General features: G+C 38.2%; 5 protein-coding genes and 1 pseudogene across 7 annotated transcripts in view; 4 read left to right on the top strand and 2 right to left on the bottom strand.

Moving 5' to 3' along the window:
- Nucleotides 1-744: 744 nt before the first annotated feature.
- LOC121805700 lies at nt 745-3,645 on the bottom strand (annotated as a pseudogene).
- Nucleotides 3,646-9,157: 5,512 nt separating this feature from the next.
- Nucleotides 9,158-20,507, top strand: LOC121805694 (MADS-box protein SVP-like). The gene is made up of 9 exons (XM_042205644.1): nt 9,158-9,332; nt 9,676-9,865; nt 18,981-19,056; nt 19,226-19,287; nt 19,370-19,469; nt 19,625-19,666; nt 19,746-19,793; nt 20,025-20,134; nt 20,282-20,507. Exons 2-9 carry the CDS (start codon nt 9,684-9,686, stop codon nt 20,307-20,309), a joined length of 648 nt encoding a protein of 215 aa, XP_042061578.1. The 5' UTR covers nt 9,158-9,332; nt 9,676-9,683; the 3' UTR covers nt 20,310-20,507.
- Nucleotides 20,508-27,586: 7,079 nt separating this feature from the next.
- Nucleotides 27,587-35,504, top strand: LOC121804223 (probable ubiquitin-like-specific protease 2A). Its single transcript, XM_042203746.1, has 11 exons — nt 27,587-27,894; nt 28,171-28,385; nt 28,756-28,938; nt 29,032-29,092; nt 30,570-30,681; nt 32,969-33,109; nt 33,704-33,883; nt 33,962-34,017; nt 34,099-34,192; nt 34,805-34,895; nt 35,487-35,504. Exons 1-11 carry the CDS (start codon nt 27,648-27,650, stop codon nt 35,502-35,504), a joined length of 1,398 nt encoding a protein of 465 aa, XP_042059680.1. The 5' UTR covers nt 27,587-27,647.
- A 3,782-nt stretch (nt 35,505-39,286) lies between these two features.
- Nucleotides 39,287-41,917, bottom strand: LOC121805696. 2 transcript variants are annotated; one of them, XM_042205648.1, is made up of 4 exons: nt 41,589-41,914; nt 41,421-41,516; nt 39,821-39,861; nt 39,287-39,446 (listed from the first exon to the last, which is right to left on the bottom strand). In XM_042205648.1, the coding sequence occupies exons 1-4, from the start codon at nt 41,766-41,768 to the stop codon at nt 39,302-39,304; spliced, it is 462 nt and encodes a 153-aa protein (XP_042061582.1). In that variant the 5' UTR covers nt 41,769-41,914; the 3' UTR covers nt 39,287-39,301. The 2 variants fall into 2 exon arrangements, with proteins under 2 accessions (XP_042061582.1, XP_042061583.1); XM_042205649.1 differs by having other exon boundaries at nt 39,325-39,438; nt 41,589-41,917.
- An 801-nt stretch (nt 41,918-42,718) lies between these two features.
- Nucleotides 42,719-46,422, top strand: LOC121805699 (beta-ureidopropionase-like). The gene is made up of 7 exons (XM_042205650.1): nt 42,719-42,932; nt 43,083-43,190; nt 43,769-43,957; nt 44,026-44,253; nt 44,328-44,552; nt 44,962-45,126; nt 46,138-46,422. The coding sequence occupies exons 1-7, from the start codon at nt 42,825-42,827 to the stop codon at nt 46,336-46,338; spliced, it is 1,224 nt and encodes a 407-aa protein (XP_042061584.1). The 5' UTR covers nt 42,719-42,824; the 3' UTR covers nt 46,339-46,422.
- A 14,165-nt stretch (nt 46,423-60,587) lies between these two features.
- LOC121805682 (glutamyl-tRNA reductase 1, chloroplastic-like) overlaps nt 60,588-60,948 on the top strand; it is a 3,244-nt gene continuing 2,883 nt past the window's right edge. For both annotated transcript variants that reach the window (XM_042205632.1, XM_042205631.1), the window contains exon 1: nt 60,588-60,948. This exon is cut by the window's right edge and continues 6 nt beyond it. In XM_042205632.1, the coding sequence (XP_042061566.1) occupies nt 60,675-60,948 (274 nt within the window). In that variant the 5' untranslated portion in view covers nt 60,588-60,674.

The following is a 60,948-nucleotide window of genomic DNA, read 5'->3' as shown; positions in this document are numbered from 1 at the left end:
GGGTGCGAGTCATATGATAAATCACTATATAACATACCAAAAATAAAAACTAACACTAAAAGCAATATATTTTGAAATATACAAATTTTAGAGTCATACATTTCAAAATACAAAAATAAACTACATTATATCTAATTTATTTTTCGACGAGTCTTCATTTATTCAAAACGATTCACATGGATGGATCTGCACACACTAACACACATACAAACTACATAATTAAGCAACTTAACACAATTTTTCTATGGTGCACTAGTGATAGCAGATGGAGGTGGAATGATGATGGGAATATTGGATTAGAAGGGAAGGTGCCGGGGAATGTGACCGGTGAGGTTAGTTGGAGAAAGAAGCGGTGGTAGCAACGAGGGAGCTGGGATTGTCACGTAGGGAGGGAGGCATCTCGGAGCCCGGGATATTTAGGAGACGACGATTCCCCACTGACATCGCATGGATTGATAGAGAGTGACAATGAACACAAAGATATTGTAATTTTTTTGTCATAGTAGTAATATATTTTACTCAGGTCAAAATAAGCTTCTTCTAAAAGTTCAACCGAGTATTTGCACTTTGTAGTTCGTCAGAGTATCATCTACCCACCTTTGATTTAATTAGGGTTAATAGCCTATGAATATACGAACTATAGTCAATTTAGGGAATCCCACCAACATATATAATCTATATCCCAAATTGAAATAGGGGACAAAATTCACATTCTCAAAAAAAAAGGTAAAATGAATATAAGAATTTTAATGGAAAGAGCTGTTCTAATTATTTATATCATAGTATTCATTACAAGATCTGCCCCCCAACGCATGCACACACCCACACAATTTTGAATATAAGAACAACCTATAAGAGAAACTCAGGCCCAGAATTCTCGGTTTTTTATAGAGCACGAGCTCTCAGATACCATGGTGCTACCCTTGTAGTCGAGTGTCCACTTCTCAAATGTGCAGTCGGTGAAGTCATAGTAACCACCATGGATCGATAGCTTCCCCCTTATCACCCGTTCTTCGATCCATGGATAAGTCAGTAAGTTCATCAACGACCGGTTAATTGATTCCTGGACAAAATACAATAATACAGAGAGACTAATTTACTACTAATGTCGTAGCTTTCCTGTTCCTCATTTATGGTTATCAACATACGAAAAGCAAATGCAACTGCTGATCGAGATAAATGGAGGGAAGCAAACCTTCTCACAGTGCCTGCACTGCTGATCAAAGCTGAGGTCTGAAGCAGCAGCATTCACTTGCAACCTGGCAGGCTTTCCGACAACCACCCAGTTTCTGATGAAGCTACTGGACAGCGTACGTGAGGTTGTGAGAAATAAAAAACAGATGCACGTAGTACATGCATATCAGTGAAAGTAAATCAATTAACAGAACAACCTTGAAACTACTTCATCTTGCAAGATCATCAGTGCTTTAATTCCTCCACAACAGCTGTGACCAACGACTAGTACATTTTCGACCTGAAGAAATATATTAACATATGCATATAGTTCGATGTTTTGCAGTCCTATTGACAAATGAATGAGAATATACAGCTTTACTGGAGCCCTGTCGCCTTACTAACAAGGAAACAGGGAAAAACTAGAAAAAAGAACACGTGATCAAGGCTATATCTGGACCATCGACAATATAAAATCACATATGAGTGTGTGGCTTATTAACTTTCTGTCGTTATATCAAAATATTACTACTAGTTTATATTTCGTGTCCTCAAACCTTTGTGTTTAAATGGATTGTAGAAAAAGATTTACCATTGCAGACTATTATAAACACCACAGTCATTCAATTACTACAAGATTAAAGCAGGCATGATTTAAGCAGATATTAACTTACTTCAAGAGAATTGACAGCAAATTCAAGGGCAGCATTTGTTTCTGTAGGTCCATTCTGCGTAATGAAATGAAATCTTCCAAATCGTCACTCATGCTTCTTAGTTTCAAGTGCTACGAACTCAAAAGGGTATACTCAACATACCTCATGCGGTGGTACCAAGTTTGCCACATTCCGGACCACAAAGGCTTCTCCTGGTTGGAAACCAAGGATACTCGAGGGACACACTCGTGAATCCGCACAAGCAATCACCATGAACTGCCCTTCAATACATCATATTCTGGCCATAATAACGTTTGAAACATTCAAAAAGCTACAAAGTATCAAAAGGAAGTACCTTTGGCGCCTGGGCCTCAGCCAGCCCTTTGTAGTGTTCTAAGTTACTCCTGAAATGATGGAACAGGCATAAGAACAAATGAAACTCCTATTTTACATTACATTTAACAGATAAAACAGTCACACAATTCTTACAAGTATTTATCTTTTTGAAACTAAGAAATCTGTGTTTCAACTCCTTGAAAGGATCTGACACTTCCTTGCTCACCCTTGTGACTTTCGGCCTGCTCTCGACAGTATCCTGAACTAGGCCCAGGGACTCCATTAAGGCCTTCAATCTCACAGTGGAGTTCTTCTGTTATCCAATAAGGGAAGTCATACAACACGGAAAATATGACATTAGTATAACATCCAATACACCAAGACGCACATAAATTAAATCAGAATCTAACATGCTTATCTCTTTGGATCAACCTCTGAGTGTTGCATGGAAGGTTTTAATCTTTAATATTATAAAGTAAGTAGGTCCTATAAACCATCATAAAATAATATGATCGAAGCCTCAAAGTGCAAGAATCTGAGATTCAGAACTATTACTAATTGCTTCACTATTTTTATCTCATCGTGACGCAGGCAATCCCAAGGACAAGGACCAACAACATTATCCCTAATTTCAGGTTAACAATCAAAGCAAGTGCAATGCAAATTCGAAGGGACTTCACTTTAACTAACCAATTTTCTGACCTCTACAACAACCATTAGCAAACTTGATTTCTAGCAAGACACAGCCACACCTAGATGTCTGGATACATAAGAATTTAAAGCTGTTGATATAAAGCAGAGTTTCAGAGCAAACCGAGATAGACTGACTAGTTATGCTGCTACTATGATTGTTGATTCTAGACATTTTATCGACGAATAAGACAATCTCACAACATAATAACGATTGCAGTTACCTGAAATGAACTTATGCAGAGCAAAAGCACAAGGATGGTGCATCCAATAATCTCAAGATAATATTTAGTACAAAATAAAGATTCAAACTTTGGGGCACTTACTTAGATGAACCCAAGAATCTCAATTGGGTCTGCTCAATTTCCGGAGATCTCAACTGGGAACCAAATATCTTCCACACAAAACAAAACAATTAAGCAGTGCATCAATTTCAAGAAATTGGATTGTGCAATCGAACACATCTCTACAAATAAGCAATAATTTATACTCCTACATGAGATGCTTTAGATGAATTGTAGGAGATATCCATAGAAGAGGAGCAAGCAAGAGACGAGGATTGGAAAAGCGCCATGGCCATTGCCGATCTCTGCACCACCCTCTCTCACTGCTCAATTCCAAAGGGCTTTCTTCGTTAATTCTTGTAAGATAAAGAAATGTATAAACATAACCGAAAGGGAAACAAATCATCAAAGTAGATAAATATAGGTTGATCAGAATGGACACATGTTCTCGCGGAGAGAACAATGTGTGCAAGAACACACACGAGGTTAATTTCAGTAACTGAAAGTGAAAACACAGAAGCAGCAGGGAAAATCGGGTTTCTAGGGCACTTTGCCTTTAAAATTATAAAAATGTACATATTTTGTTATCTATTCCATATATGGGAAAAACGCCAACCGCATTGACGTTTCAATAAGTAAAGACGCCAACAACATTGGCGTTTTATAATTTCGTCGTATTTTAGCTGTATTTTCTCCAAATACAGCTACGTTAGAAAACGCCAACTCAATTGGCGTGTTATATGAAAAACGCCAACTGTGTTAGCGTGTTCAATTTTAAAGACGCCAATGTAGTTGGCGTGTTCAACTAAAAGACGCCAATGAGATCGGCGTTTTTATCATAAAACACGCCACCCTGGTCGGCGTGTTTCTGTTGAACCATATACCAATCAGATCTCCCCCAACATCCCGAACCCTAAACACTTTCCCTCCCCAAAACGCGAAAACCCTTCCCAAGGCGGAAAAACCTTAAGGAAACCCTTACTCGGGTCGACCCGGTGGTGGATTTGAGCGTGGAGATTTCGATTTTGGCTCATTCTTCCAAACATTAGTCCTAATCGGTTAGTATATCAAATTTTAGACTCATGGATTTGATGGATTGTTGTGATAATATATATTTTAGTGTAATTAATATAATATTTTGACCAATTATTATGGGCAAACTAATATTTTGATGGATTGTTATGATAATATATATTTAGTAGAAATATTTTGACCAATTGTTATGCTATTATATGTTGTAGTATATCTAATTTTGTTACCAATATTTAATGGATTGTTATGATAATATATATTGTAGTGTATTTAATAGAAATATTTTATCAATTTTTTGGCTGACTCTACATAATGATGAATGTAAAAATAATACATATTTATTTGTGTTTTACATTATTGCAGATAAGATAGTATGACGTGGTGTGTGAATTTATATTGGGGTGGAAAGATAATTCCCGGAGCAGTTATTTCGTATGATCCTCCTTTTGCTAAAGGATTCATTATGTTGGATGAAACAATTTCGTACGATGAGCTTGTGCAAAAAATTTGTGAACGGATGGGGATAAGCATACATGAAAACAAAATTCAAATAATATGGAAACGTAATATATGCTTTGGATCCGGAGTCACGTTTGTAGGTGTTCTACTAGAAGAAGTATGCATGCAACTAATGTTTAGTGAGAGTATGGTTATTGGAGGTCTAATTGAATTATATGTTGAGTATTCGGCAATTACTCAACATCATAGTCATCATGTCATAAGTTATGATATTGGTACGTCTACGAGAGCCCAAGAACCAAATTTTGCTGCAACACAAGATTTTGATGTTGGTACGTCTACGAGAGCCCAAGAACCATATTTTGCTGCAACACAAGATTTTGAAGCTGGAGGCGTGCAATTAGGGGAAAGTGACAATTGTGATGTGGTTGAGGACATAATAGGTCCTGATAAAGCCGACTTTCTTGATCCACAATCACCTTATTATTCTGAAGATTCCGACCCGGTTAGTACAGACTCAGATGGTGATCCGTCGGATGATGAACAATTTGTTGCTTCAAGACCATCCATTCCACTTGGAGAAACAACAGTTGGAGAAACATCAGTTGGTGAAAGAGCAGTTGAAAGAAGAGTAGTTCCACAGTTCCCACAACGTGGAATCAACTATTTTCGCACCTTACCAAGTCCATTTTGATCCCAAAAACTTTGAGCGTGATAATCCCAGTGTGCATTATTGGAGTGAAAAAGATCCTAGCAATGTCGGTTTGCATACTAAATTTAGAACGAAGTTGGAATTGAAGGCAGCTGTGACTCATTGGCATTTGGAAAAAATCCGACAATATACAGTTGCTGAAAGTAAAGGAAAGAGATGGCATGCAGTTTGTAAGTGGCCACAAGGAAATCCGAAGGATACCTCATTACCGAAATGTATGTGGGAGTGCCGAGCAACACTGAGAAAGCATGATGAACAGTGGCAAATTAGAGTGTTTAGCACTGCTCATACTTGCATGGGGATCGTAACTATAATGGGCACGCTAATCTTTCGTCGGGTATGATAGCGTTGAGTGTTCGACATCAGATAGAAAACGATCCTTGTTATAAGGTAAAAGCAATTGTGGCGGATATTGAAAATAGATTTCATGTCAAAGTTAGTTACAAGAAAGCATGGTATGCTCGGAGGACAGCGATTGAGCTTGTATACGGTGGATGGGAGTGGTCGTTCAAAGTTTTACTAGCTTATTTGAATGAAATGCAAAGACAAAATCCTAGCACAATTGTGGAGTGGGAACATTCCAAATTATTCCTTCATATCGTCGGTAGCGTACGTCTTCGGAATGAACTCTTGCCCATATGTTATTAGAGACGTGTTGTCTCTGAAAATACAACACAGAAGGATCCGTAGGACCACATGCAAGCCGACGACCAGAAGTTGAAGATGATGCCATAATTTACCTACACAGCATTCATAATCCAAATTAAACAATTACCAAACATAATTCAATTCAATTAGATAACAATTTAATCCAATTTCACAAAATGGAACATGGAGCATCACAGATAGCAATTCCCCGCTACAGCGAGTCACAGTCGCCTATTCTTCCCAGACGGCGGGATAGGCAGTGTCCTCCGCGATGCCCCAAATTCGGGGGATGATGCCAACATCAAATGGCGGCGGGGATGATGCTCGGGCTACTACAACATGTTACGCAGTGGTATAGTTGATGCCCAATGGTCCTCGATGCCGGGGCGAGTGCCGGAATGCCCAAATGCCAGGGATGATGGCCCGGAATGCCGGGAAATGATCTGGAATGCCGGGGATGATGCCCCAAATGCCCGGTATGATGATGCCGGGGATGATGCAGGGGTCGCTGGCGGCTGCGCGGGGAGTAGGCAGGGGGTCCCCCAATCACAGGTGGACAACGTCTACCGGCCCTATATGGATTTACTGTCGACGGATAACTCCCCGAGTACTCCTCTCGAGACTCAGTTCAGTGGCATCGACACGTTCTCGATGTAGGAGTTGGGGCTATCTCCGATCCGGGATTCTCCCATAGATGCACCAACGGCGATAGGGAGGAGGGGGGACAGGGAGAGTGAGGGGCAGGGGACGGGGCAATACCTCGCCCGTCCTGATGTACGGTGGTGAGGCGGAGGAGGGGTCAAACGAGAACAAGAGGACCGTCTGGAGCATGGAGGAGTGCATTGCGCTGTCGAAGGCGTGGATCAGTGTAGTGGAGGATCCCTACGTCGGGGCGAACCAGCACATCGACAGGATGTGGTGGCGCATTAGCCAAAGCTACCTCCAGTTCAAACCGTCAGGGGGGAGCCTCACAACGGAGAACAATGCGTGAACAGTGGGAGTAGCTGAGGAGGCAGCTCAGCCGATTTGCCGGCATTTACACAAACAACCTCCGCTCGGCAACCAGCGGCATGTCTTCCGAGGATGTGAAGCTTCTGGCGCACCAGCAGTTCCCCGACAGTGAAAAGGGGTTCGGGGAATTCAAATATTGGGAGGTCTATCCTGTGGTGCAATCTTCGCCCAAGTTCACTGCGGGCGTTGAATCTGGATGGCCGAAGCGGACGAAGATCAGCGACTCCGGGGAGTACAGTAGCAGTGTTGTTTCCCACGAACTCCCCCCCCCCCCCGCCGAGGCAGAATTCCTGACACCCATATCGTCGAACTGCCGCCGTCGCCCGGTTGGGCAAAAGGCAGCGGCGCGGACTGCGAGGGGAAGCGCCAGCGGATCCGCCAAGGCCCAATCGGCAGCGCCCACCCAAAACAATCCCGAGAACCCCTCCTTCGCCCGCATCGCAGCACATGAAACCTTGTTACGTGCGATGGTTGAATGGCGCCAATCGACCGACCCCCATTACAGCGGTCGCTTAAACCCCTCATCAACAGTATGCAACGCGATTTGGGGTTCGGAGACATGTCAGGTAGTGACGACGAAGGGGCTGGCGGCGGCGACGACGAGGGTACTGCCGGCGGGGAATCCGAGGAGTGAGCCAGCGGCACTACTAGAAAAATTGCTTCTCACTACACTTTTTTTATCACACTTTATAAAAAGTGCCAGCATAGATGTACTATCTACACACTAGCTTTTCACTGCACTTTATAATATATTGTTACTGCACTTCAACATAAAAAGTGTCATCATAGATGTACTATCTACACACTACCTCTTACTACAGGTACCCGGTGCTGCACTTGCATAAGTGCCATTATAGATGAAGTGTCAGCACAGTAATTTTCTAGTGACAATTTTAAGTGTCATTACAAGCCAATTTTCTAGTAGTGCGGTTTTTTTATCTATGTAATTTTTTTAATTACTATGTATGCTTTTTTATAATTATGTATTTTTTTTAATAAAGTGGTTGTAAGATCTATGTATTTGCGTTGAATTTTTAATTCCGTAAATTATTTAAATTCGTAAATTGTTTAATTTGTGAATTAGTGAATTTTTATTAATGTGGGAAGTCCGTCGGGATATCTTTGGGGATGTCCGTCACTGTGCAGTGGGATGTCTGTATGACGTGGCATCCGCAGTGGGAAGTTCGTATGATATGACATGAGGTGTTTTTAGGATGTTCGTAAGGATGTCTGACGGGACATCCGCACCACTGCATGCCCTAAGCACTGCACTGCACTGACACAAAGATACCAACATTAGCTTCGAGAAAAAATAGTCGTGAGAGAAGTACTTTTAAAAAGTCACAATCTGTAATTAAATAATTAATCAACGTCACAAACACCCATGATGTATGTTTTCATGTCATTTATTGGGCACTCATATATGGAGTAAGTTCTAATTGGCGTTATTGTATCATTACAAAGTTTTCAGGTTAATAACCAAAAATTGTTGCAAATTTTATGTAACAGAAGATTATTAAATTACACATAATAGTTTCTAACTTTTTAAAATTCTTATAATATTAGGATTATTAGACATAATAACTACCGGACTTATCATCAAACTAAAAATGTTTTTCAAAATTCGATTTTCATGAATGTAAAATTTATGTGGCTTGATAAATTATTATAAATTTTAAATTTTAGGCAACCCAGTGTTGATTGATGCTCATTGTAGATATATGTAATCAAGGAGTTTGTCTGGAATTGTCATCGATCTTAGCACATCTCTCAAATAATTACAGTCGTCAAAAAAAGTTGAATAGGCAACGAGAAGCTATCACTATAGTGGGTTTAGAGTCTTGTTTATTATCATTATCACACGCTCTCATGTATGATGATGTTCGATCCATTCTTAATTAGATATCAATTTGATAAATTGATGTTCAATCTATTATGAGACAGGAGGAAATATCTATATTTCAAACTTCTTTTATATCCATTGCTCATACATTCATTTTTTTTGCTTGTGCATATGTAAATAAAAAGAAATAGAGTGCGATTAAAGGATCCTCGAAAATTAGACGTTTCAAATAAAAGTTGAAGTTAAATGTAGGCTTGACTTATCAAGTGATGCTCGGACAGATTTGATTCCTGCTCCAGCCCACTCTCCAGCCTTCCGACCGTCATACCCCACTATCTATCTTTTATAACCTCTTACAAAATTCATAATCAGATATTCAGATTTGCATTGCTTTTCCCCCTCTCTCTCTCTCTCTCTCTCTCTCTCTCTCTCTCTCTCTCTCTCTCTCTAGGGTTGGTGGCTTTTGCAGTTTGGGGCTTCCTCTTCTACTGGTGATGTCATTTCTTCCCCGAATTAGCAAACTACAACTAATTTCTAAGTTTCCATTTTTTTTCTATGCAAATTTAGAAATATTCCGTTGCTTCTCTTTCTCTTCCTATTTTAAAATATATTAATATAATATATCTGAATTTTATTACTTTTTGCTGTTCTTGGGAAGAAGGGTTTCTGGCTTTCAGATTTGGTATTGTACTTGAAGATTTTATGCATACTATATGCATTATTTTATCAAAAAAACAAACCCCACGCCGGAGCTCTCTCTCTCTCTATCTCTCTAGATTGGAAAGTGGAATTATAAAATTGATGAAGTGCAATGCAATGGGTTTGTACTTGTAGGTAGGGAGATGGTGAGGCAAAAGATTCAGATAAAAAAGATCGATAACTTGACATCGAGGCAGGTGACTTTTTCAAAGAGGAGAAGAGGGCTTTTCAAGAAGGCTCAAGAACTTGCCACTCTATGCGATGCTGAGATTGCTCTCATCGTTTTCTCGGCCACCGGCAGGCTCTACGACTACTCCACCTCCAGGTTCTCTCTCTTTCTCTCTCTCGAATATATATATCATCATCATATGTTCTTATTTTGAATAGTGCTGATGCTGCTTTTCATCATTTATGTTCCTCTCTCCCTCTCCAATAGTAGTCCAACTTTTGAGAGGATTAATTAGATCTCACATCTTAAATGATTTTATGGTATATATGACTCTTCACCATTAAAAATTTACTGCATCTTCGTACGATTTCTTGTCGTCTACATATGAGTATATGTTTCTCTTCACAATTAGTCTGAGCTTATCGATTAAAGTGCTTTTTATGTGATTAATTTTTACTTGAAAAATATACTCCTTTTTAAGTAAATACTATTAGTAACTTTTTTTGAAAACGGAATGTACTTATTTATATTACTCCTTAATGTATAGTAGGCTCGTCTAAAGAAAATGAATTTACGTAGTTAAGTCTCACATTAATGATTACTATGGTGTCAGTCAATGATGGAAAATTATTTGTGTGTGGAAATTGGTAAGTGCTTTCATTAGTCAGGTGAAAAGATAATATCAACTATCAAGCATGCCTAGCTATTCTAGATTCAACACTCCATTAGTAACTTATCCTAATATGGGGATGGAAAACAAGATATTTTGCCTTCTGAAAATCTGTTTATATTTGATATTCCATGAAATTACAGCTGCTGTATATCAAGATATGTAACAATCTTCAGTATCTTAGTATCTTATTATCATAAGAATGTCTCCCCTCCCCCAATCAAAATGAAAGCAGTGCATGTTCTTAGTAGTAACTTTTTTTGGCATACCTTTACTGTATGCATATGCCTACTTGTTTTAATTTCCAAGGATGGAAATTTATTTATTTTCATATGTTAATTTCATGTTTTTACCTCTGAAGCTACATGAAAACCAACCTATGATCCAAATAAAAATGACAAAAGGTCACTAAAATTGTTAAGTGTTCTAGTTCCCTAGGGAAAATGTATAGTGGTGGTGGCTAGGGGCGTTGGATGCAAATGGAGCTAATGATTTCATAAAACCTTTTATTTCTCTTGATATACAGTGAAATGAGTTCCAGGGTGTTTCTTCTAACACATAGGGAGTAGTAATATATTATGGTTTTATATTTAATTTAACCATAATCATTTATAAGAAAATATTTATATGAAAATAAACTTAGTTTTAAATTTTTAATTATGAGCACAGAGAAGTGATCACAAATATATAAGGGCGTGATATAGATAGAATTATAACATGAGATTAACTGAGAACTCGTACATACGAGTCACGCATGCATAAGCAGTAAATTCCATGCATAAGAAATTCGTGAATAATTCGCCACCAATGGAATTGATCAACCCCATTGCTGACTTGCGAATTTACGCATACAATTTAACGTATTTAGGCTATCCACAACGATGTTCCTATACCATTCCTAAACCGTTCCTTAAACTACTATTTGAGGGCCCCACTGTACTATTTTACTCCATTCCTTAACTAAGGAACGGAACCTCCAACCCTCCGTTCCTTAACCGTTCCTTAACCGTTCCTTAAATTACTATTCATTCAATTTTATTTTTTATTTTTATTTCCAACTCAATTCAATTAAAAAAACACACTTTAATAAAAAACACACACACTTTATTAAAAAACACACAACATTAAAACAAAGTTACAACTTAAACTTAAAAAAATTAAAAAGCACACAATTAAAATCCTAAAAAAATAAAAGTACACAATTTTAATAATTTCATCCGCCAAAGTTTGTCCAAATGTGCTCAATTAGATCCTGTTGGAGTTGGGTGTGGGCGCTAGAGTCGCGTGTCCTTGCACGAACAGATAACCGTTCTTGTATAGACGGATGCGCTCCACTTCGAGGCGGACTACTTGCGGTTGAGCTTTCGGGGGATTCGGGGTCGAACCAATTTCCCGCCTCGGGTCCTTCGTCTTGGACAATCATGTTGTGCAAGATTATGCACGTATACATGATGTCGACCATGTTCTCCATGAACCACGTACGAGCGGGGGCTTTGATGATGTTGAAGCGCGATTGGAGAACCCCGAACGCCCTCTCCACATCCTTGCGAGCAGCCTCCTGCTTCTGCGCAAAAAGAGCATGCTTTGGGTTCGTAGACCCACTGCACGTCTTCACGAAGGTAGGCCACTTCGGGTAGATGCCATCGGCGAGATAGTACCCCATTTTATAAAGCCGGTTGTTGGCGACGAAGTTGATCGCCGGCGCTTTACCATCCAAAACTTCGGTCAAGAGGTCGGACTGTTGGAGCACGTTTACGTCATTGTTCGACCCGGGGACCCCGAAGTACGCGTGCCAGATCCAAAGGCGGTAGTCGGCAACGGCCTCGAGTATAACGGTTGGGTGGGTGCCTTTGTGGCCGCTCGTGTAGGACCCCTTCCACGCCACCAGACAATTCTTCCATTGTCGGTGCATGCAATCGACGCTGCCGAGCATCCCGGGGAATCCGTGCACTATTTCGTGAAGGTTGAGCAGGAACTGACAATCGGTCGTGTTTGGCCTCTGGAGAAATTCATCGGTGAAGGCTACCCGGACGCCTTGGCAGAATTTGAGCAAGCACATTCGCCCAGTGCTGTCTCCGATGTGGAGGTATTCGTCGAACATGTCGGCCGTTTGTCCAGTCGCAAGCTGGCGGATTGCTGCAGTACATTTCTGCAGCGTCGTGTGGCTGGGACAGCCGACCGCGTCGAACCCTTCCTGGAAGAACTCTTCCCGGGCTGCCAAAGTATTCGCGATGTGGAGAAATAACGGTTTCCCCATGCGGAAACGGCGACGGAAGTACGTATCTCCCCAAACCGGGTTATCGCAGAAGTAGTCGCGTACTAACCTTGCGGCGGCTTCCTCCCGGTTACGATGGATGTACGTACGGGAGCGTCGTTGGGGAGGCGCTGCTTCTTCCGCCTCCCGTCGTCGATCTTCTTCAAGTGATTGTGCCAATAATTGACGCATTTGTTCAAAATGATCCATTAGTTTGATTAAATTTGGGAGAAGAAAAACAGAGTTGATTTGAGATGAAACTTGGGGTGGAAATAGAGAGGATTTGAGAGGAATAGATGTGTGTTTGTGAGTGAAATGAGTATGAAATAGGAGTATTTATAGAGTAAATAAATTTAAAAAATAAAAAAAATTAAAAAACGGATACAAAAAAACGGTCATAATACCGTTGCAAACAAATTTTTTTTTTATTAAATTCGAATTAAAAAAAAAATTAATTATTGCGTCAAAAAACGAAACCCACTCGCGGGGCAGCGAGTGGGCTTCACGCGACGCATGGGAGGCCGCCACGTCGCCTCGGCGCGTGGCGGAACGGGTCGTGTCGCGTGCCGCGGCAACGACCCACGGCACGGCATAGGCACGGATCGGCGACGGTTCGGAGGCTGCAACGCTGGTCCTTGGCGGGACCGTTCCGGCGGCACGGCATCGGCACCGCAACGCTGGATCCAGCGTTGCGGATGCCCTTATGCATGTTTAATTACTCTCACTCCGTCCGCTCTTACTTGTCTCTAGTTTATTTTTCAGCATGCCTGCCAATATCTGTTACACTTGCTTTTTATTACTTTAGGGCAATAAAAAAATGATACTCCATCCGTTCCACCATAGTTGCGGCGTTTTTCTACTTTTGGGAAGTTCTTTTATAATAGAGTCATTTCCTTGTATGGAAATATTAACTCACTTTTCTTTTCCTACTTCATTCTATTATTTTATTCTCTCTACTTTATTCACTTTTTAACTTTATTCTCACTACTTTTTCCTCTCTTACTTTTCTCCCCCTCCACTTAACACTAAACATTCTTTTCTTAAACTTTATGCCGAAAAGAAATGCCTCAACTATGGCGGAACGAATGAAGTAATAAATAGTCAAATTGGAGAGGGAGTAAAATAAGAAAGATAATAATGTAGCGCATAATCAATATTGTATAATCAATGTTATGTCAACAAGGATTAAGAAATAACAATCATTGAGATCTCATTTTTCAATAAATAGCCAAGAAAGACTTCATCTCTACTGTCTGATCCATTTAGTGCTAAACAACACCTTTAGTTTCCTAAGGTAGGGAAACTTGCGGATAATGTAGCGCATACCCAATATTGTATGATCAATGTTATGTCAACAATTATTAAGACATACTCCCTCCGTCCGCCATTAGGAGTCTCATTCCTCGGCGGCACGGATTTTAATAAATGTTAAGAAAAGTTGGTGGAAAAAAATTTGTGGAATATGGATACCACTTATATATATTAGTTTTAAATGAAATGTGAGTGGAATAAGTTAGTGGAATGTGAGACTCTATTACCATTTATGGTAAAGTGAACCGGGACTCCTATTCGCGGACGGACTAAAATGAAAAATCGGGACTCCTATTCGCGGACGGAGGGAGTACTAACAATCATTGAGACATCATTTTTTCAGTAAATAGCCAAAAAAAGACTTATCTTTAGTGTTCGATCCTTTCAGTGCTAAACAGCACCGTTAGATTCCTAAGGTAGGGAAACTTGCGGACTAGCACGACAATATTTCACGATTAGGTAGTCAAGATATATCTAGGTTGTGAAATCTCTTTGCGTCCTATGCAACTCGCTTTTCTGTTTCGGCCCGCCCCAAACTACTTGCACTATATTTATTTTAAGTAAGAATTAGAGTATTTTATTAAACGATTAGAGTTAATGAAGTGTTTCCTTATTACACTTAAAATTTTAATATTATTTGCTCAATCTTTAAGTACGACCTAAAATAAAAAGTGTGAGTAAAATGGGACAGAGGTGTACTTTTTTCTTCTGCAAAGAACCGACTGTGTTACCTACTGTGAACGTCGTTCACAACCAATCTACTATGTTGAAGACTTAGATTTGTCTGTTTCTTATATATTTAAATATTTGAGAAACACTTATAATTGCATAAACACAATATGATAAAATTATTCTTTTTATCTTTTTTTTTAAAACACCCGTTGTGGGCGGGGGGTTTAGGTAAACCCCCAACCTGTGAATAAAACCAAAATATAATGTTCCAAAAACATGATCTTAGCCCAAAAATGACTATGATCCAAAAAAGGAGCATGAAAAAGCAAATCGGAGTTCCCACAAGCCGGGAACCTCCATCATATCATCAAAAAGCTATGAACTAAATAAACAAAAATGAGGAGCGAATAAAACATAAAGTGACCCAACATGTGACCAGGGTCAATCCACATCTCTGCGGCGGAAGCGGAAGTTAGGATATCCCAGCCGGTCCATTCTAACCAGCGTTTTCAGATACCGAGACGCAGAGATTGGATCATAGTAAGTAAGGGCAGGGGTCTGAACCCCCTACCTGCAAGGAAATCGGCTGCCCGGTTTCCTTCTCTGTAGATGTGTGAGAACCGAACATGCCGCTGAGAAGTCATGCTCCGGATCAAAGCCATGTGATGTCTAAGATCCGCAGCGCCAAGCTGTCCAGTTGACATCAAGGTAACCAGAGCCGCTGAGTCAAGCTCAATCCAAATGTGTGTAGAAAGCTCCATAGCCATCTCGAGACCCCGAATCAAAGCCAACAGCTCCGCCTCAAAGCTCGATGATGCGGCTATCGGAGCGCAGAAGGCACGCAGAAGTTCTCCATCAGAGCCTCGAACCAATCCTCCCTCCCCCGCCCCCAGTGTGGATGTAGAGAAGGCACCGTCAGTGTTTAGCTTTACCCAATGGGCATCAGGGGGATGCCATAGGACCATGAGTGACCGCAGAACACGCTGTCTGGGGAGATAGGCATGAAATCAACCGACGGCGAACATCTCCTCCAATGGGTCGTGGTGATCTTGCCGGCCAAAACAAGCACATGCAGGTGGTGAGTGACCTGCCAAATAACATGAGATTGATGAAAAGGCCGACCGCCATGCTTGCAGCCGTTCCTCTCCGTCCAAAAAAACCAAGCAATCAAACAGGGTACAAGAAAACTAATATGTAAGGCGGGCGCCATCTGGAAAGAGGACCTCCGCCAGTGACCTAGTCTAAGTGCAATATCAGTGCTCGTGTGAATCGGTGTGTGCGAGGAAGGAAACCAGGCATCGAAATACTCCCATGCAGAAATCGCCGACTGACTCGAAAAAAAGACATGACTAAGAGACTCGACCGAAGGAGGCCGACAACACTGACACCTAGACGCTAACTCAATCCCCCTCCTCTGCAACTTTTCATCCACCGGCAACCTACCAAACAACAGCCTCCAAATGAACACCGAGATGGTAGGGGTCAACCCTTGATTCCAGATAAGCCCAAAAATCTCCCTCTTTGGCAGTCTAGTCCGGATGCTCTCCCAGGCAGAGGTCACAGTGAACTCACCATGGCTAGTCAGACTCCATCGCCTCACATCCTTCGCCCCCAACTCGATCGGCGTGGCTCTGATCTGGTCTATCACATCTGGAGGTAACGCCAAACCTGAAAGATAAATTATGCAGCATATCCTCATCCCATGCATGCTTATGCCAATATGATGCAACTTCCTGAGATTGAGGATGATCATTTCCCAGGACGCACAAACTCCGGATGGGGCTAGCCCCAAGCCAGACATCATCCCAGAAGTTGATCTTCCCCTCACCCAAGGACCAACGAATATAATCATGCATGTATGACCAAATACGACGCAAACGACGCCAAGTAGGACTGTCATGTGACCAACAAGAGGATGTATGCAAATGACAGGGGAGGATACTGTACTTCCGGATCATGAACTGAGCCCAGAGAGAATCATGTGCCAGTAGTCTCCACCACGGCTTGAAACCAAATGCCACTGCCACTTCCCTGAAGCGGCGAATACCCAAACCACCCTCATCAAAAGGCAAGCAGATCTATCTCCAAGAAATCCAGTGCAGCTTCCTCTTCTCTCCAACTGTACCCCAAAAGTATCTAGCAAGTATCTGCTCTAACTCGTCCAGAAAGCCAAGCAGAGGGTTCATGACCTGTAAAATATGAAGCGGAATGGCGGCAAGGGTGCTCTTAATCAAAGCTAGACGACCCCCAAAGTCAAGGTGACGATGGGACCAACCGTGGACCCTGTCCATGAGCTTCTGCCTAAGGGGCAAGAGGTGATCTGCCCTCCTCGCTCCTCTGAAGATCGGGACCCCAAGGTATGTGAAAGGCATCACCCCTCTATGAAATCATCCCACCTCCTCAACAATGCTAGCGAACTCCATGTGCTCAGTCGCCAAATAGAAGTGTGTCTTCCCATTATTCATCTTCTGACCAGACACAGCAATGTAGTGATCTAGGCATCCAACCAACCTTTCCACTGCCTCTCTATGCGCCCTTGAGAATATGATGATATCATCCGCGTAGGAAAGATGAGTAATAACGGGAGCCTTTTCCGGCATCTGTAGACCATCTCTTTATCCCCCTTGATCAGTCTATCAAGACATCTCGAAAGGTAATCTGCCGCCAACACAAAGAGGGAAGGCGATAGGGGGTCCCCTTGTCTCAGCCCCCTGGAGGATTGAAAGAAACCTGCAGGGCCACCATTTACCAGGACAGAGAACCAGCATGAAGAGATGCATTTACTAATCATGCCTACCCAAGCTGGTGAGAATCCTATCTTTTCCAAAACCTTGAGCAAAAAAGGCCACTGGACTCTATCATACGCCTTTGCCATATCCAGCTTGAGGGCCAGATTGGGCGATCTCCCTCTACTCGAAAGCTCTTTCCCCAGATCATGTATCAACTCTTGGGCTAGAAGAGCATTGTCACTAAGCAGGCGGCCCTTGATGAACCCACTCTGATTCGGTGCAATGACAAGGGGAAGTAAAGGTGCAAGTCTTGAAGCAAGGATCTTTGTGATGATCTTGTTCGTAACATTGCATAGGCTGATCGGTCTATAATCTCCCCACGTGACCGGGTTAGGCTTCTTCGAGATGAGAATGATCATGGTCGCTGTGAAACTTTGTCTTGGATAAAAGTAGATTGTAAAATTTATTATAAACGCAATTTCAATCATGTAAACTGCTCAAAACATGTTTTTGAATATACAAATCCTAACAATTAGAAAATTTGGTATCTTCGGTTGCCAAAACTAGGAAGTCTCCATGTTGTTGATGGCGCCAACAACATTTCCCATAGTTTGGATTATAACTGATGGTTCAAGAAATTGATATTTAATGTACGACTCATCCGTTCTTTTATACTTGAGTCATTTTTTTCTATTTCGAAAAGTTCCTTTATAATTGAGTTATTTTTTCATGGTAATAATTAACTCATGTTTTCTTTCCTACTTCATTCTCTTTCTTACTTCGTTCTCTCTACTTTATTCACTTTTCTCCTTTTTTTTCTTTCTCTTACTTAATTTATCTACTTTATTACCTAATCACTTAACATACTACACATCATTTTTTAAACTGTGTGCCAAAAAAAGTGTCTCAACTATAAAGAAACAAAAGGAAGGAGTACTATTTATCCTTTAATTATTTAATTCCTTTTTAGATTGGTGTTAGAAGATCATTTTCTATATGATGAGAAATATGAGCTGCATGCCAATGAATACGATTCACTCAAGTTATATAATACTCTCTCTCCGTTCAATAGTAATAGAGTCATTTTTCCATTTTATGCATTCCATAGTAGTAAATTCATTTTCTTTCTAGTAAAAAGTACACATTTTCTCACTCTTACTTTTTTTTCTCTCTTACTTTATTCTCTCTATTTTTTCATCTCTTCTACTCCTTGCGTCCCACCATAAGCAAGTCACTTTCCTTTTTGGGATGTCCCACCATAAGCGAGTCACTTCCTGTTGACATAGTTAGCAATTACTCCTTATGTTACATAGTAGTGGAGTCATTTTGCCATGTTAGTACGTTCTATAGCAGTGGAGTCATTTTCCTTTTTAGTAAAAGTCAACTTATTTCTTCTGACTTACTTTACTCTCTCTTACTTAATTCTCTCTTCATCTCTCTACATTTTTCATTTCATACTTTATTTTTCCTTTACTTAACTCATTTAAAAAAATTCTTAAATCGCATGCCTAAAAGAAATGTCTCCATTAATATGGAACAAAGAGAATAGAATTTAAGATAATTAGCATCGACTCTACTTATATATGTATATATAACATGCAAGGTATTTCATGATTGGCTTTGTTGATTTTGAAGCATGATGCAAATCATCCAAAGGCTTAAGATGCATACAGAGGGTAGCAACCGATTCCGGCAAATTCTCCACAATCAGGTGATTAACTAATCTTAATTTTGGTTTATATACAGTTAATTATAGGATATTCAAATATTGCACTCCTTTCTATTAAACTATATATGCCGTTAGTTATTTCCCACATACATAATTATTTGATCATTCGAGATATTTCAATTTAAGTCTTTGTTTTCTCTTACATATTTAGGAGGGAGGCGACTACAATGGTGCTGCCAGCAAGGAACTCACGTCCTTGACTCTCGAGCTCAAGTATTAACTCGTGTCCACATACGGTGATCACGTACTTCCATTATTATCGTGTTGAAAACTGATCGAAAAGCCTTTTGTGTAGGCAACTTAATGGAGAAGAGCTCCAAGGGCTCGGCACGAATGAACTGGCCAGGCTGGAGAGAGTGGTAGAGTCAGCGTTGGGCCGTGTTGTGAAAAAAAAGGTACAGTTTTGGTGCTATTTAGTTTGTCTATGTGCTTTTTGAGGCAAATAGTTCTTTAAATCACGAAGTTTAGTCAGTCTCGCATATTTTGACCAAATTCGGTGATTCAAATGACTATCGTTGCTGATGATGTGGGGCGATGTCGTATATTGCAGAATGACATGCTTATGAGCGAGATCAGCAAGATGAAGAAGAGGGCATGTTCCGAATTGAACCTATACCTTTTTTTCATATATCCCAAAATATATGAATTCTAGTAATTATTTGAGAATGCAGGAGATACAATTGGAAGAAGAAAATGCAATGCTGAAACAGCTAGCTGAGGTATAAAAATAGATAGTTTGTTTTAGATTTCTCCGACAGACAAGATCCTCTGTTGCGCAATCATGTTTGTATATATCTCTTATTCCAATCGTTAAATTGTCTCCATGTATGGATTTCGAGGCAACTGAACGAATGGAATTAGAGACTAATTAATACAAGCACGATTTTGGAATAGAGGATCTCGTGTGCGAGATTTTACATGGTAGTTGTTGAATAATGAAGTGTGTGCAGAACACACGAAACACAGTGGAGCTAGGAAGTTCAGTTGAGTCCATCACCAACTCTGGCGGCCGCAGTCTGGACAACGACAGGAGCGTCGACGACACTGCTCTCAAGCTGGGGTACGTCTTGCATCTATGCTAGCTAGGGTTTGATTTGATTATGATTTACCAAGATCAGGTGTGTTTTGGTACACATAGATGCTGGTGGTATGAGTATGTGTGTGTTGTTAAATGCTAATTAAGCTGATGATGTGCTTATTCATGCAGCTTACCTTTTGCCGGCGGCGACTGTTAGTATAGTTATATAACCAGAAAATGTGTACTCATTAATTTGAGCTGCGTTTAGTTACTTAATTATTTGAACTTGGCTGACTTCCAACTTCTTACTATTACTTTTGGAATGTTGATTTGATTCTAGTTACATTTGTGAAAGTAATTATTGAACGAGTTTTCACGTGGATGGAATTATGTTTATACGTAATCTACAACATAATATTTGTGGTTTTTTTTACCAAAATAGAGCATGTGATTAGGAGTAATATAATTTTGGACTTTATTATATTAACTATAAATTTTGTATCTTAAGTGTATATAAATATATAATACTAGTAATCACTATGGATATATAATTTCCAGTTTTTGTTATTTATCAAATACTACTAGTATAATTTATGAAAATGATACTACCTTCGTCTTTTAAAAATAGAAACTATTATCATTTTGGTATGTTCCTTAAAAATAAAAACTTTCTAATCTTTCTATTTTAGAAAGTGGACCTTACAATCCACTAATCCTACTTCAATTACTTTTTCTCTTCCTCTCTCTTATTTTACCAATTCTTTTCTTTTATTTTATCAATTGTGCATTAAAACTCGTGCTTCTCCAGGCTCTATTGAATTCTCACATGATAAGTTTTATTTTACCACTAACAAAAATATCTCTTGAATTCTCACATGATAAGTTTTATTGTGCTTCTCTCGGCTCTATTGTAATCATCCGTTTGTGTAATAAAGCTTAATTGCGTAACATGGATTAAAAGCAAACCAAAATCTAGATTTTATTTCTAAATTAAAGCTTAATTGCGTAACATGGATTAAAAGCAAACCAAAATCTAGAATTTATTTCTAAATTACTTCCTCCGTCCCTGAAAGTTTGTCATTTATTTCTATTTTCGTCTGTCCCTAAAAATTTGTTACTTTTCACTTTTACCATTTTTGGTAGTGGACCTGCATTCCACTTACTCATTCTCACTCACATTTATAATAACACTAAGGGTCCTGCTAGGTTGAGATTTTTTAACTTAATTGAGAATTGAGATGCATTTTCAGCCACTCGTCCACAACATTTTCGAAATGTCAACTGCAAGTAGATTATGTCAACTCGGGGGTATTATTGTCAATATCCTGCACATCAAATGTCAATAGCCTACACATCAAATGTCAACAACTTATAGTTGACATTATATGTGTATAATTGACATAAATTGTATATGTAGTTGCCATTATATGTGTGTGGTTGACATAAATTTAATATGTAGTTGACATGGATTGTACACATAGTTGACATTATATGTGTGTAGCTGACATGAATTGTATATGTAGTTGACATGAATTGTATAGGTAGTTGACAAAAAAAATTAAATTTTTTTAAAATTAAAATTAAAATTAAAAAGTAATTATTGAATAAAATGTACCATGAAATTACCATTATGCCCTTTCATAATTAATTAATCTAAAAATAGTTTCCATGTGACAAATTTTAGACCACTCATTTAATAAAAATGAGTGGCTGATAATGCATCTCAATTCTCAATTAGGCTGAAAAAAATCTCAATTGATCACAACCCATAATACTAATATATAAAAGTTGGACTCACATGTCACTAACTTTTTCAACTTACATTCTATTACATTTTTAAGACCCGTGTCAGAGCAAATGGTGATAAATTATAAGAGACCAACGAAGTAGTAGATACCCGAGAGAATAATTATAGGTATTCTAAAACAAATGCTAACTCGACAATGAGTTATAAAAAAAATTGTGCCATTCAAAATTTGGACATTGATTTAATTTCACACATATCTAACTATAAATAATTATATAATCGATTATCTTTATTTGGAAAAATATAGTATCCCCTATCGATTATATATAATTTATGCATAAGATAAAAAAAATCTTGAATTTTTATCTTTTCATGATTTTTTTAAAAAAATCAATTATCAATTCAAAAAGACATCATTCTTAAAATTTAAATCACTTAAATGATTAAATCTTTTACGAAGTACATGGCATAGGAGAGAGAAAAACTAACTATACATACGTTAGGGAAGAAATCTCAATAAAAGATAAGAATCAATAAATGATTAATAAGAATCAAATCATGAAAATAGTTACTATCAGAATGAGTGAAAATAGTTACTATAAGAATGAGTCCTGTTAGATTGAGATTTTTTTGCTTAATTGAGAATTGAGATGTATTTTCAGCCACTCATCCACAACATTTTCAAAATGTCAACTGCAAGTAGAGTATGTCAACTCAGGGGTATTATCATCAATAGTCTGCTCATCAAATGTCAACGGCTTATAGTTGACATTATATGTGTATAGTTGACATGAATTGTATATTTAGTTGACATGGATTATACACATAGTTGAATTTTTTTTTAAATAAAGGAGGATCAACGATGGTTCCCCATCTACCCCCGAAGTGACTCGAACCCCCGGCCTAACGGTCGGAGGTGAAGCTTCTTACCACCGAGCTGCGCTTCGTTGTCGGGTTGAAATTATATGTGTGTAGTTGACATGAATTGTATATGTAATTGAAAAAAAAATTTAAAAAAAAATAAAAATTTTTTAAAAAAAATTAAAATTAAAAAAAGTATTTATTGAATAAAATGTACCATGAAATTACCATTCTGCCCTTTCATAGTTAATTAATCTAAAAATATTTTCTATTTGACAAATTCTGGACCACTCATTTAATAAAAATGAGTGGCTGATAATAAATCTCAATTCTCAATTGGCTAAAAAATTTCAATTGATCACAACCCCTATCAGAATTATAATAAATCTTTTATGAATAGCTAGAATTGGACTCTATAAAAAGTTGTAGTCATTCTAACCTAAGAGCATTAGCAGTGCTGCGGATGTCCCGGCAGACATCCCCGCGGACATTCCAAAAACACCTCCTGCCACGTCATACGGACATCCCACTGTGTATGCCACCTTGGTGAAGGGAGAGAGATTATGCGCAGATGGATCTAGTTATATGGAAGATAACCGACCAGGTGGATCAGTTAGCAAATGTCATTGCCACTTGATCAAGACATTCTCTTGTGTTCACGAAAAACATTTATAACTCTCAAACATGCACTACTTTAACAGTAAATCGGCAAGTACGGGGTCGATCCCATAGGGAAGCTGGTGCGTTGAGTGTGTGTTTAGTGAACAGGGTTCGGCTGCTGCCACGCTTTAAATTGGGAGTTTTAAACTACTAGATTACGCTAGGCAGAAAATAAACAAACTACTTGATCAAGGGACTCGTCGTGCTGGAAAACAAGTAACAGATCAAGTAAACGACAGATTGAAACAAAGATTTAACTACCTAAACATGCTACAAAACTACAAATCTCTTTGTCATCCAACATAATGAAGATTCAGAAACTGGATCGGAGACTTTAAAGCGAAACTAAACTAGAACAGTGGACATGGAATTCCGAAAACAAACAACTTTGATTTTTATACTCAGAACTCAAACAATACTGCGAAAATGTGAAATACAAAACAAGGCTGATTCTTTAACTACACAATAAGATGAAATTTAACTAAGCTAACAAGTTCAGAAAACAAGAAAGTAAGAAAGCGAACTAAGCCGAGAGGTCCTCGGTTGGAAACTTGAGATGGCGCCAAACAGATATTGATTTCTCTGTCGCGCTCCCTTCAGTCGCTATCCTTCTAACTAACCATTTCTACTATTTAACTAGGTTATTTTGGAACTGGGGAAGAATTTGGAACCAGGCGCATGCGGAAAAAAACTAAACTAAAGGCGAGGAAAAAGAAGAAGAAGATGATGATGATTATTATGGCGCTACATCCTCTATTTATAAGTTCCTCACACAGCCTCCATCTATAATAACAACTTTGGCAGCGAATATTCGTCCTTGCTAGGATCGCGCGCCTCATCAATTGATACGTGTCCTTCTTCTAGAATGTTGTGGTTCTTTAATAACAGAATGAGGATTCGCCTTCCAGCGCATCAGCCTCACGTGTCTTCCTTCTAGAATGCAGTGGTTCCCCGGCTAACTGCTTGATCACCTCCTTGATCAACCCACCCAGTTTTTGGCCTTTTTCGTCTTCTGTGCCAGCTTGATCAGTTTGGCCTAGTTGCCCTTGGTCAAGCGGCATTCCTGCACAATTAACACTCGCTTTGCGCGATAAACTGATCAAGTAGCATACATTTTACCCCTAAACCGATGTATGAAATAGGCCTTATCACACCTCATACGGACATCCCACTGCACAATGGTGGACATCCCCAAAGACATCCCGACGGACTTTCCACAATAATAAAAATTCACAAATTCACAAATTAAACAATTTCCGGAATTAAACAATTTAAGGAATTAAAATTTCGACACAAATAGGGAAAAAATTCCATTAAATAAAAAAAGAAAAGTATATTTCACCAAATTAAAAAAAATACATTTCAATATTAAAAACTACATCAACGACGACCCCTCCACTGCCATACTTCTTCATTAATATCGTTCTGGAGTCGAACATGGGCTTGTTTTTGGCGCATGTCGGCAAATGCACGGACTCGATCGACTTCGTCGTGGGGTATCCCCATGCGTACATTGCTAGTGGCCACGCCGTGGTTTGGACCCACAACATCAGCATCATCATTGGTCCAATCAGTCATTGCTGGACCTTCATCTTCGACAATTATGTTGTGCATGATAATACATGCGTACATGATGTCGGCGATGCTGTCAACATACCACAGCCGTGCTGGACCCTTCACTGCCGCCCATCGAGCCTGGAGCACACCAAATGCCCGCTCCACATTCTTGCGCGCTGCCTCCTGACGACCTGCAAAATAGACCTTCTTTTCTTCTGTGGGGCATCTGATCATCTTCACAAAGACGGGCCACATAGGGTATATCTCATCCGCCAAATAATAGCCCATATCGTGCTTGTTGCCGTTGGCGACGAAATTGACGGCCGGACCAATGCCCATGCACTGGTCGTTGAAAAGGGGCAACGACTGGATGACGTTGATGTCGTTGTTTGACCCGGCTACTCCAAAATAGGCATGCCAAATCCACAGCCTGTAGTCAGCTACCGCTTCAAGGATCATCATGGGATTCTTGCCCTTGAAACCAGTAGTGTACATCCCTTCCAGGCAGTGGGACAATTCTTCCACTCCTGGTGCATACAATCTATGCTGCCTAACATTCCCGGAAACCCGTGCTGATTCCCGGCATATCCAGCAGAGCCTGACAATCTTCGGGAGTAGGCTTCCGAAGATACCTATCCCCGAATATCTCCCTAACGCCCTGACAAAAATACTTCAGGCACTCGCGGGCAGTCGTCTCGCCGATGTGGAGGTACTCGTCGAACATGTCGGTCGCGCCTCCGTATGCCAACTGCCTGATTGCGGCAGTGCACTTCTGAATCGGTGTGTGGCCGGGTTTACCAGCCGCATCCTCCTGCACCCTGAAATACCCGTATCGATGCTCTAAAGCGCCCACGATACGCAGAAAGAGCGGACGATGCATCCTTAAACGTCGCCGGAACATGTTCTCCCCATATCGTGGCTCCGGAACAAAGTAATCCTCGTACAACTGACAGTGTGCAACGAGGTGGTCCCGGGGTACTGTAGATCGACGATGGATGGGTCGAGGTACCGCCGGCTCCACGGCCGCTTGTTCCTCCCTATCCGCTGCCTCCCGCACACGTGCATGAATCAGCCGCATCATGTGTTCATAATGCCCACCACTACCACTACCAGTCATTACGGATATATAAAAGAAATTTAGAGAGAGAGAAACTTGTTAAAACAAGTGGTGCGAATGAAATGAAGTTCAACGAGCCGTATATATAGACTTTAAACAAAAAAATAATAATAAATTAAAAAATCGGGACGTCCGCGGAACTCCGGTGTCCGCATCGGACGTCCGTATCCGTCGCGACCTTGCACAATGGCGGACGTCCCGCGCGGACGTCCGGCACGCCGGTCGGACGTCCGCCGGGACGGGCGCCATTGCTGATGCTCTAATACTACAAAATTTAATACTGATATATGAACTTTCTCTGTATCTGCTATACAACATAATTAGAATTGTTCTTAAATCTTAAATCGTAATTGCCTAATCAATTATTAGTACTATAAAACTAATTTCTCAAACAAAGCCAATAATATCTTGAAAAACAAATACTCCCAAACAAAATTTGGAGTATGAATGTTTTTTTCAAGTTTAATTTCGTTGTAAACTTCGAAAATTATCTTATTATGGCCATCGATTCACAGTTTGGATTTTGCAAATTTATGAGAAAATGAGGAACATGTAACGATTTAACTATTTACTAGTTCCCATTTTATATTACTACTAAGAGCATCCACAACCGTGCTCTTGCCAGCGGCACGGTTGTGGGCCCGACCCCACTTTTTCTGCATGCTCTCTGGAAAGAGCACAACACCCACAGCTGTGCTTTTCCGCAAGGACGAGCACAATTAATTTAAAATTCAATTACACAAAAACATTTTCATAATACTAAAATTCATTAAAAAACCACAATAAATATTACAAATTACAAATAAAATAAAAAAGACATAATTAAAATCCTAAAAATTAAAAATTACATAATTAAAATCCTAAAGTGTAAAAAACGGTAATAAAAAAAATAAAAATGTGTATTTTTGGGAAAAAAATTTAAAAAAAAACAAAAAAAAGTGTAAAAAACGGTAATAAACGTGAATTTTTTTATTTTTATCGGTTTTTTAATTAAAAACCGATTTGAAATAATTTTTTTTTAAGGCAACGGCTATGCCGTTGCCCAATCCCGTGCCGCCACGTCAGCTGCTCGCTGGCGCGAGCGCAGCGGCAGCGGTGCTTCACCTTGCCAACGGCGCGGACGGCGGTGGCGACCGTCGCCACCGTTGCGGATGCTCTAAATAATTAGTAACCATTAAAGCAGACCCTTTTTCCGATATATAAATGGTAACACTATTTCAATTTTCAACAAAATAATACTATCCACGAAAAATATAGCACATTTGTCATTTTTTATTGTACAGAAAAATATGGCACATTCAAAAGAGAAAAGCCTTCTAACAACTTCTCTTACTAATAATATGAACCTCACGTTCCATTAACACTACTTATCTCTTATTTTTTTTCTTTTCTATGTTACTTTATCAATTTTACATTAAAACTGTCATTTACAAAGTGCCATATTTTTTTATAGAATGAGAAAGTATATTTTAATGGTGTGGATTGTAGAGTACGCTACTAATATAAATTAAAATTCTAAACATTTTCCCTCTCAAACGCACTGCAAATTTTCTGTTGTCAACTGTTCAACTTCTCCGGAGCGATTCACCATCTATGTACATTTCTAATCAACAATGAGAAAGAGAAGAAGCGCCTCACAAAAATCTGCCGCTGCCGCTCAAGGTAGCGCCGCCAGCAGCATGAACAATGGTGGTGGCGGTAGCAATAACATGTTCTCAGCGTTTGAATTTAGTAATGATGAAGAGTTACAGGTTGAGGCACATGCCCGCGAAGCCGTTGCCAAATTCGGAATTCAAAGCCCTAGCAACAAATCCGTACGCCGCCCTAAATCCATTGACAAATACGATTTCCTTGTGTGCTGTAAGTCAAAAACCCTCGCGATTACTATAAAAAAAATCTGATCTCATTGTTACAGGCTATTGCTTCGTTCTTCACTGGTGAAAACTGTATAAGTATTAGTAAACTCAAAGATTATAACGAGCTTCATTTATTTCAGCAGCATTGTCTGACTCAATCGACTACGTTGATGTGCTATTTTGTTTTTTTACTGTAGATTTATCTGTGTTTTATGCCATTCATAGTCATTACCTGAAGTAATCATATTAAGATGGCATTCTGAGTTACCAACTTTTGCAGTTACACAAGGAATCCAAAGTAAACAAAAACATCTTGTGAATGATGATGAGTTGGGGGTTGCTGCTACTGATGGTGAAATATCGCTTGGTTCTTCAAACCATGAACCGCGAACTCTTTCTCCTCTAGAGTGTCAAAGCCCAGTAAGTACTTCTGGGGTAAAATCCTGCTCAAGAAGAAGGAGGAAACCAGGATGGCATTCAGCTAGCAAGAAGCATGTAAATAGTTCATACATTGTTCTACTATTTGTTGAAGCATGGATTTGAGTTTTTAGCTTGTTCTATGATAGTTGAATCAATTGACTAACGTGTCCTGGTCTGTACTGATCAGTTGGATACAACTTAGATATATGTGGAAATATTTGTTTCTAATTGTTCGTACTTTTATGCCCTATGTTTTGTTTCCACTATGTAGTACGTATGCTGAGAAAACTCCTTACTTCATACATTCTAGAAGTTAGTGGCTTAGTGCATTGATTTCTTCTTTTTTATGTTTTTAAGAATTTGAATCTTGTGTCCCTTCTCAACCCACAATTTTAAGTTCGATCTTCATTTATGTAAAGCTTTACCCCTTTTGTTTCCTCTGCAGGAGGCAGTGGTGGTTGTTGCTCCCTATTATGTTAAACTTGAGAAAAGATATCATAGAGGATGTGTCTTTACCTTTTCTCAGAGATGCATCAGATTGGAGGGTTTGCCACTTTGTGATAGAAAGGGGACTCATTGTGTTGAATGGCCAACCTCTGATATTTTAAATATTGAGCATCAGCATTACGTAAGTATCTGTATCCAGCCTCTCGAAATGCGCTTTGTGGGTTCCACGTAGATTATAGAAGTATACTGACTTTTCTCCCGATGCTGAGTTTAGGATAAAGGTGAAGTCATCAACTTACAGTTGAGGTACAAGGATGCAAATGGTGATGAAACTGGTAATTCAACTTTAGGTTACCTGTTATACCATTGATTATTTCAGAGGATTCCCCTTTGTTATTTGTTATCCAGTTTATTATATGTCTGAGTTTGTGCAGCTGGTTCATGGTTGCATTTCGTACTAAAGGGTCAATGATATTTAAATTATTCTGTCAATATGATGTTCAATTAAAGAAAATATTTTTCTTTTTGTTGCTATGTATTGTCTGATTCTTTTTTTTATCTGTTTTTTTGTGGCGGTTGGTTTTGAGTGGCAAAAAACTATGTTCTCATTGGGGTCAGTTTTTTCATAAGGATGTTCCTTTCTTTTAATGGGTAAATAAATTCATAAATTAAAAAAGGATAGGAAAGACTACTCTTTAAAGAGCAAGGGGAGGGAGATACTCAGTAGACTTGTTAGAAGAAGTGTACTATGGCCTCGTTAAAGCCTTGTGAACAGAACCCCCAACATCATTTTGAGAACTTGTAGTCCTAGCCGACTGTGAGGTCTTTATCAACTTGAATAGCCTTCTCTCATGAGTTTAGTAAATCTATAGTGACTTTGTAGACTCAACGCACTTGATTTCGAATGCTTATAAAACATGAAAAGGTTATTCGTGTTTGTCCCCCTATCTGATTATGAAATGGAGGTTAGTGCTACCAGTTTTGTTGGTTTCCTTTTTGCCTACACACCTTGCTAGCCTCATTTTTCAATAGGAATGAGAATTCATTATCAACTCATAGTGAAATGCATAGGATTGGTATATGGATTTAAGAATTCTCTCCATTTCTTTTGATTGGGACTTCACTTTTCCCCCAACGTTGAATTTTGTTATGGGGTTCACGGAAATAATTTCCATGTGACTCTTTTATATTATCAACATTTTCATGTTACTCCATAAAGAGACCTAAAGAGATCAATAATTTTGACTGGCCAAAGCTGGTCACATCTGATTGTTCTTTGTTTGCATGAAATGGCACCTGTCTTTTAATTTAAACTGTATGTGAGAGTAAACTGGTCTTACAAGCATCCTCTCTGCTTCCCCCAGAAAGTATTATCCTTTTATTGAGCTTCTGAATTTATATAGTGTAATATTGAGTTATTGTACTTTTATTTTTGTCACATTGCCTGAGTGGGCCCTTTATTAATTTTGGGTCGTGTATTAATTGCTTTTTTATCCTCTAACAAGTTTTTCCATTCCTGAATCAGTATTATTGACACTATATGTATAACATGGCCTAAAAATTTAAAGTATTAAATAAAACTTTGAAAATCAGTGTACATAGTAAAACTTCCAGGAATATGTAGAACCGAACTTAATATTTCTTGGGCCACTAAGGATATATACACACTTTCACACATATATATTGTCTTATTTGTTTCTTCCTCGTGAGCATGTTAAATGAATTAACTGCAGAAGTCTTTCATGTTATAGTAATTATGCCACAAGTTTGATGGTTTTTTTATAATTTTACAAGTTAACCTCCATGGTGCAGGTAGTTTGGAGCTGGAGTTTGTCGTTCTCGATGATCCTCAGTGGTCTGAGAAACAAGAAGAAATAAAATCATTGGATTTGAACTATGACGTTTCCTGGAAAACAAGTGTAACGTAAGTTGTATGTTAAACAGAATTCATTTCATAAATTTCATCATTTTGTATTAGTGTCTATTCTATTTATTTTCATCATTGTATTCTTGCAATCAATGTATAAAGCTAAGATTGAATTGATGGCATATTTCATATGATATATTATGTTATTTTTAAAGAAATCTGGAATTGATCACTCTATATGAGAAGGGGGAAACAAGGCTTGTTTTAAAGTTTTAATTAGCTCACCAAGCATTACTGTCCTGATCTACATTGTTCTAACTACTTCTGATGTGCATTTACTTATTAGCTTCGATATTGCTTCTTACATTCTGATTGCTTCTTCTGATATTTCATCATAGTTAGTAACCTTTATTTTGCATATTTCCTTGTCTGAGAACACTAGTATTTTTTAGTTAATTGTGAATTGTTTTAGTTAATTGTGAATTATTTTGATTTTGGGTTCTCTTCCTTGTAGTTGTTTAAAGTTAGGGCTATTCACAGATAGTGGTTAGCATAAATAAATGACAAACTTTATATTGACTAGGTCCCATAGCACAGATTACTTTAAACCATTATTAATTTTTTGTTTTGTGGCCAATTTTCTTAAAGTTGTTGCTATATCCTTTGAGATAAGAAGCCTGGCAAGTTCTGGGGAATCACCCACTCGCCAACTGACAGACATCTCACGATTTACCTCATTTTACATAGATGTCGGACTGGGTAGTGTGGGCCTCAAGGACAGGGTACATCCTAAATAATGTCTGCAATTTGATGATGTTCACTGGAAACATGGCAGAACTGTGATGGTGGAGATAGAGATGAAGGAAGCAAGCATTGTCATAATGTACCTTTGAAGAGGATTGTGGGTTGGGGCTAAGAGTTTGACCAAACCAAAGTTATTTTTAGGCATTTTCAGGGTTAATAGTTATTGCTGTGTAACTGCAATCAAATTGTGTTAGCCATCAGACAACATCGACCACAAATTTAATCACAAGTTGGCCACAATATCATTTAATTGATCAGACTATGGGCATACGTTATATACACTACATATTTTACTTAAACATCCTCCTTTGTCATAATGTATTAACAGAAATGCTCTGATTCTAATAGTGTTGTGGTTGGTTGTTCCTTTAATAAAATGTCAATGGGTTCACATGGGGAGAAGCTAAACATGTTATGCTTGGTTGTTCTACACAACCAAATGAACAATTATTTCTGCTGATATATAGTTGGTTTCTTAGAAAATTTTCATTCTCGAGTCATCGAGTGGAGCTTATTGTATTATATATGTATGAGTGCTCAATATGTTATGCATACTGAAGAGAGTTTCATTTTATGATCACAACAAAAACTATTTTATCATATTTATTATATATATCTAAAGATTCTAAACAAACAGCAGTCTTAGTCTCCATCTCATTTTTTTTTCTATTTCTTTCCTTTTTTAGATTTTCATCTTATCATTTTAAGTTTGGTATGCCAAACAATTTTGTATAATACATTAATACTGCACAATTGCTTTCCACCATTGGGGATCACTATTTTATCTGGTATTCGTGGAAAAAATAAGTTTCTGTCCAAACTAAAACCTTGAAAGGCAGCTTTGCAAAGTAGGTCATCATGTTCTCTGCTCCATTCTGTTTCCTCTTCCCGCTAGTGTTGTTTCTTTCTTTTTTGGCTGATCAGTCGAATTGTATTCCTATTTACTCCCTCCGTCCCGGGCTACTCGCTCATTTCCTTTTCGGCTCGGAGATTAAGGAATGAGTGTATAGGAAAGTCAAAAATGACGGCTGTAGGTGAAATTTTTTACTAAAAATGGAAAGAGTGCAAGTAACTTGGGACGCCCAAAAAGGAAATAAGTGCGAGTAGTGCGGGACGGAGGGAGTATTATTCACTGTCTTTTTGATAAAATTTACAAATTCTTTTAAATAAATGCTTAGATGACATTTTTGGGTTGTAATAACTGCTAATGCAGGATTTGGTTTGCGAGCAAAAAGGGATTCTGTCTCTGTTTCTTTCTCTGACAGCGCCATTACCTAAACATCTGCTGGTCTCTGTACTTTCCAGCAATATGCATATTTCTTTTGTGACCTTCATATTAAAGCTTTTTATGTCTACATCACACATTAACATCTATTTGTTAGGTTTATTTTTCTGTCATTTTTATGCAACATTATTCAATTCACAGTTAAGTTTATACGTTAGTACAAAAATATAACTATCTTATCCCACTATTTATACTTTTCATAATTTTCTTGATCAATTTAAAGTACACTGAAATATCTCTCGTTTCGAATCTCAGTGAATGTTGTTTTGAAGAGTCGTTTGAAGAAGTTGTGTACCCAGATGGGGATCCTGATGCAGTCATCATAAGTAGAAGGGACATTGAGCTATTACAGCCTAGGACTTTCATCAATGACACCATCATTGACTTCTATTTTAGGTAAGTTTATTGGTAAATCATTGTGTCATCACTTTCATAATTCATGGTACACAACAAGAATTGGTATATGCTCGTCTTTTTCCTATATCTCATATTGGATGTTGGTAATATTTATCTTTAGTATGTTTTCTCAGTTTTCCTTGATAGTTTTGCGTGTACACTTCTGAAATTCTTTCCTAATGTGACTTTCAGAAAAGGGTTATCCTTCCTATCCAATTTTTATTTCATTTCTTCTTTTTATTTATTTATTTCAGGACGTTTTTGATAAAAAAAAACATTTTAGCACCAACCCTATGAGCCTTTTTGAACCATTAAATACATAAACAATGATAACACTTTCTCAGTTCTCTCCACTGTGGTTACTAGGAAAATCCAATACACTTGCAGTAACTATGTATATTGTGTGGCCTTTGCCAAGTAGTATGCTCTTACACCCTTACTGGTAATTTTCTACATAAAGCTACAATGATTTTAAGATGTATTAATTTTTAGTGGGACATGTGTGTTACAGATCTGTTTACTGGGGACATTGCTTCCTCTACCAATGAATACTAACATGTGAAATGTAACATAGAGCATGTTGTTGAATGACAGATATCTTCAAACTAAAATCAAGGCGGAGGAGTACAGGTTCCACTTCTTCAACACATTTTTCTTTCAGAAGCTTGTTGCTGGAGGCCGTGGAGGAAGAAATGCCTTTCTAAGTGTTCGTAAATGGACAAAAAATGTGAACCTATTTGAAAAAGATTATATATTCATACCTATAAACTTCAGGTAATTAGTTCTGTTGTGGAGCTTATATATACACTGATTTTCTAGTTGGTTGTCTAAGGCTGTTTCATGTTCTGTTAGCTTGCATTGGAGTTTGATTATTATCTGCCATCTTGGGGAAGCGGCTCAATTGAAAAGTATCATCTCTCGCAGTTTGTTTGTTATTTTTTAAAATTGTATTACTTTATCTACTTCAACTTTAAATATCCTTGTTTTAGGCAAGAATACGGATCATGCATCTAAAGTTCCGTGCATTCTACACATGGACTCAATCAGAGGAAGCCATGGAGGGTTAGAAAAATTGATTAAAAGGTAAACTACTGTTAGAAGTAAAAGCTGGACTGCTGGAACTTAAATGGAACAGAACAGAGCATGCGAATAACAAGAATAAATTGAACTTCTTTAAATAATCAAACAGAAAATAAAAAGCAAACGTAACGCTACCTCCAGAGAGGGCCACACCTCCACTGGGGGCCTTCACAGCTACTTACTGGACTTGACTAATATTCTGGATGCCCCTTTCAAAACTCCAGGAACAATTTAGGAATCCTAAAGATAAACATGGCTCTGACTAAATAAATGATATACACTAACTGAACTACTATTAAAGATAAACATATCCTTTAAGCAAGAAGATAAACATGCCACGGCTCCTTGGTAATTTTGATTGATATCAAGTACTGTATATTTGGTGCTAAAGGCAATCAATTATTGTTTCAAGTAGTGGGGATTTTCTACAAAATCTGAAGTATTATGTTAGAGGAATTTAAATACTACTATGTACTTGTGTGTTTGATATGTGTCTTGATATGTTATGTGTAAGATTATATAAGAGAATTTTATCTTCTGTGTAATGTTTGCATTAGAGTATATGATGGTTTTTCTACCAGGACATATTGAACTTTTCTTATCTTAAAATGGCAGTTACTTGTCAGAAGAATGGAAAGAGCGAGGGAATGAACGGCAAGAAGAAATTGCAGTGAAGTTTAGGCAGTTGGACTTTGTTTCACTCCAGGTTCTCATAATCTCATTAAATACATCTTTACTACCTTTGTCAAAGTTGTTTCGCATTTGATCATCAGTAGTCAAATTTCTGATTTAAAGTCATTTAGATGAAAAAATGAGATAGCAGCATAAAATGCCTTTGTAGAGGGGATGCGTGGCTTAATATATCAGCTATGAAATATAAACATCAGAAGCAAGTTGAAATCAATGCATGAGAAAAATAAAGCACTGAATGGATTTAAATGTATGTATTATCTATTTGTTGTTAACTTCTAACTGATATAGAGTTGGTCCTATTGTATGGAAGTATTGTCATTAGCTCTTAATTCATTCAGCCACATCTTGGGTTTTCTCTTGTATGCTTGGTAACAACTTTAAACTTTAAAGCAGTTACTTGAATATAGTGGGGGAAATACTGGGTGGAGGTACTAAGTGATAAACATACAGCAACTACACTAATTTTATTTCCTACTAGTTAAAAGGCAACCTGTTTTTGTTAATGCTGTAATCTATTTGCTGTATGATCGTCTATGCAATCACTGCCGATTTTAATGAACTACCTACATATCTGAGCTTATTCTTCTGTATATGGTCCTTTCAGCTACCACAGCAAGGATAATGTGCCGATTGTGCCTTTATCTTGCTTCACTAATCAGAACTTTTCCTCGAGCTGGTTCAAAAAGCAGCACAACTGATATATTGGAACTTTGTAAGTTGTTATACCTGAAAATGTGCATTTTGTATCCTTCCAAGGAAGTAATGTTGTTCCTATTTGATGCCTTTAAATATCTTTATTCGGCGGAATTTTTTAGGCGGAAATCAAAGTTAGGCTAGATTGAATTCTGGGAATGATCATTTCAGAAATTCTGTTGAGTGGTTTTCTATGTACAATGAATTGATGCATCTTATTCTTGATTATTGGGTTTTTGGGGACATATGTTGTAGAGTTGTACTCCAATTTCTCATCAACCAAATTCAGGATGTTTTTTGGAACAGTTCAAATAAATGAAGTGTTATTGTAGTATTTTCTTTCTCAGAATTATAAAAGGATCTGTCTTGTTCTTTATTTAATCATGAATGTGTGTTTTATGAAGCTATCTTCCTGATTTTCTTGATACATTTATATTTCTAACTATCTCTGCAGCCTGATGAGATTGGTTCCTTCCAGCTGAGGTTTCTCTGAAAAAGCGTGATCATATGGAATGATCCATAACTAATACTAACAAGATAAGCACAGAAGGAAGCAGCTGCCTAGTAATAACAAATATCTCGGTAGAGGTGTGAGAGAGACCAGTGCAAGATCTGTACTTACAAATGGTGGGGAAGACTTATGTCATGGTATCAATTTGAACTTGGAAGATGACATGGATACTTCGGGGCAGCAGTGTTTTGCACCCCTGTTGGAGCAAACAGGAAAGTCATCTCTCAAAGAATGCCATCAACCTCGTAAGCAGCGGGTTCCGATAAACCAATTCAATAACTTGAGTTTACCATTGGAGGTAATACCTTGACAAACATGTTATCTTCCTTACTCAAATTGCTGTTTCTCGGTTCCTATAAGATGACATATTCCCTGCTATGTTTTCACCGTGTTTAGTAATCACATGCTTAATACATACACATTGGTTTGGAAACCATTTGGATTCTGTTATGCTATCAAAATAAATGTGTTTTCTGGAAACAGGAGACACTCACAGAGCAAACAACCGTTCTACAAAGAGACTAGGAAGTTGTTATGAAACGGATTGAGATGAAGCCTCCACATTGTCAGCTCAATCAATCCTATGTGAAGTTAGTTACAATGAGAAAGTCTTGGACGATGAGCAAGGATCTTGAAGATTGTGTGGTCGAGGATTCCGAGGTTGAGAAGTCTTGGATGACGAGCAAGGATCTTGCAGCTTGTGTGGTCAAGGATTCCGAGGATGAGACCTCTTGGACGACGAGCGAGGATCTTGCAGCTTGTGTGGTCAAGGATCCGAGGATAGACGTCTTGCACGACGAGCAAGGATCTTGCAACTTGTGTGGTCGAGGATTCCGAGGATGAAGTGGAGGTGTAAGCATCCGAAGAAACAAGGAAACAGTTAATGCGAAACTGAAAAGTAAGTACTTGTGTTTTTGAAGGGGGTTGTAAAGATGTAGAGGCATGCATTTAACATTGTTGTATTATGAGTAAGTTTGACGAAGTGATCATTTCTATGTTAACCTTCTTCCATTTTGATGCATGCCTCGGATACCTCAGCAATGGCGGCCTCGCTCTTACACAAGCAATGGCCGATCGAACACACTCGAAAGATTCACCAAACCAAGAAAAGCATGTTCTGTGTGGATGAGATCAAAAATTGAGATGTTTGATAGCCTAGATCAATTTATAAATATAAGAATTAAGATGATATTTTTGCCTATAAAATTCACCGTATATGAATATGTTTATGATAATGAATGAATGAATGCAGTAACTAAAATAGGTAAGTCGAATTCATTAGATAATCACATGATTAATTAGGCTAAATTAGTTGATATGATTTCTTAGGGGGTTGAAATGATAATATTTTCAGCAAACAATTAATCTAGATTGTGATTAGGTTGACAAGGGGTGGGTGGGTGGGTATATACAGTATTGAAATTGTCATACTCCCACCGTCCCTAAAAATAGACAACATACATTTGAAATGACACTTGTTTTAAATATTTAATGCACAATTGGATAGTGAAGTATGCCGCCGTTGCCATTTTTTTACTGTTCATCTTTGTTCTGTCATTTCAATAACCCCTCGAGTTCAATAATTTGTTACAAATATAAGATAAATTGGAAGCTCAAAGGTATAATGTCCAACAAAATCAGACAGAAATGCTCAGAATCAATATCGAGTTTTTAAGTTGAAGAAAGGAATTGTTTAGATTTTGATGACGAATTCTGAGAATTTGAGTTACAGGGGTAAGAAATTCATGTAACATACTACAGTTTACTGCAACATTTTGAGAAGGTTTGATCTTGAAAATGTTTTGACATTTTTATCGAACATATATGATGTCCAAACTCGAATATATCATAGAATCATGCTGAAAGCTTGTGATAACTGGAGATCTCCAAAATCAAAGAATAGTTCAGGAAAGCTAATACTCCATAAAGAAGCAACAAACAACTACAACTCACTAACTCAGTATTGTTCTTCCAACAGAATGGGAGAAATGGACAAGAGGGTAGCATATACTAGCTAAATTCAAATCTACGCAACTGTACAACAGAATCAAATCACTGAAAACAATCCTTTTAAGCCTCACTAATTTTAAACAGCAGGGTGAGTGTGGTTCAATACAGGTTGACCGGTACTGCATTTCTCTGCTGAGTTTGAGCTCCGAGCTCCGAGTCAAGCTTCAGGGACCAACAACGACTCAAGTTCTTCTCGGCGCTGCTCAAGCTCCTGCAATTGTTATTTGGTGCAACATTGGTAATCCTCATAAAGTGTATTATACAAACAAATGTAACAAAAGATAGAAACTCAACAAGGGAAATGGAGTAGGGGACTGCCGGTGTGAAATTTGCATTTAAAGTGTAAAAAAGTCAGATCAAAGCAGCAAAAATGATTTCCCATACGGTGAGATTTCGAGCTTCTTTTACAATATAATGAGGGTTTAGAGCATATGAGGGTAATTCCAACTTCCTTTTATATATCAATTGTCAATATTAACTTCAAGAGGAACAGCAATATCATTTCAGTACTCGTCAAGGGACAGCCAGCACGAGATATTATACTTTACTTAGGACTCAAAATAACAATCAAATTCTACTTGGGAGCGATTTAAATAAAAACTCCTTATTGTGAAAACTCAGCACTGAACCTATAAAGTAACTCCATTGAACTCTACACTTAGCAAATCACACGAATTACTTATAGATCCAGTGCAGTTAGCATATAGATTTAGCATAGTTACATTATAAATTCAGTGCAAAATTCTCACAGTTCTGACGATGAGATGGTTTTTATTTGAAACCACAATACATAGACGTAAAAAAAAACAAACATACAAGTATACAACCTCAATAATGAGCTGCTAAAACCTTATAGGAGTGAGGATACTCTAATTTATTGCTCAATCAAACATCCATCTCAATAGGTCTATTATGTTTTAACAATTAACCTACCAAAAGACATTACCTCAAGATCCTTTATTGCTTGCTCCCTGGAGATTTCTTTTTTCTGGCGAGCCCGTTTCACCATGCCAATGCAGCACATTCCTACAGAGGCATTTTAAGTTCACTCTATGTTAGAGCTTAATGTACTTAAAATCCATCGTAAAACTCAGAATCAACAGGCCACATTCTATGTTGAGAAGAATTGCTCATTATGGCACAGTGTAAACTGTAAACCGCATGGGAAACAAAATCCAGAGATATGTACTACTGGCCAGAAAACACTATGTGCAATGTAATGATAAACTTACTGATATAACGTAAACTACACCACATCCAAGAAGCAGGTAGCTAGAGATGCTTTGGAGAAGAAAAAGCTCTGCATGGTCCTTTAAATACTCAGGGTAAGCTCGGGTCATCACTGCAACACTGGAGAAAATAGATGAGCGCAAGCTTCATATGCAACCTATAAGCAGTTCTGGAATGTACGGACAGAACAGGCAATAGGGCTTGTCAGTGTAATCACCAGATGAATACTACAGATTTCTTTCTAGTCAATAGTCATTATCCCGTAAGGATATAAACAGTTAAGCAGTAGAGAGCTTTGTTTAGTCACCCAGCACGAAAAGACAGGAAAACTGTAGGAGATTTTGGATATTAAGAAGAAACCTAAATCTGGAAGATGAATATAACCAACATAACTAGATACAACTAGTCATCTAACACTACACACAAGGATAGCTAAGTAGGATTTCAATCAAATCAATTGCCGAGGAAATATATACAGCAAAAGTTGGACATACAAGATCTGCAGCATCCCTCTGCCAGCCCAGTACTCCAGGATCTGCAACATTTAGAACACTTAATATAGAAACATATGGATTTGAACATAACAAATAATAGCTAGAGTGTTTTCCAAATATATCAAGAAAAAGGCAATACAAACTTCCTCATTTCTGAGACAGAGTACCCTGAAAAAACTTCCGTTGGAATGTTTAGATGTACAGCCCTTCCGAAGGGCAATCAGAAAACATTAAAAAAAACAGGTCAGTAACTGGTAGGGAATCCCATAACAATTCAACTCCCATGCTCTATTAACTCATTACACTTTTAAGCAAGAACTCATTCCCTGACTTAAGCTTAGGTTCCATGAGTACAAAAATATGTGCCTCCAACGTCTGAGAAACATATGTGCTTAAAAAATTGAGAATCGTGGATCCACCACTGCTAGAAGCAGACAATTTCAGTTTCAGATTCTTTCAACTCTTCAGACCAGACTCACAGAGTATTTGATGTGCTTCAAATTGCACTTGCTTACATGGAGCAGATTGATCGTGCCAGTTACCAAAGGCGCCTAGTTTTTGTTACTGCTAATGAATAGTTGAGTTTTATTTTCTAACTCACTTGTTTTATGTTGTTTGCAATTTCATTTTGTTAGGATGACTAGCATGGAATTTTCTTCAACTATGAGGGAACTATAACTATTCTTTTCTAAGTTTATTACAGGAGTTGAAAAGTTAATTTTGATCAATGGAGTTAATTGCTGTTTTAATTGATAGTGATTGATTTTGTGGGTACTGTGGCTGTCTGTATATTAGTATTTGGCAAGTGAGCCGCAAGAGAGTGTTTTCAATGTGATGAGAAGTACACTCTGAGGCGTCGTTGTTCAAAAAAATCATTGCAAGTGTTGATTATTGTTGAACCAGATGACAACTTGCATCTACCTAATGATTCAGAGGGGAGGCATGGGTGGGGAAGTAGCAGGGGAAATTTTTGTATTTCCAGCTTGAGGTTTAGGCCCTTTAGAAGGAAGGAGTTGTTAGTTGTTACAGACACAGTCAGGCACGTCACAATACTCACCTTTATATTTCTCCATTTCTATCCAGTTGGTAATGTATCATTGCTGGCAGAAGACTCCTATGTGAGCTTTTGCAAGCTTAGTTTAATCAATTAAGCCTTTTCCCATTAGAAGAGGACCATTTTATGATTAGAATTCTTGTGTATACTTGTTTGGTTCGTACAAATCAATTCAATAGTATGCAGCACCAGATCACACTAAATTCGGTTTTTTGCAGCTATATTATGATCAAAGCACAGCCTAAAACTTCCAAATCAGCACTGTTACCACTCTCTACCTACCAGCTCTAACCAGTTGAGCATACAAGCAAGCATTTTTCTAGTAATGACGTGAGGATTTGCCCTATGACCTTTTAAAAAAGGGAGAATTCTTTTATTTGGAGCTTGAGCTAAAGAACATGCTTACTATCCGAGTTTAAGTTAACTAGATTCGAAAACAGAGAGCATTAAACAGAAAATTGCTAGAATTACACAGAAAGCATTAATTGCCCTAAAAAGAAAAAAAAAGTTCAATTCCATGGGGAGTGAAAGAAAGAGAGAGTGAACCTTGGAGAACTTCATGATGAATTCCCACTCGGTCTCGGCGACAACCACAAACAAGGAAATTACCACCGTGTAACACCGGAATATCCCATCGAATATCTGCACTAAATGAAACGAATTCAAAATGTGCCCAACCAATTAACTCAGTGTGGAACACATGAAATAGCATACATCAGATCCGTTGTTGAAAGATTGGACGGCGGAGAGGATGTTGACGGCGATGCAGAGAATGGCGGCGAGAGCTGTGATGACGCTGAAGCAGCGGCAGGTGATGAGGAAGGGATCGGGCCTCGAACGGAGCCGGGTGGTGACGGCGGGCGGGTCAGGTTCTCGAGAACTCTGCGCCTCCATTTTGAGCTGAGATTAAAGATGCTGAAATGCAACTGCCGCCGCCGTGGCGAGCTTGAGGCAGATTCCTGCACCTGCTACGCACGCTACCCCAAAATCGATGCTTTGATTGGTTGGGAAAGCCACCTATGTTTCTTCTGCTATTCAACAATAATTTAACTTTCTCAAAAAAAAACAATAATTTAACTTCATATCTCAATTTCTTATTCATAGTTATAATTTTGCCATAAAAAAAATAGAAAAAAATTACCAGGACATCCATAATAAGAATATGAAAATAAACCACTAACTATTTTCATCATTTAATTTTTTTGTTTTAATTTTAAAATTCTAAAGCAAATAACATAAATTAAAACTCCATTTGTCTAATTGCAATCTTGTGCACTTTTGCACAGCTAAAAACTCAAATATTTTTATTTGAAACATTCCAATATATTATAGTCATTTTTTAAAACTATTTAGCAAAAGTTATTATATTTCATTTTTGTTATTCAAGTCTCTCTATTATTTAATTCTTCTTTCAATTTAGTAAAATTAACGATACCAATTTATTATGAGGAAAACGTCTCTATCTTGGAATGAGAGGAGTCTAATTTTTTATTGTTTTTTAGTTAGTACTCCCTCCGTAGATGCATTATATTTTCTGATTTCGTTTTGAAAAAATGATATTAAATAGTTTAGGTGGAGAGAGTAAAGTAAAAGAGAGAATAATGTAGAGAAGAGTCTTATCTGCAATATTCTCTCTTACTTTACTTTTTCTCCACTTTAACTATTTATAATTATTTTTTTAAAATGAATGCGGCAAAATGAAATGGTTCTATTATTATGGGACGGAGGGAGCAATATATAACAAATCAAAGATCAAGTAGAGTATAAATTTATAGCTTCCATACAAAAGTTCAAATAATTACTACTACTCATAATTCAAGATGATGACAACAAGAGTCCACAATTCGACAGCAAATTCCAACACCAATCTTGGTAATTTGTTACAAACAAATTATTCGAACGCATAATTCATTATCTCCACTGTGATCCCACTCGAAACAAGAAGCGAAAATGGCTGCAGAAAACGGCAATGCTGATTTAGCAGATGACGGTTCCGTCGCTGGATTCGATTCTTTGCACCGCCTCCTCCAATCTTCCCTTCCTCCCCACCTTTTTCAGGTCAGATCAACGCCACAATTTATTACACTAACTTTTTTTCCGATTACAATTCCCTCTGAGCTTCAATTCTGTTGGATGTTGAGTTGAATATGATGATAAACTTTTCTTTGGAATTTACATAAGTTTTATTGATACTGTTCGTTGCGCCAGGAAGCTAGCCGATTGCTGATTGGGCTAAACTGTGGGAAAACGCTTGATTCTGTTGCTCTTCCCGCTCCTGCCAAATCTCTTTCTCTAAACCATGATTTTGATCTTCAGGTATGTGTGCTTATGATTGTGTGTGTTGTCTCATCTTTTTGGTGATATCAACCTTGAAGAACTACTTTCACACTTTTCATTCAATTTGTGTTCATAACAATTCATTCTACTTTTCCAATGCACACAATTATATTTGTTAGCTGGAGTGATGGTCTCTTAACTTAATCATATGTAATCAAGAGTGCTTGATGGCCTTTGAATTTCTGAGGCAAAAACTTGTGGGTGCATGTTAATTCCTATGAGGGTTTATTAATCCCCAATTGGAATTTACTAATCACAATTAGGAGATTTAGTTAGGGTGGATGCAGCCAATTGTGCCTCTAAATTAGTTATCTTGAAAACATGGAGTGTCTTCTTCCACTTGATTGGCTGACAAAATACATATGTTAGTTATTGAGATGCTACTGCTTTTCTTGTGTCAATAGATGTTTATGAAATATTTAATCGGGGTGTTATCATGGAAACTATGAGTTCTTGCATTTGTGTCACTGTAATTACATCATCAGTTTTGGTGGCTGTTCTTTTCCTTATATATGTTTTGCATATTAAGATAGCTGTCTTTTCCTAACAATATGCAGGCATTTTCGTTTCGTGCTGATAGTGAATCACTGAGGGAACCTCGCTGTGTGAGGGTGGGTCTGATTCAGAACTCTATAGCTCTTCCAACTACAGAACCATTTCTTGATCAGAAATGGGGCATCTTTCAGAAATTGACACCGATCATTGAAGCTGCAGGTGCTTCTGGAGTCAACATATTATGTTTGCAGGTATTTTGTCCATGAAAATCACAAGATCTCGCTGGCTGTAGGAGATTAACTGTGGACCGTCAATGCAGGAAGCTTGGGCGATGCCATTTGCATTCTGCACCCGTGAGAAGAAATGGTGTGAGTTTGCCGAGCCAATAGATGGAGAATCGACAAAATTTCTTCAGGAGTTTGCTCGGAGGTACAACATGGTTATAGTGAGCCCTATCCTTGAAAGGGATGTGAACCATGGGGAGACACTCTGGAACACTGCTGTAATAATTGGAAATAATGGGAACATAATCGGGAAGCACAGGAAGGTAAACCGACGCGTCACATATCTGGTCTATGTATTTATTTCACATGAACGTTTCTCTGAATGTAATTGTTGCAGAATCATATACCTAGAGTCGGGGACTTCAATGAAAGCACATACTATATGGAAGGAAATACCGGGCATCCTGTGTTTGAGACGGCTTATGGAAAGATTGCTGTCAATATATGTTATGGAAGACATCATCCTCTTAATTGGTTAGTTTTCGGCTTAAATGGTGCGGAGATAGTTTTTAACCCATCAGCAACTGTGGGTGAACTGAGTGAACCAATGTGGCCGATTGAGGTACTCTTTCACCCTTCCACTTTTTGTTTTTTGAGTTTGTTTAGTTTGTACTGACACACTCAGGGACGGATCTAGTATAGAATGAGAAGGGGCAAATGCCCCACCTCAATTTTTCATAAGCATGTAGGCATTTATATTATATTACCTTAATATATGTAAATTCACACTATTTGCCCCCTTACATTTAAGAAAATAATAATTTATTTGCCCCTCTCCTAAAAACACACCACCTTGTACCTTTACATGTAATAATATAATATATTTTGTTTTATTTTAATATTTATTTATTTATATATTAATATTTTTGCCCCTCCTGTTATAATTTTCTGGCTCCGTCCCTGGACACACTCTTGCTATTCTTGAACGTTTATGATCGGTTAAATTCTTGCATGGACGTTTACTTTTGCAGGCACGTAATGCAGCCATAGCAAACAGTTACTTTGTATGCTCAATCAATCGTGTTGGGACTGAACATTTCCCGAATCCATTCACCTCAGGAGATGGGAAGCCACAACATACAGATTTTGGACACTTCTATGGTTCCAGCTACGTATCAGCGCCCGATTCCTCCTGCACGCCATCCAGTGTTGTTAATTTGGCGTTCGGGTCGCTCGGGTCGCCCGGGTCGAGACCATCACCGCCCCAACATGGGTGGGTTGATCGAGATGCATGGGTCGCGCTGGATCGGTTGGGTCGGAGGGGTCGAGCGTTTCGGCTACAGTGTTTTTGCGAATAAATTTTACAGAGATTGAAGGAAGTGATGAAGGAAGATGATGGAGAAGAGAGAGGAGAGAGGAGAGAGGAGTATAATTATGAGCCTTGGAATAGACATCTTTGTCACTATTCATTTGTTTAGTGGGATTAGGAAAATATAAAAAATTGACATAGTTTATCACACTTTTTAGGTAGCAATAAAAATATTATTTTACCAAATTTTTGATTAGTTAAATTGAATCCAATATATTTACATGGATATATTGTCAATCCAAACATGGAGTATAATTTAATGGTGGAAAATGAGTATATTATTTTAGGAATAAATTAATATTTGTTCTTCTACAATATAAACGTTTCGAGATTCAAATTGTACTATTTAAAGTTTTATTATTTTATTTATATAATAATCTATTGTATTAATCAAATTATTTATTAATCTTATATAGGTTGTCTACTAATACATATTCATTTATTTTTTACTAATTTTTAAAATAGATTTCACATTCCACTCCTATTTTATTATAAGTTAATACTACATACAAAATGACGCACATTTCATAAATATTTTCTTTGACATTTTCAGACAATGGTTTCAATTATTTATTTTGTGTTATACTTATGACTTATGAATTGTTTTGATATTTTGATAATTTCTATTTTTCACTTTATCTCTATTCACATGAATTACGTCTACATTTATATTATTGATATATTATAAACATTAGAGTAATATATTTATTTGATTTAATATTAAAAGGCAAAAAAATTAGCCTAGATTAGTGGGTCTCTCGACCCAGTCGACTCGTCGACCCGCGACCCGAATTTTCACCTTATCGACCCGGTGCGACCCTCGACCCTAACAACACTGACGCCATCTCTATCCCGCCACAAGGATGGCTTGCTGATATCGGACATGGATCTCAACCTCTGCCGGCAACTGAAGGACAAATGGGGATTCCGCATGACTGCCCGATATGAGATTTATGCAGATCTGTTTGCTCGTTATGTGAAGCCCGATTTTGAACCCCAAGTCATTTCTGGTCCACTGTTGAACAAGAAAACCCTTTAAGGAGATGTGAAAGGAACTGAGAATTGGTTGCTGGAATTGGAGTGCGCTTTCGCCATGGAGAGCTTCCAAGATTCTGGACAGTGTTCTGATTGTGAATAGTTTTACTTTTACTTAACTTTAATGCTGGTAATAATTTAATGTATTTGTGGTAATTGTCGGATTTGCAAAGCTTACAGGAATAGTTCTTGTGTAAGCTAAAACATTTTTTTTTCTGAATTCATTAAAGAACCTTAAACAGATCCTTTGGCTTCTCTCTCTCTCTTGGCCAGTGGACATTCCATTTTTACTCAATGTTTCTTGAGCAAATTATAAATTTCATGAAAAACAGTTGTGACTGAATTGCAGCTAAGTGATGATACGAATGACTAATTCTCAACCATTCCCACCAAATAGTCTCTTTTTTTTGCCATTTTGATTCTCTATCAAAATTAGTTGACTTTTTATTATGGGATTTTTTTTTTATCACATTACCCTATTAGTACTACTAATGATGTAGATCATATTATCTATCCACTAATACTATTTAAAAAAAAAATTCTTATACTTACCTAATTTCATATTTACATTTATGTCTATCTTCAAAAATTTCCATTCTTAGAGGATGTTGGAGGACGAAGGGCTAGTCATACTGGTAAAAAAACGTCTAGTATTTTATTTAGGGCTTTCAGCTAAGTTTTGATTTCACCGTATTTTAGGGTTTGGGTATTTTGGTCATTTCAATAATTTTACTTTTGAGCGTGGCAGCTCATTATTTAATTTGTGCAGGTTGTGTCATAGGTATATGTCACTTTATATTTTTCTCTCGTGCCTCTCTTTTAAATATGCAGTAAACACACTTCTCTCACCTATCTCTCATCCCTTCTTTTTCCTCTGCTTCCCTCTGCAAAATCTCTCTTCCCTTCTTCTTCTTCTTGCTTCCCTCTGCAACGCTGAGTTTAGTTTTTTGTCTTCATGTCTTCGATGTCCATTAAAAACTCGGCTGATGGAGGAGGGAATGGTTGTAGGTGGCTCCGTATTGAGTACGAAAAATGTATGTGCCAGCAAAGAACGATTCTCAAGAAATGAATAAAATGGAATGTTGTACTTCGTTTGCGAGAGAAAGGGCAAGGTTGGAGGCATTTTCGGTGGTGTTATCTGAAGTGTGTGAGTTTTGACTTGGTTGGGCATAGTCGGTGTGAAGGTGGGGTTGGAGGAGAGGAAGAAGTTGACTTGAAGTATCTCAAAATTGTTATGAAGGTGGAAGTAAAGTGAAAGATTTTATTTTGGTGTTATTTGCTGGGTTTTCGTTGTTAGTTTCATTTGTAGCCATTATGGTGAGTTTGAAGACGTAGGTTTTCACAAGTAGATTGCAGTGCGTGAGTTTGGGAAAACATTTTGGCCAAGAATTGCAGTGCGTGAACTTGGGGAAAATTTTGATGTGTTCGAAGCAATGTAAATTGATTATGTGTTCTAAGTATGAATTTTTTGAAGTTTCAAGATTCAAATGTTGTGACTTGAATAAAAAATTGATTTTTAAATTTGAATATGAAATTAACGATGGCGGAAATGGGTATTCAATATTCGATGGGTGTTCATTTGAAAGTCCGAAATCGAGACAAAAAATTGATGGTACCAAGCAAAGAGTAATATAGTGGTTGGGTACTTAAATGGATCTCATTGGAAATGTTACTCAAATGAAAAGGATATCAAAATAATATTAGATGTAGTATACGGCTAAATCTAATACAAAAAATAATATCAAACTGGCTACCTGATAGTAATATCAGATGTAATACAAAAAATAATATCATATCGAGTATTAAAAGAAATATCGATGTAGTACCTGACAGAGTATTGGACATTTTTACTTTTCAAAATTTTGACTTTTTCAATCTATCATCCTCACCCGATTTGCATGTACTATCATATATACACATATACATATAGGGTAGTGATAAAATGCAAACTCATATATTGTACAAACTTCAAACTTTTCAACACAGTATCAACACAACTTCAACACAATGTCAACACAGTGTAAAATTTCAAGATTTTGATGTTAACACAATGTCAATACAATTTCAAAACAACATCAATCGTTGACATTTTTTATTGCTATTATTTTATCATTTATTGATATTTTCTAACTGTCCAGATCATAGTTCTAACTGAGAATTGAGATGCAATCTCAGCCACTCATTCACAATTTTCGTGCGATGTCAACAGCGTGTAGTTTATGTCAACAATGGGGTATTTTTGTCATTTCAGTTCTAAAATGTTTAAATTATATTCAAAAACCTCAGTAAAACTCTCGAACGTTTCTCTCCAAAGTTTCTTATACAATTCTGCTTCTTCTCTTCTCTTCGTCGTGATTCATCTCCTAATCTAGACTTCGTTCAGTTTTCTACATCAATTAATTTCCAAAAATGAGGATCGAAGAAATTGTTGAAGCTGAAGCGCCGATTGTGCCAGAAAAAGGTATTCCAAATCGGCGGTCGTTGAAGCGAATTCTTCAGCTTAAGAAATTGATTCAAATTTTAAGTAAATTGCTTCGATTTTAGTGTATTAAAACACATCTGGATTTGTTTTCTTATGAATTCGATTTCTGCTGTTTTTTTTATTGATTAGCGATGGTAGAATCGGAAGAGATGGAAATGAACAATGCTGCTGGAAAAAACAGAAGAGAACAAGCATCTTCTTCCAGTTAAGGATTTGTTTAAATTTTTAAGATGATTGACATTTCATACAATAGTTATTGACATAGTTATGATAATATACTTGTGTTTTCTATAAACGGCATATACTTGTCATTGAGATAATTTTGTATACTGTTGACATAGTGTATGCTTGTTTGGATTGTTGTTGACATTATAAACTTTAACAATTGATATAATAGTAAAAAGATAATTGTGCTTTGTGCTTGCTTTAAACATGATATACTTGTTATTGACATAGTGTATACTTATTAGAATCGTTGTTGACATAGTCAAATTGACATTCAGCCTTTGCTGATAGGGAGCGGGCTAGTTTTGGGGTTGGCGCCGTCTTTTGAGTACACATTTTTGGTGTATGCTTCTCCAGTTGGAAACTATTTCAAGGTTGTGTTTACGTTTTCAATTTTAATTCGATTGAATCAAGGGGATATTAAGGAGTTTGTGGATAAGGTTTAATTTTTGTGGTTTGCAGGAAGGGACTGCGCCGATCAGCTTGTACGTTGAGGATGAGTTCCATCGCGCTGGCCGCGGTGGTTCTGGAGGTATGAAGAGCGTCACGAATTATGCGCCGGTATGTAAGTGTTGCATCTCTCTGCCAACTGTTTGATGAAAGTTCTAAATGAAGTTGGCTACTGAAAGTTCGTCAAAGTGTTTTTATTTTTTTATTTTTATGATTTTGATATCAATTAATTTCGTCCTGCTTGTAAAAACATGTTTCTCAGTATGAAATATCGGAATAATGTTTTTGATGCATGGATAAATTTAACAAATTTACAAAGTTCATTTGATATTTAACAGTAGTAAATAAATTATAGGTGAGGTCATGAACTGCTAGTAATCATGGAGAGCAAGAACTACCAAGCAAGCCACTATGCCACTCAGGGCTATGAGCAGACGTTGCTCCAGCGTCTGCATCAAGAGCTTTACAATCTCAAGTTTCTAATCGTCGTGGATGATAATGCTTGGGATCGGATCGCACACGCCTTGCCAGATAAGGAGAACGACAACCGGATTCTTCTCACCACTAGGCTTCGGGAGGTCACTGAATAAAATTCTGAAAAATCTAGTTTACTTCATGAGATGCAGCCGCTCGGGCTGGAGCACAGCTGGCAGTTCCTCTGTTATCTTACCTTCGGTGATATGCTGAAAAATGATAATGGTGATGTTACATTGCTCTGCCCTCCTCACTTGAAGGAAATTGGAAGATCGATCGCCGAGAAATGTAAAGGTCTTCCTCTGTCACTGGTTGTGGTTGGTGGTCATCTCATTCAGGAGACAGAAAAGATTGATTTCTGGAAAAGGATAGAAGGAGATACTGCTGATGCTGCTGCAATGGGGGAGGGTTCCTACTTGGAGATCTTGGCTCTCAGCTACCTTTACTTGCCTGCTAGACTTCAAGGTTGTTTCATTTACGTGGGTGCATTCCCGGAAGATTGTGAGATACGTGCCTCTAAACTCATCAAACTTTGGGTTGGTGAAGGTTTCTTCCTAAAACCTGCACTACCCACACAAACCATGGACAACTATTCTGGTTTCTAACTTTTGAACTTAGCAGTATGTAATATATATGAAATGTCAATCAGTTCAACAACTTGTATTGAAATGTCAATCAGTTCAAAAACAATTCTTATAATTAAAAAAGAACAACTATTTTCTCTTAATTTTTTTATTTGAAACAAGTTCTGGTATCATGATCATGCAATACATGTCAATAGCTTTCGTATCAAATATCAACAACCTATATGAAAATATCAACAGCTTGTATATCAAATGTCAACAACTTGTCAACAATTTGTATATAGTGTCAACAACTCAAAAACAATTATTGTAATTTAAAAATAACAACTATTTTATCTTAAATTTTTATTTGACACGGGTTTTGGCATCATGATCATACAACACATGTCAATAGCATGCATATCAAATGTTAACAACTTATAGCAAAATGTCAACAGCTTGTCAACAACTTGTATATAGTGTCAACAACTCAAAAACAATTCTTGTAATTAAAAAATAACAACTATTTTATCTTAATTTTTTTATTTGACACAAGTTTTGGCATCATGATCATGCAACACATGTCAATAGCCCGCATATCAAATGTCAACAACTTATAGCAAAATGTCAATAGCTTGTCAATAATTTGTATATATTGTCAACAACTCAAAAACAATTCTTGTGATGAAAAAATAACAACTATTTTATCTTAATTTTTTTATTTGACACAAGTTCTGACATCATGATCATACAACACATGCCAATAGCCTGCATATCAAATGTCAACAACTTATAGTAAAATGTCAACAGCTTGTATATAGTGTCAACAACTCAAAAACAATTCTTGTAATTAAAAAATAACAACTATTTTATCTTAATTTTTTTATTTGACACAAGTTCTGGTATCATGATCATGCAATACATGTCAATAGCTTTCGTATCAAATGTCAACAACTTATATGAAAATGTCAACAGATTGTCAACAACTTGTATATAGTATCCACAACTCAAAAACAATTATTGTAATTAAAAAATAACAAATATTTTATCTTAATTTTTTTTATTTGACACAAGTTCTGACATCATGATCATACAACACATGTCAATAGCATGCATATCAAATGTCAACAACTTATAGTAAAATGTCAACAACTTGTATATAGTGTCAACAACTCAAAAACAATTCTTGTAATTAAAAAATAACAACTATTTTATCTTAATTTTTTTATTTGACAGAAGTTATGGCATCATGATCATACAACACATGCCAATAGCCTGCATATCAAATGTCAACAACTTATAGCAAAATGTCAACATCTTGTCAACAACTTGTGATAATGATTTCCGCGAATTCCCCCTTTCTCCTGTATAGCTCCATCGACGCATTTTGTATCCTAGGTCCACCTCCAACACCGCTCGCACACTGTGCCTCAGATCCTTGGACGATTTCGTCACCTCCACGAGCTCATGAGATCTGAAGCAGAAGAGTTCCGAATCGGAACCATTGTCACTGAGCTCCATTGTCAAGTCGATGATCTCCATCCCAGATAATCGAACGACAGCCATGGTGTCCGGCAGCTCTTCCCTCGTGGCATCCATTAGCTTATCCAGTGATTCTGCAGCTCTCTTGAAGGCATTCAATGGAGAAAAATAGTGGATAGTGTAGCATGTCACCACATCCAATCAAAGAAACAAAATCATTGCATTTTACAACCATTGCCTAAAAATCAATATAATTTCACAATTGGATTATCCTTGAAATTGAGTTCTTCATTAACATTGACTTGAATTAGAGTTTCCCCAGAATAGCTACAGGAATTGAAAAACCACTAACTAGTAGGGCTGGAATTGCAGCCAGAAAAGCCAGGTTGCAGAAACTGCTGTCAGCAAATCAACACCAAATTAGTGCTGAGATCCCTAAATTTGTAAAACCGGCGAAAATACACATTAAACAACTAAAGCTAAGAACCCTAATTTTTCAAAATGTGGAAATATTCATCACTCAGTTCAATTAGTTTAGTTGAACAACGCAGCGAGCAATCTCCAATCAATATGAAATGAATTAATCATAATCTGAGTAGATCTTCCCCAATTATATCAAATTCAGGTAGAGAGAGAGAAATAGAGAGTACGGCGCAGACGGTGAGACTGAGAAATTGAATGTGGCGGTGAGAGAGGGTCAGTTGAGGCGGAGATCCGACGGCGGCAGTGAGTTGCGAGGCGGCGGAGGGCTCCGACGTGGCATTCTCGACGGAGAGAAGAGTGAAAGAAGCGAAGCGGCAGGGAGCGGGCAACCGGAGACTCAGCCGGCTAGGAGGGGAAAAAATGCCGCCATTTCCGCCGCTGGAGGTTCACAGAGTCTGACCGCCGCCGCCCAGAACCACCTCTCAGAAGCTCCGTCTCCGCCTCTCCGAGATATTTTTCACCGACGACCCGCTCCACAAGTTCCAAGGATCAGTCGTGGTTTTGGAAACTGATTTTGGGGCTGCAGTTCTTCTTCCCCATTAAAACACGAAATGACCATTATACCCTTTCATAATAAATTAATATAAAAATATTTTTCATGTGGCAAAATTTGGACCACTCATTTAATAAAAATGAGTGGCTCATATTGCATCTCATTTCTCAATTAGTCTAAAAATCTAAATTGATCACAATTATATATATATATATATATATATATAATATATATATATATATATATATATATATATTATCGAAATTGAGGTATTGTAGTGTTGACAGAGAGAGAGGAAAATTTGAGTGAATTTTGAGAAACCCTTCCATCTTCCCACCATTTTCAACTCTTCATCTTCCCTCTCACCTCACATCAACCCTTCATTTTCCCTCTCACCTCACTCTCTCACCTGCTACAGCATTCCATTTTATTCCTTGTTTGCATCGTCATTTTACAAAGGGAAGCAGAGGAAAAAGAAGAAGAAGAAGAAGAAGGGAAGAGAGATAGAAGAGAGAAGGTGTTTAAAAGAGAGGCAAGAGAGAGAATTATAAAGTGATGAGAGCATCTGCATCGCGTCTCGATGCAGGCTCGATCTCGTCCCGTCGCGATGCAACACTCCCATCTCGTCCCGTCGCGGAGACGAAGCTAGCGAGCTCTGGCGCGAGGCGTGACGCCCACTCGCCGGCCGCGAGTGGGCGTCGTAATGCTGACGCAATAAATAATATATTTTTTTTAAATTCGATTTTTAGAAAAATAAATTTAAAAATTTTAAACGGTAATATTACCGTTTGTAACGAATTTTTTTTATTCTATAAATACTCTCATTACCTCTTTCATTTTACACACAAACACACATATCTCATCTTTTTTCCTTCTCATCACTATCATATCATCTCTCTTTCCTCTCCAATATCTGCAAAAATGTCCGGTGACGGAAACTCCGGCGGCGAGGGCGGCTTCACTTGAATGCGTTTGTCACCTTTGCTGTTGCGTCTTCTATACTCTCTCTTTCTCGAGAAATTTTCTTCCGCTTTCAAGAGCTTCTTCAGACTTTCTTCACCTTCAAAAAGTAAGAAAAATGTCTTCTTCTTCTTCGGAGTCGGGTAGCGGTAGGAAAGGGGATAAGGGGTCTTCTGGCCGGAAAGGGTCCGGGGAGAAGACCGTAGAGTATTTCCATAGTATTTTGAGTAAGGATACTGTGGTATCCCTACCCGAAAAATACTTTTTCCTGGGGGAAAGGCGTGGTACCTGACGGTGATCATAGGGCTGACTCCCCGCCGGAGGGGTACGCCACCGTGTACGAGGCCTGCTTAGAATGCGGGCTTCGTTTCCCCCTCCCTTCTGCCTTTATAGATTTACTAGATTTTTTTCAGCTTCCCTTAGGCCAAGTGACTCCGAACTCTTGGAGGCACTGTCGGCCTTCGCTGCCGAACTCCGTAGGTTAGGAAGAGATTTGTCTTTGAAGGCGATCCTTAAATTCTTTCAATTTAAGAGGAAGGGGTCTTGGTTTACTTGATCCCTTTACAGCCCTTTAGAGCCTTTTGTAAAACGAAGTGGCCGAAGTGGCAAAACCGCTTCTTCTACTATGATAGGACCGCGGCTCCCAGTTTTCCCTGGAGAGGGCCGAAGTCCGTTATCCGTCATCCTCGGCCTGAACCGTTGGACGAGCTCGATGGCGAGCTCAACAAGATTCCCATAGTTAGGAAACAATACACGGAGTCTGAGCTCGTCAAGGGCGACGTCGTGTTCGACATCTCGTCTTCGGACGAAGAGCCCGAGGGTGAGGATTTCTCTTTATCTTTATGCTCTACTGCTTTAACGAAGAAAATCTGACTTTGCTTTCTTGCTTTTTGGCAGTGTACATGCTGAGTAAGGCTAGCCGCAAATCTTCGGAGTCCAAGGAGCCGGAGAGGCCGAAAACCACCAGCTCGGCGTCTGATGCCGAGAGGACTCCGAAAAGGCAAAAAAACCTCTTCGGATCCGAAGAAGCCGGAGTCGACTTCGGCAAGTAGGAAGGGGAAGGCCCAGAAGCCCCCGAGAGCGCCAGAGAAAGACGTGGTCTTGGCGCCTCCTTCGGAACATATCTGTGAGCCGTTTTTATGGCCACGGACTTCGCCGAGGTGAATTCTCTTCTTGATTTTCTGGCCTTGCTTTTTTCCTGTATTTTTTGTGGCCCCTTGTTGACTTTTTTCTATTCATTTTCAGAGGAACGATATGCTCTCCAAGCTCGTCGCCGTCGAACTCTCCAAAGCGTCCAATGACTATGCCGAGATGCAGAGAAGTTGGCGGCTGCTTGTCATCGGGCCGAACAGGCTGAGGCTAACTTTGAGAAGGCCAGAGTGCTAGGATTTCGGCCCAGGATGAAGCTCAGTTTGCCAAAAACCAGCTCGTCATCCAGCGAGAGCAGACGAAGCGGAGCGATGCTGCTGCCGTGGTTGCCCAAGGAGGCTCTCCGTGTTTACACGGAGAAACTCTTTTTGAGCAGCCAGTTCTCGGCCTTTGTCTCCGTAGCCTGGTAAAGGCTAATCGCCGATAAAGGCGAGCAGGGGGCCGACGTCGTGCTGCCTCTGTTACAGCCGAGAAATAGACAGCTCGCTTTCAAAGTCATGCCGCTCCTTGAGGAGCGCGCTTCATCCTCGCGTCCACATGCTTTCTGACAGGACCGAACGTCCGGAGTTGTCGGAGCTGATCGGGACGAGAACCTGACAGGGCTATCTTTTGCCCTCCGTGGGACCCGTTTCACCTTGAAGAAATCGATACCTTCCGAATCAAGTCTGAATCAGACATGCTTGAAAGCTTATGGCGTCGTCCTCGTCAGGGAGCACAACGAAGCTGCGCGGTTTCTTTTTTCCCAATTTCTATTTGCCCAATTTCTGTTCGCCCTAATTGGGCGTTAGATTTTGTCTTCCGCTCAGTTGAAGCAGATTTTCTAATTATTGAGAGACCGAACAAAAATAAAAGGCCTAATATTTTATATAAAAAAATAAGCTAGTTTTTTTTTTAAAAAGTAACTCCTATATAAGGGAGGAAATTACAAATAAACTCTTATATAGGAGGAAATTACAACTGATGTCAAGAGGGCTCGAACTTGGCACCCTAAACTCTAAAAAAAAAGAAGCTAGGTTATGATCCTCACACGTCAGAAAACGATTCAATATCTTTTTATTTTTTTGGCACACTATTTGTGGAGAATTTTTCTAATCGTCTGGAAAATCATTAATCATATTTCAGGTCCTTCTCAACTTTTTCTTTCCAATTATGCCCCTTGTCTTAATAGACGGTGGCGATCCTATATATAAGAACATGTGCAACGATGTCTTGCGGACGAGCGCGTCCATGCCATCGCGACGGAATGCTGCTCTACACCTGCCGCTGGAACGAGTCTGCTCGCTGCAGAGAGATTTGCTCGACGGAGCGGCATCACAATGCCCAGCCCACGTGGCGGGTTGTGGGCTGAGTGTGAGCCGTTTGAATTTGATTTTTTTAAAAAAAAATTCGAAATAAAATAATTAGAGAGAATTTTAAAAGTAAAATGCACTCCTCGAATTCCCTTAACAAAATAAAATGAAAAGAAATTAAAGAATATGAAGGAACTTTCATAAAGTCTTCATTCTTTCCGTAGCTAGTGAGGAGCTCCAGTGTTAATCCTTCAATTCAAATTGCATCAGAGATGAAGAAATTTCACAAGTAGAGAGAGATAATCTCACAATCCAAATAGTAGCAGTAGGTAGTTTTACAGTATCTATGGGGCTCCTCACATTTGCTCTTCTCGGCATCGATCTTCTTAATCTTGGCTGGTACTAGGCATGCACACGGTTCGGAAACCACCGGTTCCAGTTCATGAACCGGCGGTTCACGGTTCATCATTCCCATGAACTGAAACCGGCCCGCCAAGGGTCCCGGCAGTTCCGGTTCCGATTCAAAAAACCGCCGGTTCCGGGCCGGTTCGGCGGTTCGTCAATTTTTATATTTTTTTTTGCATTTTTTTTATTTGTTTATCTATGAAATGTGCGTAAATAAAATTCAAAAAAACACGATGAAAGTTGTAATTTTATTGAAATTACAAGTTACAACAATTACAAATCACAAAAACCTTGAGGTCTTGAAATCATAAACAAAAATTTAAATACAACGAAACTATTAGTCAACAACGAAGCTAATTACAAATTACAAAAAAAACTTAGAAGTTCTGAACAATAAATTTATAAGTATATATACTCTTAGTCGGCGAAGAAGATCTTTCTACATAACTAAATTGAGGACATCTTTAGCAATTCAACTTTAAATGTTGAGTTTAGCCTAACAATCAATAATTATAGTAGAATTGTCAAAAGTTTCCCCGATTTAGACTTATAGAGAAATCTATTTCATCGACTAGAGTATATAAAAATACAATTATTTAATTGTATTTGCATATTTTTAAAGTAGAAACAAATGGGAAAAAAAGAAATAAAAGAAAAAAGGACTTGAGCTCAACTTAAATTTAAAATTTAAGTTGAGGTGCCTACGTAACCCCAATGCTCATTTGCATTAGGGAATCAAAGCCCACGTAGTTCTCTTACCTCACTTACCTATTTGGCTTGGCCGACGGTTGACGGTTGTCCTACGATTCATCCCCGGTGAATTCTTCTTGTGATCCCTCCTGACGATCATCCTAATCATTTTCTTGTTCTCTGACGTCAGCTTTGGCCCAATCATCAAGTAACATCACGGCTTCCATATTTTTCGCGGAGAGCTTACTTCTTGATTCATCCAACACACGCGAGCCAATACTAAAAGCGGACTCGACGGCGACAGTGGAAGCCGGAATAGAAAAAATCTCCTTGGCCATTGACGCAAGTATGGGAAAATCTTTCTCGTGTGTTCCCCGCCAATCAAGGACGTCGATTTGGGCGGGAGGAGTAGGACCTTCGTCACCAAAGGAAAAGAGTGAATCGAAATATAAATCTAACTCACTTACCATACCTGAGGACCTTCCGCCGGTGCTGTAGCTGTATAGGTCGGCTAATTGGGATTGCGCGCCGGGGTCATCATAATCGGCTTGAAATGCGAAGCCAAAGTTATGCTGTTGAGGAGGGGGGTCTTTTGACTTGGTGGGTACTGTTATACTTGGTTTCATATTCGGTGTAGAGAGCACGCAAGTTAAACTCGAATGTTTGTTGGATAATTGACCGGTTCAGGAGGTTTATTTGAAATGTTTCTGAGAGGTCTACTCCGAATTCCTCACTGGTATCCGATTGCAATGCTTTAAGTGGACCAAGATCAATAGAACTCAAATTGTTATAATAAAAATCTAAAATCTTGGAGGTACCGACTAATTTCCATTTTGGATCCAAGACCTTTACAATCAAGAACACCGTTGGTATCTCACTGAAATACTTAAGCCATTTCTCAATCATATAATATAAAACACACATCAATTCAGGTGAAGAGTAAGCATTTTTCATTGCAGTTTTAAAACCAAGTGATATATACATGCAATGCTCTAAAACACGAATAGCAGTGCAATAATAAACACCCGATTATTCAACAGCTGCATTTTTGAAATATTTGAACAACTTAAATAAAGCCACGCTATGTTCCCAACAACTATGCGAAAGATATAAATCATGAACGGGATAAGTTCTAAAAAATCACATAAAGAATCTTTATGCGTCAAAGTAGAATTCAGACAATCATATGACGAATTCCATCTATGAGACACATCCATAGTAAAATTCGTATATCTTACATTCTTTTGATGACAATATTTCTTCCAAGCTTTGCCAATAGCTGGCTTTTGATGGATTAATCTAACTCCAGTTCTAATAGGACTAACATGCTTTTGCTATAATTCAAGCGCATCTTGTACACATAAATTTAAAATATGACATATGCATCTTTGATGAAAACACTTACCTCCAATAACTAGAGCACAAGCCGCAATCAAATCACTAATACTTGCAGTGTTAGCAGTTGCATTATCAAAACAACAGAAAATATCTTATTGCATAATTGAAACCATTCAAAACTTGAATAATTAAAGAAGCAATTTCGGGTGCAGTGTGTGGTGTCTCAAATTCTCTAAAACCAATTAAACGCTTGTTCAAAGTCCAACTATTGTCCACAAAGTGAACCGTAATGCACATGTATGAATACCGGTTAAAACAATCAGTCCATACATCTGAGCAAATGTTCACTTTATGGCCCAAGTTAAGTAATTAACGTGATAATTCAACTTTTTTCTATAAACATTGTCTAACGGTAGATCGTTGAACGGTCATTCGACCTACTCTTTTGATAGCTACGTTTAAACCACTTTGCATAATAACATCAAATTTTTTATTATCATAAACATTAAAAGGAAAATGCTTCATTGCAACCCATCTAGTTATAACGTCAGTAAAATTTTTTTGATCATATTTAAAAAGAGGCGTACCTGACGAACCTGAGCCACCGGGTTAGAAGTTTAGTTGGGTTTGGGTAGAGGTAGTGCCACAAAATATAAACATGCATTAGCTTGCAAATATGTATTGTTCATTTAAAAATATAAATTATTGTAAATTTTATATACGTTCAAAATCATCGTAAATATTATATACAATTTATATACAAAATATTATATACAAAATATTTATTTTGTTATATAGAGAATAAGATGCATGGATCACAAATTATAAGTACTTTAGGACAAAAAAATATTAACACAAGATTTAAAATAATTTTAGCTAAAGAATAAATATAACAACTATATGCAAATTATTATTTTGACAAGAAGAAGAAACATGAATTGGTAAACAGTAAAGAATGGAAAGAACGTGTTCTTGTTGACGGTTGACCCTAGACCTCTTAGTTAAAAATTCAACAACCAAATCATTGGACTACTACATTTTATATGAGATTTGTTGAAAATAAATATATTTCTATACTCCACGAAGATATGCTATTTTCAGTTCGATTCAAGGGAAAGTTTAAGCTCTCTGAACGGTCAGGAGGGGGCGCCCCCTCCTGCTCCCTAGATCCGCCATAGCATGTCCGCCACTAGAGGGAGCCGCGGCGGCCGCCGGAGCTCCCCTATACTGGACACTCTTAGGCATGCTTTTTTTACCCGGCCATAAAATCCTTGGTGCGGCCTCCATCATGGTTCGTGCGCACACAAGTGGTCATGACCATTGCATCAGTGTTAAATCCAAATTTGACTTTGAATTAATCATATTTTGCAAACTAATAAAACGTGCACGTACATATAAAGCGAGAAAAATACCAAGCACAGTCCAACGCGGCGGCGTGTGCTATTAATAAAAATAAAATCAACTTATTGCACACAAATCACAATCTTTTGCAAGACTAGAGAGACACAATTAGCTCTCTCCTAATCGCGATGATTAATTTCATAAAAATTTCCACCGATCTAACATGATACATGAGTTTCTAATATTTTTATTAAAGCTAAACCGATCTAAATTAAACTTGAATAATGTACATCTAATTTAAAATTATCACATTATTTTAATACTATGTCATTTATGTCAAAGGGAGAAAGAAAATTTAATAGGCATTGGCATTGCGTGGTCAATTGTGGTGGATGCACCAAACTTCCATCCTATTTGATCAGTTGAATTTCGTTACACCAAATCCCCTCATTCCCTTCAATAAAACTCAGCTGCCCCAAGTCGTCCCTCCCTCCCTCCCTCCCTTCACCGGCACCAATGGCGGCGGCGAGCGCCTTCTCGATTTCCATCTCTTCTGCCCACTCTAATCTTAATTCCGATACTAGATTCAAAATTCATCATTGCACCAATCTCTCCACTTCTTCCATGCTTTCTTTTCCTCCACGGACACCACCTCTTTTCAACGATAGGATTTCCGCTCCTGACACGCGGTCCTTTACATTATGTCCGCGATGCCACCTTGCTTCCGACTCGGAGATCCCCTCCAAATCGACCAGCCTTTCCGCGTTGGAGCTTCTCAAGTCTTCCGCTG

This window comes from Salvia splendens, chromosome 5, assembly GCF_004379255.2.
Source record: "Salvia splendens isolate huo1 chromosome 5, SspV2, whole genome shotgun sequence".
Lineage (NCBI taxonomy): Eukaryota > Viridiplantae > Streptophyta > Magnoliopsida > Lamiales > Lamiaceae > Salvia > Salvia splendens.
This window is presented reverse-complemented; position numbering and strand designations above follow the sequence as displayed.

Coding starts and splice junctions, on each gene's coding strand:
- LOC121805694 (XM_042205644.1), top strand. CDS start 9,684: ATGGTGAGGCAAAAGATTCAGATAAAAAAGATCGATAACTTGACATCG. Junction 19,667..19,745: donor TCAGCAAGATGAAGAAGAGG/GCATGTTCCGAA, acceptor TTGAGAATGCAG/GAGATACAATTGGAAGAAGA. Junction 20,135..20,281: donor GACACTGCTCTCAAGCTGGG/GTACGTCTTGCA, acceptor TTATTCATGCAG/CTTACCTTTTGCCGGCGGCG.
- LOC121805699 (XM_042205650.1), top strand. CDS start 42,825: ATGGCTGCAGAAAACGGCAATGCTGATTTAGCAGATGACGGTTCCGTC. Junction 44,254..44,327: donor TAATCGGGAAGCACAGGAAG/GTAAACCGACGC, acceptor TAATTGTTGCAG/AATCATATACCTAGAGTCGG. Junction 45,127..46,137: donor CAGCGCCCGATTCCTCCTGC/ACGCCATCCAGT, acceptor CTAACAACACTG/ACGCCATCTCTATCCCGCCA.
- LOC121804223 (XM_042203746.1), top strand. CDS start 27,648: ATGAGAAAGAGAAGAAGCGCCTCACAAAAATCTGCCGCTGCCGCTCAA. Junction 28,386..28,755: donor ATTCAGCTAGCAAGAAGCAT/GTAAATAGTTCA, acceptor TTTCCTCTGCAG/GAGGCAGTGGTGGTTGTTGC. Junction 28,939..29,031: donor ATATTGAGCATCAGCATTAC/GTAAGTATCTGT, acceptor TGCTGAGTTTAG/GATAAAGGTGAAGTCATCAA.
- LOC121805696 (XM_042205648.1), bottom strand. CDS start 41,768: ATGGAGGCGCAGAGTTCTCGAGAACCTGACCCGCCCGCCGTCACCACC. Junction 41,517..41,588: donor CTTTCAACAACGGATCTGAT/GTATGCTATTTC, acceptor CATTTAGTGCAG/ATATTCGATGGGATATTCCG. Junction 39,862..41,420: donor TCATCATGAAGTTCTCCAAG/GTTCACTCTCTC, acceptor TAAATGTTGCAG/ATCCTGGAGTACTGGGCTGG.